We start from the raw sequence: 60,948 nt of genomic DNA, 5'->3' as shown, positions 1-60,948 counted from the left end.
TAGACAAAACACATTCTCTCTACATGAAAAAAAAATCCAACCCTTCCTGAACTCTCAGAGGCAAACGAATCAGCGCACAGGCTGGACAGGCTTTTCCTTGACATGAAATGTATTCCCTTTAGTAGCCTGGCTGGCGGGGAGAAATATTTGCTTTGAATGGGCCTGTCCTTCAGTTTCCAAACAAGAGACCAGGTGATACAATGACTTGTGAGCAGGCCCATTTCAATGGCTGATCCTGACATGTATTCTCCTGCTAGCCATCTATCGGCCTCAACCCCTAATGAGTTTTAAAATGACACTTTACACTGAATGGGCTAAAACCATGGGCTTCCAACTTCTTACAAGGATAAACAAAACATGTTCGAATAGCTTATGCTTTTAAGACACATAAATGGTGAAAACGTGACACTCCCTAACATACAAAACATGTATTCTCTGTCTCACTTCTGTCGGTTTCGTTTTTTGTGAAATGTCTTACTGGCTTTGAAGAGCCAGTGGTGGTGGATTTTTCATCCCACATGGCATACCTGAAATATATCCTCCGACTTACAATCCTTCCAACAATTTTCGGTGGTTTTAACATCACCCCGTTAAGAGGTTGAAGAGCAAGTGTGTAGGTCTGATACGACGGTGAGTCTCACACTCAGACCGGGCATCATTATCATTAAAAGCGAATATGAGTTTTAAACCGTCTGCAGTTGGGGTTGAGCTGGCTGATTCTGGTAGAGACATGGTTCGTCAGACAGTCTGAAATCGTGCAGGGCTCGGCTCCTTCGGCTTTCCCTTTCTGCGTTTTCCTTTCTCCCACAAGCTATAATAGAAACTAATCTTCAAAATCTAAACATTCCAGGGCCTGTCCTTTTGTGCAGGCATCTCGCCCTCCCTGTTCAGAGCAGCACTATGCTGTGAGTGTGTTCCTATTTACATGCGCAGGTTCCCCGCTGGTGGGACCCGGGCGGGCAGACAGACCATCCATCATCCATCCTCCTCCCCGCCGAGCACTGCATCGGTCGCCAATCCCATGGCCGGTGGGGCAGCACCTGCGAGACAGCCCGCAGCTTCCCTCTGCTCTCCTCGCCACGCCTCGCGGGTCGGTGGTGCCCTTGTGAGCTACTGCGTTCTCCAAGGCCAAAAGCAGAAAGGTAGGTTCGTGTGACAGGCTTGAATTTGTGCTGAACCCCAAGGTGAAGCTGGTGAGGAGGCGGCAGCATGGGAGTATGCTTGTTTTGCATGGGTCTGTTGCAAACCTCCACTAGGGTTACTCTCTAAAACCCTGGAGATAAAAATGTTTACCAATAGGACGAGAGAGTAACTGAGAACAGTTTTGGGGAATCCGATGTGTTTGCCTCTGGCCTGTTGCTCTTTCTGGCACTGACCCAGGAGAGTTTGCCAGCCTAGTTTGAATTGAGAATGGCCCGTGCACATTGAAAACAACATTACTACAAGAACTAAGGGAACAATATCCTACAGAGTTCATGAGATGAACCAGTCTACAAAGCGCTTGCTGTGCCAGCGAGACCTAAATTTTGATTCCCAGCACCAGTGTAAAAACCAGGAGAGGCAGGCAATGCACCTGTAACCCTAGTACAGGGAGGTGGAGACAAGAGCATCCCTGAGAATTGCTGGTCTAGGTCAAGGGAGAGACCTTTAAGTTCATGAAAAACCCTATCCCCCAAAATAAGGCAAGCAGGGGTTGAGGTTGATACCAATGTTGACCTCAGGCATCCATGCCACACACACACACACACACACACACACACACACACACACACACACACGCTCACACACACACAGCCCACATTTTGAAACACCTTCTATTTGACCCGACAATTTTCCCAAACAGAAACATAACCTAGGCCTCAAGGACCCAGTCCCAGGTTGTGACAATTCAAGTTAAGAAATGGGTGCAAAGCTTTGGAAAACGTTTGCCTTTAAAAAAAAAAAAAAGCATACTTCTCAAGAAAGACCATCAAGGACAACATCCACAAGAGTAGACATTACCCTCAAATCTCTGCCCCTGTCTCGCTTCTGTACTATAAATCATCAAAAGAGAGAGCTATAAGAGAGACTTTGGCCACCCTTTTAGAACTAGAACCAATGTGGCTAAAAAGGAACAGAAATAGAGAAGGGAGGCTTGAGCTTTGTTGCTGTAGAAAGAGAGCAGTTACTCTAGGGAAGTTCAAGGGTCCTCCTGTGAAGGGCCTACCTTTAAGTGAGTGAATCTCAAGCCTACTTTCACCTGTGACTCTTCTGGATGCTTTTAAAGGATTACCTAATGAAGTTGGGTCTATGGTGTGGCCAGGACACAAGTACTTGGAAAACGTAACCAGCACTGAAATATCTACATCAATGGAATTCATGGAATATGACTCTGCTTTGTGTCCTGTGTCATTCACCCCTCCATACTCAAGCGTAGTTACAGGAGTCCAACAGTGCATGAGCAAATTCTCTTTTTCTCTTTTGTAACTCACTCCCGTGCCTCCTTGAAGTAACCTGAAAGGAGTTTCAGGTTTTTTTGAATGCTGATATTGATGAGTTGTTGATAGTATTATTTACAATGATGCCTTTAGGGGGATGAAAGGGAATTCACAGATGAAAAATCTGAACTATATTTCCCAGAGTTTGAGAGTCCAGTATAATGGAATCCTTCTGGTGGTGCTGCTTTTTAGAGGTGTCTCTGGAGTGTGTACTGCATTCTGTATGAACAGAACATTCTTCCTGTTGTCCCAAGTGGAACTGGAATTTCTCTTCCCTTGGTCTTTCCCACCCATGGCCAGCAGAGGCATCTTTCTGCATTGTGCAGTACACTTTTCTTGGAGAGACAGATGGTCAGTTCTTGGATTAGACACCTTGACCTTTTACGGGTGTTAGTCATTGATCTTGATCAGGACTGGATAGGAAGCTCTTGACTCAGCTGCCGACACACCACCGAGAAATTCAATTTCTGTGCCCTCGAAGCCTGTGCTCAATTAGGAGGCCTCGTTATTATTTTACTTTTATTAAGGGAAACTGCAGCCCCTGGTTTCTTGCTCTAGTTTTTAGTTACAGTAATCAAGTTTTCAGTATAACTGGCTGTAATTGTTGGCATGGATATTGAGCTTTCATGGCACACAGACATAGTGTATGCTTGGGAAGGCTCTTCTCCATACCTTGCCGACAGATGGGTAATAATACCATACATTAATACCTCCACATTGGTTTATGTGTGTTTGACCACAGTGCAAGCATAATTATTTTTGCCCAGTAAAAGCTATTAGAGATCTATTTGGTAGGTTTTACGATCAATAGCTCCTGTGATATTTGTGTAGCAGCCACAGAATAATCAATGGAAGGTCGTATAAAGTAAATTACCATCCTCCCATAATGATTCTTTTTTTTCCAGATGAGAATTGGGTTTTATTATTACATCAAGAGCCCCTCACAACGCATGCTCTGTCTGTCAGGGAAAGAGAGATATAAAAGTTGGGAGCGTGTTTTGAACATAGTATTAATATCCATTACTTGAATTTATGTTATTGGATTATTGAATTAGTGGATTCACACTGGAATTCCTTCAGAACCCTTTCTTATGTACTCAGTGGCACAGTTAATAACAGTCGGGAGCAAACGGACGCCTTCGCCGCATGGTGGAGTGAGTCACTTTGCAAAAGTCAATCTCAGTAGCTGTCTCTTTCGAGCAAATTTAGAGTTGCTTAAATGTGTTATATTGACACTGTGACCGAGCTTCTCTCTGCAAGGCTTTTGGAGAATGACTGGTAAAGTAAGCAGGAGCTGAAGTAAGGAAGGCTGAATCCTGTACACCCATCCATGAATAGATCCCGGTGAACCTGTGGGAGGACAGGGGATGGTCTTGCACACCTGTGTTCAAGTGCCCGTCTCCATCTCCCACCAGAGATGCCTAACCTGGATTTCAGTCTTGCAGCTCAAGTCTCGGTGATGGCTGGGCTCTTCTAAAAGATTGCAATTTGCCAAGCAGAGGCATGCAATCCCCCAACTGTCTTAAAGGGACCCATTTTCAAAGTTGAGCTTTTCTTTTCGTGGGTGCAATCAGCTGTGCACTGAAAAACTGCAGCCACAGTTGGATAACTGCAGGCACAACAGGCCACGAGAGGCCTCTTTGCTCCAAATTTTGTACCTGCAACTAATTGCACTTACAGCAAATGGGAGTGGAGAAGGAACTTTTTAAAAAATTTGGGCCAGTAAATTCTCCTTGGAGGAAACAGGCAAGAAAAGAGACAATTACTCACGTTCTTAAAGACAAAGGCATATAAAGATATTTCTCTTCACACCTCTGATCCAGTCTATACCTTACTCTGCTAGCCAAGCAGGAGGTAGTACAGTACCCCAATCTTTTGTGACATCACCTGGGATTTTATTATACTTTACAAATATACAAGAAATACTGTACTTTAAATAATTTACCCAAGGATGTGAAATGGAGACCATGACCATTGATGACCAAATGAAGTGTTTCAGATTATATGGAAGCAAGGGCTTTCTCTTGCCAGAAATTCTGTGGTTATTGTTATCTTGTTTTTATTTTTGTTTTGTTTTTCTGTCATTTTTTTTTCAACAAAAATATGATAAGTAGTTCCTCTAGGTCTCCAGATCCCAATCAGGAGGAATACCAGGGAACACCTCAGTTTTATATGTGTATATATACACATATGCACATATATATTTATTTATATGTATATATACTCATTTGCACAAACTATACAGATGTGTCTAGCATATATATATATATATAAACCATGTGTATGTATCTGGGTTTTATATTCATATACATATATCACTATTTTTGATAAGTCTAGAAGGAAAAACAGCTTTGCCTTTTAAGGGATGCACAGATGTGACCTTTGTCATCCCTAATTCCCAGAGTTGAGACATCTGCTAGCAGGTGAGCCTCCAGGAACCCTAGTCTATCCATTCCTCTATTCAATGTGGTAATATGGAAATTGATATGGAACCCAAGATCTTGCTTTCTACTTTTTGTAGATGACCAGAATCAGGCTCATATTTTGAAATTTAGGCATCAAATACAAAATGACCTTGACATCCTGTTACTGTTCTTACAGAAATACCTCAAGGGAACATGTATCCCAGTGATGGAATCCACCACTGGACAGGATGGCAAAAGGTTTTAATTGTTCTTATTGGCCCTAGAAATTCCCTGTGAGTCACATAGTAGTAGTTAAAAAGCAAAGAAATCTAGACAGGCATAGAAAAGAGCAAAAACCACAGAAGAGAGAACACAGAAAATGACTCTATACATATACAATCAACGTGGTGAGGGTGCCAGGAATACACAATGGGGAAAGACAGGCTCTTCAACAAATGGTGTTGGGAAAACTGCAAACCCACCATCAGAGAATTGCATTACAGCTTCATCTTACACCATCCACAGAAACAAAACTGGACTCCAAATGCATTACAGACTTAAAGGAAAACCCTGAAACTGTGAAACTTCTAGAAGCAAAGTGGGAACAGTGTCACGACATTGGCCTGGGTGTATTTATTTGGAAATGAGCCCAGAATCCCAGACAACGAAAGCAAAATCAGACAAGTGATAGATATTACGTGAAAATAAAAAGCTTCTGCACAGCAAAGGAAACCAGAGGGGAGAAAAGGAGAAAATATTTATAAACCATATGGCAGATCAGACATGAATTTCAAAAATATGGAAGAACGTCTACATCTCAACAGCAAACAACTGACAACCAAATTTTTAAAACAAGCTAAGAACTCGTGTAGACATTTCTACAGAGACAACATATAGAACTGATCATGGTGGCTCCTGTCTACAATCCCAGCACTCAGGCGACTGAACCTAAGTAGTAAATTCTAAGGTAATCTACTCTGTATAGTGAGACCTTGTATTGAAGAAGGAGGAGGAGAGAGAAGAGGAGGAGGAGGCACCATACAAATGGCCAACAAGTATGTGAACCAATGTCCATTATCACTAATCACCATGAAAATACCTTCAAGGAGGGATGAGAAAGATGACTCAAGCGTTAAAAATGCATAATGCAGGAGAAGGCTAATTCAAGCACCCTCTCCACCGTTGCTGAGTCTTAGCTGGGGACATCCTTGTAATTACCTGGGGATTTCCCTAGCACCAGATTTCTCCCTAACCCCACAATGGCTCACTCTCTCAAGTTATCTTTCATTGCTCTTCCTCTCTGTCCCTCCCTCAACTCAGCCATCTTGAAGCCTCGTGTTCCTACCCCCCATCTCCTCCCCTCTGCTTCCCCCTTCCAGTTTACCCAGGATGTCTTTTTTTTTTTTTTTTTTTTTTTTTTTTGGTGCCTGTCCTGGATCTCAATCTGTAGACCAGGCTGGCCTTGAACTCACAGAGATCCACCTGGCTCTGCCTCCCCAGTGCTGGGATTAAAGGCAGCTTACCCAGGATATCTTAACCCTTTCCCCTTCCAGGGGTGATCCATGCCTGTCCCTCTACATCCAGTGACTGATGGAAGCAGATGTCGAGATCCACAGGCAAACACTTGGCCAAGCTCTTTTAGAGTTCAGTTGAAGAGACAAGGGAGGAATTATAGGAGCAAGGGGAGTCAAGATCATGATGGGAAAATCTGCAGAAACAGCGGACCCAAGCTAGTAGGAGCCGGCAGACACTGGACTGAGAGCTGGGGAGCCTGCATGGACCGCACTAGGCCCACTGAATGAGGATGAGAGTTGTGAGGTTTGATCTGTTTGTGGGCCCCCTGGCAATGAGATCAGGACTCATCTGGAGTACATGAACAGGCTCTTTTTAGAGCCCATTTACTATGGTGCCCAGACCTTACTCAGCCTTGATGGGGGTGGGGGGCCACGGGGGCGGGGAAGGGCTTGGACCTGTCCAAACTTGTATGCCAGCCTGTGTTGAATACCCAAGGGAGGCTTTACCTCCTATGAGGAGTGGGTGGGGGTAGGATGGGGTGAGGTGCAGTGGGAGGAGCAGGAGAAGGAGAGGGAAGGGGAACAGTGGACAGTATGTAAAATGAAAAAAAAAAACTTTAAGTAAGTAAACCTATAAATAAACAAACAAACACGTAAATAAATATAAATAAAAATATTTAATGCTCTTTCAGAAAATAGAAGTTTGTTTCCCAGCACCCACATTGGGTGGCTTACACCCATATGTAACGCCATACCCAGGGGAGTCAAATGCCGTCCTCTGGCCTCCATAAACTCCTGCAAACTTGTGCCCATACAGACACATAGTCACACACACACACACACACACACACACACACACACACACACACGCACACACGCACACGCACATGCACACACACACGCACACACTTACACACACAATCAAACACTGAGACACACACACAAATTATAAATATAAATCACAAAATAACTAATTTTAAAGAATTACAATGAAGTATCACTCCACACAGGGCAGAAGACATCTTCTTTCCTACATACCCACACACTGACAAGGATGGCAAGAATCTGAAGAGACTGGGATGCTCCTGCACACTGTTGGTAAGATCATAAAAGAGAGCCACTACTGTGAGAAATAGGCTAATTTAGCCTAGATGAAAACCAATGCGATTACTCTCACCAGTGTAAGCTAAGTGCTGTTTGCTGAATTTTATATTAACAGTGAGAGGCAATTATTAACCTTTAGTGTTTTTCTAAGGGGAAAAATAACCAAGTTTCAGAATGGGTTTTAAACTTATGGTATGATAAAGAGATATTCAAAAAGCATAAATCAAGGATCCTAGGCCCTTTACCATCTTATTTGATCTTAATCTAGGCTTCTTTAGCTGAGGACTATAGTCTCCCTTGAAAAATGCCTTCAAGAGAAAAAAGTGCAACTAGAAATACAAATTAACTCCTCAAAACTCATGTGAATGTGTGTGTGTGTGTGTGTGTGTGTGTGTGTGTGTATGTGTTGCATGTACCTCTTTGGGAGGGTATGCGCACATGAGTGTGTACCTTTGTGTGTATACAGTAGAGGCCAAAGGTTGATGTCCGATGTCTTCCTCAATTACTCTACTGTATCTTTTGAAACAGTATCTCTCACTGAACATGGAACTCATCATTTGAAGGAACAAGGCTAAGTTCCTTCAGTGCTGGGATTACAGGTGCATGGCACTGAACCTGCTTTTATGTGAATATCGGAGGTCCAAATTCTGGTCCTCATGACTGTGTGCCAAACAGTCATTTTCTGACTGAGCCATCTCTTATCCTAAGCAGCTTGTTTGAAACCATATACCCTGCTCCGTGATTGAAAAAAGGTGAGATTAAGGATTTCGATTCTCACTTTCCTTGTCATTGTTTGTGACACTGTATATGCATGGAGATGCTACCACTATCCTTTGAAGAATTTATCAAATAAGAGATTAATCCCCCTCATCCATTCTGTTGAACTTCTGCATTTAGCTTTGGTCCTGCACTACAAAGGGGATGGAGATGTTGAAAGTTCAGAGAAGAGAGATTCAAATAATATAAACAACAGAATTTTGAGATATGTTTAGAAAATTATCCTTCTGAGAGTAAAGTAAAAGATGATGAGACTATGAAATGATCTATGAGGAAATTGCAGGACCATTTTCTCCAGAGGTAAAGGTAATAACACTTGAGGGAATGGACTCAAATTAGGAGCAATTTTATATGTACAGAAAAACATTACATTAACTATAAAAGCTAAAAAGAACTTGTAATGAACAACAAAGAGAAGCAATAAAACACCATTCCTTTGTATCTAAAAATGCTACATGCAAATGAGACATTCAAAAAATAAACAGGTGCTTGGACACTGATTGATGATGAGAATAGTGAAGGGTCATTAGTATCACTTTCTTGCTAGTTTCTATAACAACCCCCTAGTACCTGATCTTTCAGTATTTACCTTATATTACTCTAACATTGAGTTAACTCTGCCATGCACCTTCACCACGATGTGCAAGCAGCATCTCCTCACCAATGTTAGCGGATCCTAGATAATCTTGGTTTTTGGTTTCTGAATAAAATCATAAGCCTGAAGTGAGCTACAAACTCTGCCTTCAGCTCTACAAAATGTTCCTCTCACATTAGACCCCCAGGAAAACAATTCTAGATTGGCCTTTACCCCTCTCTCTTGAAGTCTACATTATTCATATTAGCTGACTTTATGTCTTACCTTCCTCAAGATCTTTGTGTCCTATGATCCTTTGCTCTTCTCATCCAAGGTATTTACTATGAACAAAAATAGTCAACAAACAAAAATTAAACATTAATTTTCATAATGGTTGGGCATCGACCTTAAATAACAATGACTATCTGTTTCTTGGGCTCTTGATTAAAAAAAAAACAAACTATATTTTAGGTGGAACGTGAGTTCTTCCCATTAGTCCAGCTGCTTCTCTTGCAGCTAGGCATGCCTATTCATATACAGGATCTCCAGTGGCTGCATCTCAGCTTCCTGTCACTTCTTCATACGTGGATGTTGGTCCAGCTGTGGAGTGGGAGGATCTAAGCTATTGCGGTGGCCTTGTGTTTCTCACCTGCTGACCTTATTCAGGATCCATAAAGTTCAAGCTGCTGTGATTTTTCCCACTTCTTTGCTGACAAACTGGATCCTTACTTACACATCCACCTGCTCATCTCCCCAAAACTTATCTCTTTAAAATGATGGTCACCTGATTTGACTTTTCTTCACAGGTAAGTATTTCAGTCATCTCCTTTGGGGCCCTTCCCATCCTCCCTGCCACCAGGTCTCAGCCTACTCCAGTTGGCTTCTGCCTCATGCTTACACAAATTGTGCCCTGTTGGCTCAGTGGCGACCATCTTGCCTTACCTTATCTGACAGAGCAAGAACAATTGACCTAACCTCTCCTCTTTCTAAAGACATTTCTAGACTTCTAAGATGTCATGGACCCTGAGTTGTCTTCGGCCTCTCTGTTCACTGACCAGTGTCTTTAGCAGGCCTATATATTAAGTGACAACCTCATTGTTATTTTAAACCTAATACATGCAACTCCTACTTTATGGACTCTTGAAATTCCCATTCCCTGAACTTGTTTTCCCTCATCTTTCTCATTCTAGCCTCTCACCCACTCACTACATTTGCAATGTGCAGTCAACGCTAATTCCACTCCGTATGTCACTTCTTAGAACCCAATTCTCAAAGCAGTTGGGGTTGCATCTTTCTCAAGCAAGAATTGCATTTATCTATTTTTATCCACTTTTACTTCTATCCCATTAGTCCTAAATGTCATGATCCTTTTCCTGGTTCAAGGAATGATATGTGGTCATTTCACATATATTTCCCCAACCCAATTCTTTCCTTACTCATTCATAGATTAGCCTAAAGAAATAAACTCTTAACCCCACCAAGGGCTAACACTAACCTCCTCAACATGGACCTTAATGCTGTAGACAATACCATTTTATCTCACAAGGCTTTCCTCTAAGCTCAGAAAGAACAGTAGTTCCCAGTCCTGAATCATGGAACAAGCCATTCATTTTCTGGTCATCTCTTTCCTATGGGTTCCACAGTAGCCTTCACGCTACATATCCCTCATGAAATATTTATCCATAAAAACTATCCATATTTTAGGAAAATATACATATGTGCATATCAATCCTCTATAACACTTCCTGGGATTTCTTTTCCAACTCACAGTTCCTGGGGTTTATTAGGCTAATTGCTTAAAAAATAGGTTAGCAGATATTCTGAAGTATTATTTAGTTACTATACAGTTTACCTGTTTTAAGTGTGTATTTTCACTCTTTTATGTTTTAAACAAACTCACCACTTTGACAACTATCACAATTCACTTTTAAAATATTCCTCTCATACCAATGTAAAGTCATTCCCTGTCCCATCTTGACTGCAAGCAATCTACTAATCTATATTCTGTCTCTGTAAATTTACCTATTTCTTGACACACAAATGGAATTATACGATATATGACCCTTTGCATATAGCTTCTTTCATTTGTCAAAATAGGAAACATGTTATAAGTAAGTGTATTTAAAAGGAAAATATTATAAAAACATGTCCATTTCATTCCTTTGTACAGCCATTTGCTGTCTAACTGTATGGATATACAATGCCTTGTTTCAGCATTACCCAAGGTGACAGTCATTAAGGCTGTCCCAAGTTTGGAGCTACATATTTTGTGTTTATAGATGTTATTACTTTTAATTGTACAGTTTTGATCTTGATGATTTTGTTTCTTCGTTCTAAGACTATATAAGGCTGGGAGTAGAGGCCTCTGTACCAGGGTGTACCCAGGGCCCAGAAAATTCTTTCTAAGGAGTAAATTTTCCAGATGCAATGCCAATGGGTGAATGGATGGATAACATTTAACTCCATATTGATTTTCTAACACTTCCTTCTAAGGAATATTGAAGTGATTATAGACATTAGAACTGTGACTGACTATTTCAGGAAAACATCAGCTCTGTGGGATACAGTGGGATACAGTCTTGTAAACATGTACTGACTTCATCTTGTAACATTTGGAGAAGTACTATCCTGAGGGAAGAGAAGCATACCTTCTCTCCAGTCTAGTACGTTGAATATCTATTTCTAACTCTGAAAAATCTTAGTGCCATGTGAAGGGCTCACGTGCAATTGTTCAACATTTATATGAACATCTGGAAAAAAATCCTTCAAAGATTCAAGAAAATCCCTTCCCTGTAGTTACACTCAAGTGCTGGAACTGGAAATATGAATGAAAAGTTAGGAAGTAATTCCTCAGTGGGAGTGTGTGTGTGTGTGTGTGTGTGTGTGTGTGTGTGTGTGTGTCTGTGTGTGTGTGTGTGTGTGTGTGTGTGTGTGTGTGTGTGTGAATCTTTTTTACTTTAATGTCTATTGTGAACATTTAAGCCAAACTTAGTCTTCAGGCAGAACTAAGGAAACTTGGCCCCTAGAGGCTGAGGCTAAGAGTCTATGTGTGGTGGTTTGAAAGAAAATGGCCCCCAAAGGGACTGGCATAGGAGGTATGGCCTTGTGGGTGTAGGTATAGTCTTGCTGGAGGAAGTGTATTACTGTAGAGGCGGGCTTTGATGTCTCATATAGGCTTAAGCCACGCCCAGTGGGACAGACCACTTCCTGTTGCCTGCAAGTCAAGATTTAGGACATTCACCTACTTCCTTAGCACCATGTCTTCCTGCATACCACCATGATTATAGCGAACTAAACTCCTGAAAATGTAAGTCACCCCAATTAGATGTTTTTCCTGTATAAGAGTTGCCATGGTCATGGTGTCTCTTCACAGCAATAGAAACCTTAACTAAGACACCATGTAAAGAGAGGGACCATGTAGAGGCATGAACAAGGTAAGAAGCATCTCTATACTACTATGACCGTACTCTGTATCTGTTTCATTGAAACAAGGACATTTTAAACACAATGTTGTTCTAGGAATTTGGAGCTCCTTTGTGATTTATAGATGATATTAGGGAAAGTTCCTTTTAGGAACTTTCAGTCTCATTTATAAAAGAACTTAAGAACAGATTCAAATGAAAGCTTTAGGATACTAATATTAAAATTTAAAAGGAAAACTCTAGGGCAAGTGCTATGGATATCATTCTGTATGCTGTGAATGTGTTGCTCTGATTGGTTGAAAATTAAAATGTTCATTGGTCAGTAGCCAGGCAGGAAGTATAGGCAGGATAAGCAAACAAGAATTGTGGGAAGGCTGGAAGGCTGAGTCAGGAGATGCCAGCCTGGTGTCCAGGGAGCAGCATGTAATGGCACACAGGTAAAGCCATAGAAAACGTTGTGACATATAAATTAACAGAAATGGGCTGAATTTAAGTATAAGAGCTAGTCAGTAGTAGTAGGCCTGAGTTAATGGCCAAGCAGCTTTAATTAATATAAGCCTCTATGTGTTTACTTGAGTCCAAGGGGCTGCAGGACTGGCAGGTGAATAAGATTTGTCCTGACCACTGGCCAGGGGGGACATAGGAAAACTTTAGCTACAGGCATGCTATAAATCTCAGAAGTTGCCCTAAGAAGGAAAATGGAGAAGAAGAAGGAAAAAATATTGATGCCCTGTTAATTAAGCTGGCATGGAGGTCAACCAATGGTTGATAAGGAACGATATGGCAGAAAGGTGAGCCAAGTACCAGAGAAGACATGCTTAGAACAGAGATAGAAAGAGGAAAAGGGAAAGTTATAATTTTCTGAGTAATTCAGAAGTGTGGGCAGTGTTATGAAGTTACATGGCTATGGCCCAATAAACTACTGCACTGGGCAGTAGGAATTCTGGGAAGAAAAAGTACATTATCTCATTAAAAGGATAATTATTCTGCCTACCTTTTTATCATGGCTTAAGGAGAACCCATCTTCCTAGGGGTGGTCCCTTAGCCAGGTCATTAAGAATGTAGGTATTCCCCAAGGCCAGAGATTTCATCCTCTTGATAGAAGGAAATTGTTTTTTCCTTAATAGGGCTTTGGTACTCTATCAATTATAAGCAACTGGTGTCAACTTGTAAGAACTGTAATCACTCTTGCTTCTTATGATATTAGAAAACAAGCAGAGATTCTGTGAATTTCTTGGTGGAAGATGAAAATCCATAAGAGCCATCCATGGTAATTGTATTTCACTTTACTGGGGGAAGTATACAAGAAGTCAGGCTAGAACAGGAGGTCTGGTGCATATAAGAAGCCAACATTCAGGTCTATGAGCCCAGTCTAGAAGGTATTTTGAAGAATCTTGGCAGGGTCTCATCCAAAAAAAGCCTCAGATAGCATTGGACAATGTTCTTACCTTGTAGGTAGGGTGTGTTCAGTTTTACTCAGTCATTTAAGCATAAAACTAAAAGAACTGTACTAAACAAATGATCTTTCCTCAAGTGTATTCTTTCCTTATAGGATTAGATCAAAACAAAGAAGTCCCCAAAGAGCATGACTGCACAGGATATGAGATGACACTAAAAAGAGACATCTGATGTGCTGGGCCAACCTCGATTGTTGGCTGAGAGTTGCTTCCTATAGCTCAGATGTGAAATATACTCCAGAGGTTTATGTGTTAATGGTTTGATCATCAGCTCAGTGGTTTTGGAAGGTGGCAGTGGAGCCTTTAAGAGGTGGAACTTGGGTTGGCAATTGGAAGTGTGTCCTTGAAGGATATCTAGGGACCCCAGACCCTCCCATGATTCTCTCTCCTTCTCACTTTTCTCTTTTCTTTTGAGATTGGGGTCTCATATAGCCCAGGCTTTCCTAGGACTCACTATGGTGCCAGAGATGGTGATGAAGTCTCGGTCCTCCTCAATCTCCCTCCCCACTGCTAGCAACATAAGTATGTGCCACCATACCTGCCTTGTTTTCTCCTTTTGAACATTTAAGAAGCATTACAAAAAGTGATCATCTACCTCTGCCATGTGCTCCCACTACTTTGCATGACTTCACCATAGGCTCAAAAGCAAAGGTCTGGCTGACTGTGGACTGAGCTTCAAAAATATGCACACAAATAAACCTTTCCTTTACATAAGCTGATTGTCTCTGGTATTTTGTCACCATGCTTAGAACACTGAATAATAATACATTTTCCGTTTAAGCCAGATAGTGACAAGTATGAAGCTCAAAAGTAAGAATAAAAATAGAATTAAAAGTGACAGCAAGATGAACTTAAAGGGAGATGCAGAACTTTGAGGGCAGGAGAGGAAATGGACAGTTGTCAATAACGGGGAAATAGGGAGCAACTGCTTAGATATGTTGTAGAAGAGGATCAGCTTGGTAAAGATTAAGAAAGAGTCCAAATGGAGGGGAGGACAGTTGCTAGACTGAGGAGAGTTTAATTCTGGTGAGTTCTTTTCAGCAAGGGAAGATGTACTGGGAAGAATACACAAACACTCACTGGAAAATGGATGTTACCAGAATTCGCAAATTCACTCGCAAGTGTGCCGAGCCTGAAGCAGCCTGTCTTGTTGAGGAATGCTTAGACAGTCTCCGTAGCAGGCTTCCGAACCCACAGCCCAGCCCAATTGTCTGCAAGCTACTTTTGTGTAGCATTCTTCCACTGTGTCCTGTATCCTTTCTCCAGGCTTGCTCTTTGAGTCAGGAGAAAACACTTGATTTCCAATGTCTTCTAAGTAGCGCTCTGTCCTATGTGGTATCGCAGACCAATATATGAATAAATACTGCTGTTGGTTGGCCACCATTAGTAAAATTGGGCATAATTCCCACTAACTGGAAGATCTTCAGAAGTGGCCAAAAGACAGAAAGCAATGGGCCCTCCAGGTGGGGACATCAAAACACACATTGAAATATGAAGATGTTCGAACCTCCTTTTCACTCTCATTACCACCATGGCCGGCCCACAAGCACACTCAGGTTCTTCAGCAAAGTGAGATGGAGTCAGCTTTTTTTAATTCTTTTTTCATTTTCAGAATTCACTTGCTGCCTTCTGTTTCTTGCTGATTAATAATTAAATTTTCACATTGGTTGGAACGCTATGGGGCTCAGTAGAAAGAAAAGTAAAAACATGCTGAATCACAGAATAATTGTACCAGTAGGTCAGAATACATAATGAACGTTCCATACGACATAGTGACCTCTACAGCAGGATGTATGGTACCTGTAGAAAGAGTCCTTCACAAAAGTGGTGCTCCACAGATGTGGCTGGCATGAGTACATCTGATTTACCCCAAGCCAGGTAGTAAACTAGAATAAGAGCCATTTTTCCATCTGAGTCAATGGTATTATGCACCTGAAACTGGAAACATGGAATTGACTTGAAATTCTAAGGAGACTTTGGTCAGCACCAAAGTGAACAGTGACTGTCTCAGTGACTGTGTAGGGAGATGCTTTGGCTAAATAGAAGTAGGAGTAATTGTGACTAGGAGGACCCTGAAAACCATTGTCAGATGCAATAAAAGGCATCTGATCAGTCCTCAGAAACTGAAGAAAAGACACCACGAGAGAGGTTCGCCTCCATCAATAAAGTGCTAGGTGATCTGGAGTTGAAATTGGAGCTGACTGAAGAGGATAGATGGGTTGAAAGGACAGAAAGGAACCACTGACAGACAAGCTATAAGAAACAGAAAAGAGAGATTGATGAAGAGAGGAAGGACCACAGTTATGGCCAGAGTAACATTACGAGAGAGGATGACCCTTTCCTTGGGCTCAGATAGAAGCTGACTTGTGAGTTGGAGGCATGGCTCACTACTGAGGGCAAAGTAGGAAAGTCAAATTTTTAATATTAAATATTTGTATTATATATACTAAAGAGATTTTAGGATATCACTTTAAAATGTATTTTCTATTTCATAAATAAATATTAATATTTATAAAATATATAAATAACTAAATGTGTTAGATATAACTCTCACGTGGCAGAGAGAATGGCTTAGGAAGACAAGACAAGGTCAAACAGAACAAGCACAAAGAAGAACAGAAGCACAAGGCTGGACCTGGTAGGAAGAGCTGGAAAGAACCTGGGTCACAAATCAACACTGTTTCCTTCTGATCCCTTCTTGGGAGCATCCCAAGAACATTGTGAAGCATGGGAGGGAAGTTAGGAGATGCCTAATGGATGTTTTCAAAATGGCGGTGACAGAGTTGATCGTGTATGTGTTTATCTTTGATAGGGTGAGTCATGTCCTCCTACAGGATATCTACGTCCTACTCCTCAGAGATGTGCATAGCACTAGGTAACCTGGGAAATAGAATAGTGCTAAAGAACTTGACCCAGAAGAAGAAAGGGTTTTCTTACAACATCTAATGCAATCATAGGGGTCTTATGAGAGGGAAGCAGGAGAGCTGGACATCAAAGATGTGAGCTGAGCACAGTTGGAACTGATGTGACACCAGAAGCCAAGGGATATAGGCAAGTCCTAGACACTGGTAAAGTTAGGGACATATGCTCTAGGACCCCTGAAGACACATAAGTGCTAATCTGTTTTAGACTTCTGACTTCTAGAAATACAAGAAAATAGATGTATGCTGTTTTAAGCCACCAAGTATGTTATTGCAGCAGTTAGAAATCATTGCATATCTTGAAGAGTATTCCCAGAAAGGAAACATTGTGTTTCAGCTTTCTTTGAAAACAAAGACTAATTAAGATAACTTTTATAATAAAGAAATTACCAATATTGAGCCTTTGAGATTACACAGTATCTAACAGCGATAAATCATACCATAAACTAAAACACAGTGGCAGAACTAAAGCAATAATTGATTATGATCAAAAGGTCATTCATACTTCATTCATACACAAGCTGCATCCAGAAAGGAAAGGAAAAGTGGCTATGTGACTTAGTTACTATTCTATTGTTGTGAGGAGACACTATAACCAAGGCAACTCTTACAAAAGAAGGCATTTTGTTAGGGACTTATTTATAGTTTCGAAGGGTTGGTTATCATGGTAGGAAGCAAACAGGCATGGCACTGGAGCAGTAGCTGAGGTTCTGTGCCCTGATCCACAGGCAGCAGGCAGAGAGAGAGGAGACCAGGCCTGGCTGTGTATTTGGAGCCTCAACAGTCTCAGTGATAAACCTCCTCCAATAAAGACACATCTCCTAATCCTTCCCAAGCAGTTCATCAGCTGGGTACTAAGCATGCAAATATATGAGCCTATAGAGGATCACTCTAGTCAAACTACCACTCTATAAAACTAAGAGAGAAATGTGAGTTACTAAAGCATTCAAAAACATTTGTTTAAAAAGATTATATATGGATATTAATAATAAAATGTAGGGAGTATTTAGAAATTAAAAGGTTTTCTACAAAAGAAAGCAGAAAAGTTGTAGCAGAAAAAATAATGAGAGAGAGAATTAAAGAAAACTTTATTAAGTTCTAAAAACTAACCTGAATATGTTCGTTAAATAAGTTCATGGCAATGTAAGTAGTTTCATTGAAAAGGTTAAAGAGGTTGGCAAGATTATTTAGTTATTAGAGCCAATATCATGTAAACACATAAGGGTAATAACACAAAATGGGTTCACCTCCAACTTTCTTGCTGAAATGCCTACAGTTATGGAGAAGCCATACCCACTTCTGCGATGTAATTTGACTTCATTGTCACTAATCAAGTTTCCTGGTGCACAAAAAGGTGTCACAAGCACATGAAATTGCTGTGGGATAATGCTTTTGTACAGTGGTTTAATGAAATGCTGAATTGGCCAGTAGCCAGGCAGGAAGTATAGATGGAATAAACAGACAAGGAGAATTCTGGGAAGAGGAAGGCTGAGTCAGGAGATGCCAGCCTGCCATCCAGGGAGCAGCATGTAATGGCACACAGGTATAGCCACCAAACACGTGGCCACATATAGATTAACAGAAATGGGCTGAGTTTAAGTGAGCTAGTCAGTGGTAGGCCTGAGCTAATGGCCAAGCAGTTATAATTAATATAAGTCTCTGTGTGTTTACTTGGGTCTGAGCAGCTGCAGACTGGGTGGGACACAGGAAAACTTTCAGCTACATAAAATTATCTGAAAATGGATCATCTATGTACCCTGATTCCTGGAGAAATGCATCAAAGTCAAGAAATTTGGAATAGGGACTTGTGGTTTGAATGAGAATGCCCCTCATAAGCTCAGGTGTTTAAACACTTGGTCCCCTGTTGGGGCATTTGGGAGAGACTATGGAACCTTTGGGACACACTGCCTTTCTAAGGGAAGTACATCACTTGAGGTGGACTTTGATAATTAAGAGCTTCGCTCCACTTCTGGTTCATTCTTTTTATTTCCTGTGAGTATTGAGATGCTGTTTCTTAGCTTCCTGCTCCAGCTACCTGCTACTATGCCTCCCCTGCCTTTATAAACTCTCCTGTTGTGTGAGACTTAGTCTGTGTCCTGACAAATAAAGCTTGCCTGGAGATCAGAGAAGGAGAGCAGCAGCCACTAGAAACTTCTTACCTCTAGGAATTCTCAGACTGAATGGGGGTCAAGATCCTGTCTCCACCCCCCTAGTGCTGGGATTAAAGACATGTACCACTACTGCTTGGCTCTATTTCACTTTTAGACTTGTTCAATTTTGTGTAGCCCAGGGTGGCCTTGAACTCCTGGTCTTCCTGCTTCCTCCTCCCAAGTACTGGGGTTAAAGGTGTGTGCCACCACCACCTGGCTTGTATGGCTAACTAGTGGCTAGCTCCACCCTCTGATCTCCAGGCAAGCTTTATTTGTCAGAACACAAACAAAATATCACACAACACTCTCCTTCTGCAATTACAGCCAAAATATGCTCCTTCTTCTATAGACTGCTCTTGGTCATAGTATGTTAGCTCAGCAACAGAAAAATAACTGATTCAGGACTTCATCCATAAAACAGTTGCTTCTTCACTTCCACCCTTGAAAACCCATTTTAGAAATGCAAATTAGGAAACAAAATCAGGAGTCTTTTGTCACTGGGAAACAGGCATTGGTTTTACTGCTTCTAGGGACTTTCATATCAGTTCCACAAAGAAGGACATGAGTTCTGTGCTGTGATTTGGTTACCTGGATTCCAGTGCGACTTAAAACCAGTGATGTTGCCTTCAGTTCCTCTTGTAGGTGATGCCACTGCACCAGGCTCAGGAAACCACCCTGATCTGATGATTACCTAGCTTGTACTCATTGCCTTGGCCCTAAATAACAACTACTTGGGAATTAAATGTTTAACAATTTTCTACTTGGTGTACATCTTCTAGGATAATGCCAACTCCCCCAAAAATCAGCAGGACGTTAGTGATTAAGTTTAAGTGTGGGAGTTCTCATTATAAACCCGAAGCTGACAGAGAGGATGATTTCTGAAGCCTCCGTCAACTAGGATTCTAGTTATAAAAAGCACTGATTGGAGGACAATATCATTTAGTTCTTGCATGTTCTCCAAAGACACACAGTGTAAAGATTGGCCTCCAGCCTGTGCATTTAGGAGGTAATGGAACATTAAGAGATGTGGCCTAGTGACATGAGTTAGGTCATTTGTGGCATGCCATGAAAGAGGGTATTGGGACTACTGCCCATTCCTACTATCTCTGCTTCCTGGCTATTATAAGAAGAGCAGCCTCCTCCATCACATGCATGCTCCTTCCATGATGTACTGTGCAGCCACAAGCCCAAGGTCCTGAGTCAAAATCAATGTGTCTCCCTTATAAACTACTTATCTCCGGCACTTTGTGACACAGATGGAAACAGGGGAATTCATTTTCCAAAGAAGATTTCTTTACAGTTATTCTCACGCATATTTTTTAAAGCAGTATAAAAGTGATTCCTTTTGATGACACCATTTTTGTTGTTGTCTTTTTCTTACATCTTCCAAGCTCTCTTCTTCTTTTTCCCATTCTCATAAATGATGTGAGGTGCCTGGTGATAAGCCTTTATATGTCATTAAGTGTTGATGTTCGTACACAAATACAATCCTGTAATCATCTATGGGTAGATGTAGAGAGCAGGTGAATATCTGAGGTTTTTTATTTTTTATTGCTGTTTTGTTTTGTTTCTCCTTTCTAAAATGATCTATAATTCCTACATAGTAGTCTCCCATTCAGCTCTTTATGGAATCCCATCACTCAATTGATATAGATTTAGTTTATTTTTTGTGATTCTGGTGGTTTGAAAAAAAATGGTCTCCAAAGGGAGTGGCACTATTAGAAGGTGTGGCCTTGTTGGAGTAGGTGTGACCTTATTGGAGGAAGTGTGTCACTGCGGGAGTGGGCTTTGAGATCTCCTATGCTCAAGCTCTGCCCAGTGTCACAGTTTACTTCCTGTTGCCTGCAGATCAAGATGTAGAACTCTCAGCTCCTCCCCAGCACCATGCCTGCCTGCATGCTGCCATGTTTCCTGTCATGATGACAATGGACTAAACCTCTGAACTGTAAGCCAGCCTTAACTAAAGGTTTTCCTTTGTAAGAGTTGCTGTGGTCTTGGAGTCTCTTCACAGCAATAGAAACTCTAAACAAGACAGAAGTTGCATAATATTCCATGCCATGTTCAATTGACTAGTTTTTTTTTAAATATGACAAGTGCTATAGCAAACATGCTTAAACATAGATTTCTGCAAGGCTTAAATAAAAGGGGTTGCTTTTCTTCCTTGAGATAGATTCTTAGGAGTGGAACACAGAGGGAAAGGCTATTTGTATATTAAATATGCAATCAGATTGCTTTTCAAAAGGAGGAAAAATATTTCTAACACCTCAATCAACTATGCATGAGTGCTCCCTTTCCTGTACACCCATCCCTATAATAGATGATATCATTTTGTGGATGTTTGTGTTGACCTTTGTTGTCAGCTGCTTACATCTGGAATTAACTAAAAAATATGCCCCTGCTGGTGTCTGTGAGGGTGTTTCCTGGAAGGATTAACTGAGGGTAGGGACTCATTCATTCCAGAGTGTGCTGCATCTTTTGGTAGCGGCACAGATGTTAAGAGGTCTTTGAGAAAAGCCATGCAGTCTTAGAACTTTGCTAGTGAGTGCATCTATCCCATTAATTTCTCTGCTACGGGTACTGCCATCTTTCACTGACATCAAAACCCAGCTTCTTCAGCCTCCCAACTGAAGAGCAGAGGTTTTCGAGGAATCCTCCAGGCCAACAGTATAGATGGGAATGCTGAGACATCCAGCCTCAAAGACTGAGCAGCTATGGCTCTCAAGACTCTTTAGCATGCTAAGAGCCATGGTTGGAATATCGAGTATATACCATACCAGACAATCTAATTCATCCCTTTGCATCAGATCTGGTGCCCTAAAAAACTGACAAGCACAGTGAAGGGTTTTTGTTTGTTTGTTCTCTTAAAGTCTTCTGGTGGTGGATGTGAAGCTGCCCATCACCGTTTTAATATCTTTATTTCTTTCTTCCATGCTTTTTCCCATCTCTTGCTCCTTCAGGGGACATCAGGATGGTCTTCAGGCTGACTCCTCCTTCTACTGCTCTATTGTTCTTCATGCTGGAAAAGCTCTTGGTGTACATTAGTTACTAACTTTTCCTTTCTGTTACCTTTATAATTAAGAAAAAAATCTTTACTTTAGAAAAAGAGGCAGAAGATTAAAGGCTCTGAAATTCAAAAGATGAAAATACTTGAAAGGTATTCTTGTAGAAAGGTTTTCATTGTAATTAGTATGGAGCTTGAAAAGAAAGAGGTGAAGATCCTGAAGAGCTCTAATCAACAAGGCCGGGTTGTAGCTTGAACTTCTGAGATGGTCTGACATGTGCTCATCCTCCAGGTGCAGAGGGTGGCATGCTACAGTATCTGGATACCCAATAAAGCATCTGCTATGCTCAGACTCATTGCCACGAGAAGGGGCAGGGACTGGTATTCAAGGGGACCTTCCAGGTCTCAGACTACAGTCATTTTCTTTCATTGTTTTGCCCTGATGATTTATTTTCTTTGTGGTAAAATGAATGTAGCAGCACTCTGTCTCACCACTTCAACATTAACCAGAGTGGGGTTAAATTCACTCATGACATTACGGAACCATCAAGACTGGTGTGGTTTGAAAGAAAATGGCCCAAAGGGAGTGGCACTGTTAGGGGGTGTAGCCTTGTTAGAGGAACTCTGTCACTAAGGAAGTGGGCTTAGAGGTCTTATATATACTCAAGTCACATGCAGTGTCCCAGATCACTTCCTGTTGCCTGCAAGTCAAGATGTTGGACTTGGCTACTTTTCTAACCATCTGCCTGCACATCACCCTGTCGCACCATGATGATAATGGACTAAACCTTTGAAAATGTAAGCCACTCCAATTAAATGTTTTTTCCTTTATAAGAGCTAGTGTGGTCATGGTGTCTCTACTCAGCCCTAGAACACTGACTAAGACAAAGACCACCCAACTCTACTTGAAACTCTGAGTCTTAGTCAGTGTCTATGACTATGAAGAGACACCAAATCCAAGACAACTCTTATAAAGGGGAGCATTTGACAGTGGGCTTGCTTACAGTTTTAGAGAGTGAGTCCATTCTCATAGTGTCAGGGAGCATGGAGGCAAGGAAGAAGGCATGGAGTGGTAACTGAGAGCTTCACATTCTGACCCATATGCTGAGAACAGCAGAGAGAAAGAGACTGAGCATGGGGTGGGCCATAGCATAACATCATTTATCCTTCCCTATAGCCCACCAACTGGGAAATAAGCATGCAAACGTGTGAGCTGATGAGGGCCGACTCATTCAAACCTCCACACTCCTTATGAATTAAACTCTAACTCCCCATTTCCTTCCTCCCCAAACCCTTAAAAACCACCATTCTGAGGTGGGCGGTGGTGGCACACGCCTTTAATCCCAGTACTTGGGAGGCAGAGGCAGGCGGATCTCTGTGAGTTTGAGGTCAGCCTGATCTACAGAATGAGTTCCAGGAAAGGCATCAAAACTACACGGAGAAACCCTGTCTCAAAAAAAAAAAAAAAAAAAAAAAAAAAAAAAAAAAAAAAAAAAAAAAAAAAAAAAACCACCCAAAAAAAACCCCAAAACAAATCAAAACAAAAAACAAAAAATCAAAACAAAAACCCCATTCTGCCTTTCATGCATGTGTGGACTGGACTACTCCAGGTGCTTCCTTACAAGTAAAACCATAGAATATTTATCTTGGTGACTGGCTTATTTCTTTTCAAATAATGTCCTCAAGGTTCATCCATGTAACCTGTCAAATTTTTATTTCTATTTTTAATCATATGTGCCTATGTATGATGTGTGTGTGCGTGTGTGTGTGTGCGTGTAAGATGTGGTGTGATGTTTGTGTCCATGTATATGAGGAGCTCCAATGTAATTGTCACAGTTCCCTTTCTTTGAGACAACTTTTTTACCATCTGCCACTGTATACAACAGGTTAGTTGACCCATAGCCTTCAATATACCCTTCTGTCTCCACCTTCCACCCACCACAGGAGTCCTGGCCTTATAGACACAGACTTGGCTTCTGGGCACTCAGTATCTGGTACTCATTCTTGAGCGGCAAGTGCCCATTGAGCACTGTGTCCTGGTGGTGAAGAGGTGGGCAGTCAGTGCTGAGGCCAAGCATGCTAAACATGACCACCTGTTAGTGATATCAAGTGCTATTTGGTCCTAAAACACCTTCTGCTATTTATATTTACATTTTAAATGTAAGTATCAGTATCTATTCTGTTGTTAATCTGTTGTTAAGTAAAGTACATTATGAACCTTGACAGTTTTTTGAAGACTTTTTTTTTTCCAAGAAGAAATTTGGTTTTGAAGAAGTAATGTGATAGGGTCCCAAATGACTTCCAATCTAACTTCTAAAGGGGAGGGGACAAAAGGGTGATTGTTCATCCCTTGACTGATGTGGAGGTAGTGATCTCAGCTTCCAGAGTGGAGTGAAATTTCTTGTGTGTTGGGTAAATGTGTGTACACTTAGGATATGGTAATGTGAGTGTGTGTATACGTGTGGGGTGAATATGCATACATATGCATGTGTGGGTGGATTGGAGGCCAAAAGTTGACAAAGAATGTCATTCCTCTATCACTCTCCGCCTCACTCTGTGTGTGTGTGTGTGTGTGTGTGTGTGTGTGTGTGTGTGTGCATGCACAAACCATGAATGTGCAAGTATGTACTCTTATATGCATATATGCAGAGCTGAAAGGACAATGCCTGGTGTCTTCCTCTGCAGCTCTCAACTGTATCTTTTGAAACAGAGTTTCTCTCAGTGGACATAAGGTTCATGGTTTCAATGACCTTGGTTGGCTACTGAGCTCCTGGGGTCGACCTGTCTTCCTCTGACACTGGGATGATACACACCTGCAGCCACAGGCAGATGGAGTGCAGAAGACTGGAGCTGGGGTCTTCTTTGCTTTCACAGAAAGTGTTCTTCACCATGAAGCTGTCTCCCCAGGTTCCTACCTTACTTGATACAACAATGTCTTTCCCTAAAACTAGAACACACCACTTGGCTTGACTGGCTGGTCAGAGAATCCTGTGGCTCCCTCCGTCTCCAACTCCCCCGTGCTGGTATTACACACAAATGCCATCATGCCTTTTTCGTAGATGGCTGGGTATTGAACTCATGTACCCATGCCTGCACAGCAAACACTCTATCCACTGAACCATCTCCCCAGGCCCTTGAATAGAATGAGGTGTTTCGGAAAGCACCTCCTGTTTCTGAAGGGACAGGAGAACAAGATGCTAGAGAGGAACCATTACAATGCTGAAGCCGTCAGTCAAACACACAAAAACCCTCTATGTTCTAGAAACGTTTCATGATTGTGTTCCAGCTGCAGACACTGTACTAGAAGAGCAGGATGGAGTACAACCTCTACAAAAATATAAATAAATACAAATAAAGGCTGGGGACCACTTTCGCAGCAAAGTGGTCATAAACCAGTGTGTTAGAATTTCATCAATATGACATCATTCCCAGGGTGACACAGAAGAGTCCACCCTCGGCTCGCTCTCCATTTCCCTCTCACACACCCTTTCCTCTTAGAGAGATGATGAAGCTGCCTGTGTCTCACAGAAGCATCATAAAAAAACCTGTATCCCTTAAGCTGAATTCAGCCCAATGAACTGCACAAACAGCAATAACCAAAACAAAGCTAGCAGGAAACAGTCACACAGCATCTGTTATGATCGCACAACCACGAGACAGCTGTTTAATCCCAACTGTTAGCAGAAGATCATTTGAGTGTTTGAAGAGCGATCCCATTTGGATTTCCCCCCTTTATTTATTTATTTCCTAGCTTTTCCAAGAGTGAGGCTTTCCCAGCTGGAGGATGCAATTTGTGTTTCTGGCTCCCCCACCCCACTTTCACCCGTAGCTTCCAAAGGAGAGAGGTGATGTGATTTTTTTTTTGAACTATAAATACTCAGAGGGGAAAGAGGATGGCTGTGTGGTCTTCTAACTGAGCAGGGCATGGCCCTTTCCCAGCCTCTGGGACCCGGTGTTTGCTCCTCAGAACATTCATAAACCATGTTGGTCAGATTATGGGAAAAGGCCCTCACATGAGACACATCTGGTGGTCGAAGCCAAGTCTTGGTACGGCTGAATTTTCTCAGCACCACCCAGGCTTGGAATCAGTCCCTATAAAGTTCAGTTCCAAAATCTGAAAGCAAAGTCATTAGGTTCACAATTGTTTGGGAAGGGTCAGTGAAGGATGTCAACAGTTTGGGTGGCCCGATTGAATGCCCACACTGGAAACCTGGGCAGGATATCTAGTTAGCTTAGAGTGGTGCTACAATCATAGCCTCTCTCTCTCTCTGTCTCTCTCTCTGTCTCTGTCTCTGTCTCTCTGTCTCTGTCTCTCTCTGTCTCTCTCTGTCTCTCTCTCTCTCTCTCTCTCTCTCTCTCTCTCTCTCTCTCTCTCTCTCTCTCTCATTTTCCATTAAATCCATAACCTCCTGCCTGTAGGTTTCCCAAATACTCTGTAGAGAAGGCACACTTCACCAGTGATTTATTGCCAAGGTGTCACATGAGTGGCTGGTGAGAGAGACAGCGGCAGCCATTCAGAACTAATCGTGCTATCTTTGGGTAAAAGAAACTGGCCATGGAAATCTGGACAAGGGTTAACCTTGAAAGCTACCTGAAATGCATGTTCCATACATCTTTCCTCAACATCCTCTTTTAAATATTTCATCCCAGCAAAGCCTCCATGTTGATCTAGACATGAGAAAAGTGTGAGTAATACTAAGTTTATCTCTGGGAGAAATTCAAAGCTCAAGTTCTTTGAAAGCATGGAAGAAATGTCCTAAATCCGATTCTATAACAATTCTTTTCTAGGTCATGTCAGTCTCAGAAATGTAAGGAATGTTTTTCTCCTTCTTCATTTTCAGCTTTAAGTTTATAAAAATATCTGTTTTGTTTTTTTTTTTTAAGAGCAGCTTAGGCTTTGGAAATGACAACTATTGTGGTTAGAATTTTGGAATGACCTCAAAACGTATCCTCAATACAACCATCACTATCGTCTTTATTTATGACATCACTCCACCTCCCCCAGCTGTTAGCTTATTGTCCCCCAGGCACCCTCCAAGAAAAGTTAAAATTGATATTGCATTAATATTTGAACATTTACTAAGAGCATTTACTAAGAGAAAGAGAAGCGATCAGTTGAGGACTCTGTAAAAAGATATTGACTATCCATGTTAAAAAGAATTAAATACTTAGGTCAGTCTATGGTGTGATTTTTTATCATACTTGGATAAAACATTTTACCTTTAGCCTGCCATTCTTTATCACACACATACACACACACACAAAAAAAATGCATCCTACAGGAGGGAGGCAGACTGTGGTCTCCACAGATTATGAATATCCATCTCTATGTTCAACTTCCCCAACACAGGACAAAATCACCAACATCTTCAATGGGAGAAAATCCTTTATCGGCTGATTCATTTCCATGTTTTGTTTCTGCAGGAGACGGGATATCCTGTGAGGTCGTGAGAGGGAGGGGACTTGGTGGGATCATTTCAGATATGCCATTTAGCATTATTGTTGTGATTGAAACACTGAAGCTGGTATTATGTTTATCCACCAATTTTCATATATCATTCCTATTTTTGGTATTTTGATTTTCATCCCCTCCCTTCCCTTTCTATCCTGCTTTAAAATTTACTTAGTAGGATTTGGAAGACACTAATTACATAAAGAAGTCACATCACTTAACATTGGCTACTAAATGACGAAGTACTTGTTATGTACCCCAAAACTCTTAGTTTTATTTCATATTGTGCTTTCTTTTAGTTTGGAAACCTGTAGGGAGCATACTTCCCACTGATTTTAGAGGAACGCAGGAGCCAGGCTACAGAGAGAAATGCCACAGTGTGAGCAAGCCCACAGAAGTCACAAGTATCTGTTCCATGCTCATTAGTCAGCTAAACCAGGAAATAAATATCGTCCTGTTTTGTGATCACCCCCGAGTTACTGCTGGAACAGGAAACATAAATGAAAGGAAGGGATCTGAGCACACTGGAGTCCCAGTTGGAAACCAACCCTTTCCCACACCTCTCCTGAAACATAGCTCTCAGGGAAGGAGGCCTTAAATCCCCCACTGCCATTCAGGTTTACCTTTGAGACTTCAGAATGAAGTTTCAGGAAACTAGTTCTCTGGATTGGGAGCCTCCGTTGCATTTTGGCATGGAACATAATGCTACATTCATCTGTGAGGCACAGTTAAGGATGTTAAGGATTTTCTTCATACCCAGTATTCCATGAAGTAAAAAACAGATCGCTGCGAACAGTCAACAAATCAGATTTTAAAAACAGGTTTACTTCAAAGTGAGCTAGAGCTAAAATTGGTTGACAACTTGAGGGAGGAGGGAACTTTTGGGAAATCAACCACATCAAAATTAATCAAGGAAGATTTCATTTTGTGGAGTAGGTAGTTCACGGGCTTCTCTTTGATTTTTGTTTTTTTTGTCTCTGAAACTCATGCCATGGTGGCTGGATCTCACAAGCAAATGACTCGGGGTACCAACATACATACATATAGCTGTCTACTCCACCAGCTATGGTTCCTGGTTTGTCCATGTCCTGTGATGTGCATGGCTGTGACATTTAAGGTTGTAGTTTTGATTTTTTTAAAAAATCTATATTTCCCTTCCAGATTAGTCTGGAAGCCAAAAGGAGTTTCTGCTTACACATTATCTACTTCTGATTGTCATTACGTTTCAGTTTTCCTTTTACCTCTTAGCCATGAGTGGGTCTTGAGAGCATCCTTAATATTTTAAGGTACAACCAGAACCTCCTTTGCATCCTTGGATGGCCTGTATCTGAGGGCAATTTTGAAAACAGAAAGTGTTTGTATCAGTCTTCTAAATAGCTGGTCTGTTCCCACTGAGTCACCTCCTTCCCTCTCACCCAACAATACACACTAATTATGGAGGCAAGTGGAGGTCATGTCCCTGGCTGGCTCACCCCTACTTGCCCTTATGAATCTGATTGGTCATAGCTCAACACAGTGTAGAGGAGCCATTTAATCTGACTCATTGAAAATTCAAAGAGAGTGTTTAATGACTCCAAGTATCAGAATTGAATTTGGCTAGTAGCGTCATTGCTTTATAGTTATTTAAATACATATATACATATATGTATATATATATAAAATTATATATAAGTATATACATATATATCATGAAATAATTGGCAATTTGGATATTGATAGCTAGAGGAATATTCTAGCAATTAGGTCCAAGTATTTTTGATTGGTTAAAAAAAAAAAAGGATGCTATGGGGTGTGTCTCAGTTGGTAGAATGTGCTTGTTTCTCATGCTTAGAGCCTTTGGTTTCTTTCCCAGAACTGCATAAACTGAGGATGATAGTGCACTCCTTTAATCTCAGCACAGAGGAGATGTAGGAAGATCAGGAGTTCAAGGTCACCCTCATCTAGGCAGTAAGTTTGTGGCAAACCTGGAATACATGAGAATCAGGTCCAAAAAAGAAAAAAAATATATATTTTCATTGAAGAAAACATCTTGAGAAAAAGAGAAGTCTAAATAAGCATTTTGTACAGCCCCTGAAAAGAAAACACTGTTCCTAAAACCTCATTCTCTCAGACAACTGAGATGGAAAATGGATGTCATGACTGCAAACACCCTTGCTACAGGGATGGTGTAGGCAAGCAAAACCTGGGTCTACATTTTGACAATCATCATTTTAAGTTTCACTTCATTTTTCATGTCGAGACACAACTTTAGTATCAATGGTCACCTGTAATTTTATATCCAAGCCATTTAAGTTCAAAACATTTAATATCTTCCACTCTGATTTATTTCATATGGCCCCATCACTTATATCATAAAAAAATTATAAAGAGCATGTATTTACAATTTGAAACAAATCAAATGAAAAGTGTTTTTAAAGGAGACCAGGCTGATTCACAGTATTACTGGGGGGGTGGGGAGGGGGGAAGGACAGATGGCTTTAGGAACTAACACAGTCTAACTAGGAGACATTCTATCAGTGTGTGGAATGACTACCTCCTCTCCTTGAAAAGCATATGCTGAGTAGCAGGGGCCATCCTGTAGTTCTATATAAGTTCTTCTGCAAGTGGGCAGTATGATTTACTAAGGACAGAGTGACCACCTGACAGCATCTCCCTTCCCTACTCTGTCCCCAAAAGCTTACTCTCTCTAAGAGGGAGACTGTGAACATTTATTTGTGCTTTGCTTGTTTGTTTCTTTTCACATTTTGGCTTTTAATGAAGTAAAACAACCCAAACTTCTAGGAACCTGGTCTACATTATTATAGGGAAACAGATCCTCAACATCACTGTTTATATTCCCACAACAAATCTTAGAGGTAGAGTTTGCAAAGCCCATTGTATCAATGAATGAAACTGAGGCTGAGAAAGGATAGCTCCATAGTCATGGCCACAACGTTAAGAAATCCAGCTCTGAGTCTGACTAGAAAGGCTGAGAGCATAGCTCAGCAGTAAAGTTCATGTTCAGCAATCAGAAGGTCCTGGGTCCATTCCCCAACACAAGGCTTCAGACACGAGGAGAGGACTCTGGTCTGTGGTGTGCTGTGCAAGCTTCCACTTGTGCTGTTCACTTAGCTCTTCATACAGAATATCTTCAGAACCACTGTGACCTACTTCAAGGTGTAGGTGAAGATATGTTCTGCAAGCTCTTGAACAGAAAGACACCCCCATTTCAGCCGAGCAGACTTTGCCGCCTTAGCATTTACTAACTTAAACTGAGACAAAATCTTTTTTTAATAGTATTTTTATTTTATAATTAACTTAATTTCACATATCAGCCACAGATTCACCTGTCCTCCCCATCCACCCTCCCCATTCCCACCTTCTCCAAGGCAAGGTCTCCCCTGGGGAGTCAGCCTAGCCTGGCAGACTCAGCCAAAGCAGGTCCAGTCCCCTCCTCCCTACACAAGGCTGAGCAAAGTGTCTCAGCATAGGCCCCAGGCTTCAAAAAGTCAGCCCATGCTCCAAGGGCAGGTCCTGGCTCCACTGCCTGGAGACAAAATATTAACCAGTTGTCAGACCTGTGAACAGGGCAGACTTCCAAAGTACTGTATTTTTTTTTTTTTTCTAGAACTCCCTTTGAGGTCAAGACTTACGTTCTGCTTTGTTACAGAAATGGACTTACACTGGGTCAGATGTCCTACCCGCCTGTTCATGGACTTCTGCTAGAACAAGGGAGAAAGGTTCCTCGTTAATGATCACAGGTGGACTAGGATTTCCAAACACGCTGACTCCATCCCAGTGAAGGAGGGCTTCTCCAATACTCCTGCACTCAGATCTTAAAGCATCGAGTAGAGCAGTATTCAGAGGAATCTAGAATTTCCCTTGGTGTTGAGACGTGACTGGCAGGATGCACACTTCTTTGGGATGGCCAGAGCCAGTGCAAGCATCACAGCCTTAGAAAATGAAGGGAGCTAGTCAAAGCCTCATCAGTCTAAATGACTGCTTCGTGCCACAGGTGGAGCGGATGCTTGGGGAAGAAGAAGGATGATGACCCACAGCACAGCATGACTTTACGAAGGAGAGCCTGTCCTCCTGGGGTTCTACCTAGACTGAAAACGAGGCCCTGCTCCACGTTCTGCCAGCCTAAGTCAGCCGGAGCAGACAGCTCTATCTTGACAAGAGACTATTTGATACTGCTTTGCACTCATTTTCTTTAAGCACTGTAGAACTCTGTGCAGCTGGCTGTGTCTCCATCAGGCGCGGCTCTGACACCAGAGAGCCATCAACCGTTTGATCCCACCACACTGGGTTCCTGGGATGATGCCATATTTTTTTTTTTCGAGTATCTTTATTATCAATGGTCTATAATGAAAGGGGTCGAGATTTGCTTCTTCCCCAGCCGAAGGGATCATCAAAGCCAAGCTGGGCTGAGTTGGAGGATTGCACATGGAGATGGCCCCACCCAGCCTGACGGGTATCTGGTGTTTCAACTCTTGCTTCCACCTCAAGTGACATGATCAAGACGGTATCTGTCATCCTTAGGGCCTACAAAAGTATACCCCGAGACCCAGCCAAGTGGAAAACAGATAAAGATATTCAGAGACTCAGATATGTCACCTGATGTCCTCAGGTTCAAAATTCCAGTTTCAAAGCCCCTCTCCTCAGGAAGGCAGCCTCTCTGGAGCTGCCTCTCCCTGACCCTGACCCTGACCCTGACCCTGACCTGACCTGACCACCAGTCCTCTCTTTCTGTAAACTTGCTTGCCGAAGAAAAGTTCACTTGGCACTCGTCTTAAGTATTGACTCTCTGTCTTGAGGGTGACGGCTGTAAATTCTCTCTCCTAAGATCCAAGTCGATTTGTTATCAAATCAGGCATTGAGAAGCTGATTCATTGCTATTCGGCGCTGTACTGATTTATATGCAGAATGTAAAACAGATGCCTTCTGTGATACATATTTATGGTGAGTGCTGTTCAAGGAAGATTTATTACGGATTCCTTTGTCGGGGTTTGCATGAGCAGAGCCATGATGACTTGTATTTCCTCTCAGCTGCCAATGCCAAACTCATTAAAAAGAGGTGTGACTATTAATATACATTGTAATACTGACAGGCTCTAATTTATAACACCCTGGCTGGCTGGAGTATTCTCCTGACTTGAGAGGTGGTTTCTGCATTTTTTCCTCTGTAGCTAAATGGTGCAAATAGAGATGTATATTCTCTCGTGTTCTCTCGCTCATTTGCTCGCTCGCTCGCTCGCTCGCTCCTCTCTCCCTCTCTCTGCCTCTCTCCCTCCCTCTCTCCTTCCCTTCCTCCTCCTCTCTCTCCCACCTTCCCTCTCTCTTTTTCCTTATCACTTTGTCTTTTATAGTCATCTAAGTCAAGGTACAGTCTTCTCAAAAGATGCAACCGCTTCATTGATCTTCCTTCCATTGCCCTCCCAAGCCAAGCCCCAGAACAAATGCCACCAGAGTTTGTAATAGTGCAGAACTGGGTTTTAGTGCCCAGCAAACACAGGAACACTGTTGTTCTCTGTGCGGGCACAATCTCTCTCTAGGACGAATTAGCGAGGAAGCGGTTCCAAGCAGCTCGTAACAAGCGTTCTTGGCAGCCGATGTCTGAAGTGAGGCTCTGAAGTTGAACAGCATAAGTTGCTCTGCACAAGGGAGTCGGATAGTTATCACCCAAAGGACAGTGTCAGGAAAGACACATTTCTAATGACAGGAACCTGAAGCAGATGAGGGCAGTGTGTCAGATGAGGAAGGAGGGAGGGACCATGGAGTGCTACCTGGAGGAGCTGGTCAGAGAAGCAGGTCTGATCAGGAACTCAGCACCTGCAAAAGGACTCAAGGACATCGTCCAGAATGCTTGAATAACTAAATGACACGGGGAGCATGGAAATCAACTTTTCCTTTACCTTAAGTTTGAGAAAAAACTAGTTACAGCACAGAAAGCGGAGCACACAGACACGTGAGTTGGGACTCCGCAAAGAACACCTGTGAGAGGCAATGCCAACAGGTACCATGCTTAAGTGTGTTTTTAGTAACTCCATGAAAGCATGTTTTCTGAGCAGACAGAAACAACGCAAGTATTCCACCATCTTTTCAGGGTATGCAAGCATGGATGGACAGTGAGCATGCCTTGGGTGCAAAGTCCAGGGGTACGGAAGTCAGGAGATATGCTACTTGAATGCCTCAGGCAGGCAGAGGAGTCCAAATGAGGGCAGATTATCTCTTATATGAAAAAAAAGATGCAAATTTTAAATGAGAGCTGAACTCTTATAAAATCCTAGATGGTTTCCAGGCATCTGTTTTATAGATTCTTTCTTACAAATGGTAACAGGGCTCACCAACTTCACTCCAACCCACTCATACAGAGAAGCCTCCATACTGGCCATGGTGTGTCTTTCACTGTGTTGTCCACAGCATCTGAGAGTTAGCACAACACATTGGGTCATGGGTGAAGGTGATGGCCAACAGTAATGTTTTAGAATAAATAAATGACTTTATAATGTGACCTCTCTTCACATCATCTAAAATCACTGCAGTTGGCCCTACACGTGCAAATTCCAAACCCAGAATATTAGACCAAAAATATTCTTTAAAAATGACATGTGATGAACATGCACTTGCTCTCTCTTCTCTGTGCAACACAGTGTTGATACTTTTTACACAGCATTTATGTTGTACCAGATGTCATAATAATTTACACAATTGTCATCTAGAGACCATTTACAGGATCATGAGGTTTGCATACATTCTATAGAAATCATATGCTATGTCAAGTTATGTAATGGGCTTGACCATCTTCCAACTTTTGTTTCTTACGGGAGTCCTGTAACCAAATACCCCAGGGTACTTCTCAGGGAGAGCTATGTGATGACTAATTTTGGATGTGAAATTGATTGGCTCAAGCAATTCCTATGGCATTAGTCAGTCACATGTTTGGGGGTGTCATTGGAAGCTATCTCAGAGAATTTTGACTAAGGGAAAATACTCCTTTGCCAGGCCTTGTATTAGAGTCCTCCACTGAGAGAACGAAAACACATCAGGTACCTGAACAGCCAACTCAGCACCAGCTCCCCCTCACTCATCTGACTCCTGCTGCTGAGATGTGAGTGCGTAGTAGTCTCCTGCACCCACAGTTCGCACCAGGAAGGACTCTGCCCTTCTGCCTTGTGAACTCTGAGCCAACGTGAAACTTCCCGTCCGCCAATGGCCTTTTGTCAGCTCTTTGACCATAGCAATAAGGAAAATAACTAATAGAACAGCTATTATTTTTTTTTTATAAAACAACGGTGTTTCAAGAAATTTTGACATTTGTAAGTAAAGAGAGATAACCTAGGTGGTCCCCAGGCCAAAGTTCTCTCAATTACACCTATATGATTGACCATATATTTCTAGAAAATATTCCTGTGACAATCCTAAATGTACATTAACTAACTTAAAGTGAAATTGTATGTGTGCATAAACACACCACACACATAATTGTAAACAGTACGTATGTATGTATGTATGTATAAAACCAATAGAGAACAATGTATAAAAAAATCCAGAAAATCTACAAAATCCCGTTTACCATGTCAAGTCACAAGGATGACTATGGGAGCCATGTGATCAGGCAAGATGTGGCTGAGAGGAAGCTTATTGATTCAGGGTTGTGGTGCACTGAGTTGCTTTCAGATGAGGAAGGCCTAGGGTGATGAGAAGGTAAGGCAACGATCTTGTCCCACACCAAAAATGTTCTATATCTGCTGTGATTTTTAAAAAAATGTGTTATCCGGGATCTCCAAGATGTAAATAACTTTTGCCTACATGAACAAACGTGAGTTATTGCTTCTTTCTCTGAACTCCCAAGAAATTCAAGCAGCCTTGAGTGGGCTCACACAGAGAAGGCTATTCTCTTCTACTCCTCCTCCTCCTCCTCCTCCTCATCTTCCACCTCTTCCAGTTTAGAGAGAGAGAGAGTTTCAATTCTCACTAGAAGTCTCAGCGATGTCAGAATCAAAGAGAAAGGGTGATTGACAGCAAGACAGTAAAAGCAGTTAGTGGGCATCTGCTCGGCCCTGTGAGGCTCCTGCGATCATCTGGAGCAGGTCCGAAGAAAAGCTTCTAGTCACATAGTTACACACCGGTTGACATGCTTCCGGTAAGCAAGGTCATCTAGTATACCATGTTTTTCCCCTGGGACGATTCTTTTGAAGTAAAATGTTTGGCAACATCAACAACAACAAAGCCCTTAGGACTGGAGAGATGGCTTGATGGGGACCATTCTTGCTGAACAGACATGAGGCCCTGAGTTCAGATTCCCAGTGCCTATGTAAAAACTGGTGTGGCAGCCGGGGCCTGTAGCCCCTAGGGTTGTGGGAGCAGAGACAGAAAGATCCAGGTGCTTAATGGCTGGAACAGTGAGCGTTGGGGTCAGCGAAGAGACCCTGCCTCAAAAAATAAGGTGGAGAACAAAACCGAGGAATGTTCTCAACCTCTGGCTTCCACACAGGCCCCCATCCATGTACGCTCACACACATGCATACACACGCCCCAAATCTAGATAAATAAAACAATAGTCTTCTAACAGACTACCAGTTATTTGTTTTCCCCGAAGCCCTAGTGTTCTTTCTGGAACTAGTCCTGACTCTCCATCATTTCGGCGTCAGTCAACATGCCCTCATAAGCCAGGTACTAAGTTCACAGGGTCAGTCTGAAAAGAGAACGGAGCCAAAGGCTACCCAAAGGCAAGCTGGTAGCATAAAGGGCCCCGGGAAACGTGTAGCTGTCACTAGGAATCAAATTGGAGTCGCGAAAAAACTTCTCTTTGTACCAAGAGCTGATCACATGTTGACAGCTGGAATCTCCATGGCTCCTCAGTCAATAACCTCACGCCTTCCCCACATTCCGACATGAGCAACACAATGGTGGTACAGAAGCAAAGTGACACATTCCACATGGCCCAGCTGTCCCATCCCCTCTCCATAGTGCCCTCCTCCTCCTCCTTCTCCTCCTCCTCCTCCTCTTCCTCCTCTTCCTCCTCCTCCTCAGTCTCCTTGCCTTGGGGCATTCACAAGTTTTGAGAGCTAAACACATAGTCACAGGAGGGCACCTCTCTCTCTCTCTCTGTCTCTCTGTCTCTCTGTCTCTCTCAGGAGCTCTCTTCCACCTGTCTTTCGATGCTTGCCTGCGTGTGGAATTTGACTCACGTAGGACAGATTAAAAAAAAAACAAATAAATAATCAAGAACTCAGCACAGGAAAAACCACAACAACAGCCAACTGAACAAACAAACTCAAACACATTCCTCGTAGCTTGCCGGCAAGTAAGGAGGGGGAAAAAAGTGTATTTAACCAATGTCTGCCACATCAAATTCTTCTCAGCACACCACCCATCCCTTTCCCTCTCTCGGCGTATGTGGCTTAGTTGATGAACTTTAACACAAAGAGATGTGACCTGGGACACACCCAGAGCTAACCGTGCAAACGGTTTATATTGCCTGCTATAAAAAACAACAGAACCGTCATCGGAGAAGAGACAAAAAGTTTCCACAATACCCAAGAGCATGTAATGCTTTCTTCGACTACAAATGCACTTAGTTCATAATTTTGGCAGCACCGCCCACTACTTGGTTAATATCCCCCCATTAAGTCAGTTCAGAATGTTCCCGGGAAAAAAGTTACATTCAGGACAATGTCTGTTTACAGTGTAGTATATTTTGTTTAACAGAGAATTACAGACTGTGAAGGACACACAAGGCATGACACTGTAACACAAGAAGCAGCAGTCCACTTGGTGCAGACACGCACTGTTTAAAATGCACGCTGGGCCAAGGCAGGAGGGCACACCTTAAGTTTCAGCCATTCAGGAAGCTGAGACAGGTGGATCGCCAGATTAAGAGTTCCAGGTTAGTCCAAGAACATAGTGAGTTCCCATTTCTCGAGGGGAAAAAAAGAAAAGACACACATGACTGATTACTAAGGAACTGGTTAGCAAATTCCCGGCAGCATTAAGTATTAATACTGAAAACTGAGGTGTCTGGGAGCTTTAAGAATGACGAAGCAGCTCTTATTAATTTCTACCACTAGGGGGCAGAAGGAAGTTCTTTTCTGAACTGACTGCTAGGCAATCAACCATCACATCATTGTAACGTCGAAAGCACTTCAAAAAGACTCAGATGTTTAACTATTACGCTAGTGATCATACATTCATATTGGGCTGCAGGCCAAGAGAGGGGGAGAAAAAAAAAAACCCAGAGACTCGCAGCTGAAAGGCTATGAAGTGGTGGGTTTTACCTTAGAGCAAAACCATCTTCAGTGACAAATTTCAAAGGCCATATGTATGTGATTTCCATGAAAAGCAGGCGACCCTAAATTTCTTTGTTTAACTGGGAGCAATCTTCCTTACAGAACAAGCAGGTTCTTCTGCTCGGTTCCTCGCGTTTATTGCGCTGTTACGGAATGCACGTTCAGGATTCTAGGAACACTGCTTAATGCCAAAGGGTATTTCATTGACACTGGCACCAGGAACATCTTCAAGGATTTCACCTCAGGCACAATGTTACTCAAGGCAAATGAATGTTTAGAGTGTTCTGATAAAGAGCGGTGTGGTATTTTTTTCTTTTCTTTTTTTTTTCTTTTTGGCTTCTTTGTTTTTTGTTTTGTTTTGTTTTTCCTTTTAAATTAAACTCTCCAACTCAACTGTCACTCTGCAGTAACAGCACAAAGGTCCCAACGCAGTTTTCCAATTGGAGACATTATTTTTTTTTTCCCATGTACTTATGTACTTCAAGCACTAAAAGGATGAGTCATTTAGAATTGTGGAGATAATTTCTAACAAAAATAGTTTTGGCTCCTGGGACCTCTTTGGAGTGTTGGCTGTGTACGCTTGATGGAGCTAGGTATTCCTGACTGTATTTTACACTGGAGACGCAGATACTTTGAACATACTTCAGAATATGCTAAACAACAAGAAACATGTAAAAAAAACAAACAAAAAAAAAATAATGTCCACAGCAGATAGTTTGAGGCTGATAAGCAGGGTCTCAGCTGGGCATTCAGGGAATTTATAAATTCAAATAACATTTAGTATTTTTTATCTAGAATGAGACAATTTTTTTGCTCAGTTCTTTTTCTTCTTCTTCTTTTCACAAGATTGTGGTTCCAGGGAAAGCAGGAAAGTTCCCTGTGAAGTGCACGTTCCGTTCCCTGTCCCCACCCTTTTGGGAGCACGGGTCCCTTTTGTAAATAGAGATAGCTACAAGGAGACGCACCTCCTTTTGCACCCGGAGTGTTACTTGATACGTATCAGTATTTCCTGACAGCGCCGACCAAGGAAAAATCTCAGGCCTTATGGTATCCTTAGATGGCTAAATAGTGTTTGCTTAACTCAGCGCGCCCCAAACCTTTTATGCGGCCTGACAGTTGATTGGGGCGAGTCCCACTAACTTTCTTAAACTGTGCACTCATCCGTTTGGCGGCCGGCTCCGCGGGTTCCACATGAAATCATCTTTAGATAAATTCATACTCGCGCAGGGCGATTAGTCTTACAGCCTGCTTGACGCAGCCGTCTTTCAAGGCTCCACTTTCAGGATCAGTGTGGGGGTTGAGGTTGTCGCCCATTAACTGTCCCTTTTGCCCCGTCTGAAAAGCTCACAACTGGTGGAGAGGATACAATTAGAAACCCAAAAGAAAAGAATGAAAAAGAAAGAAGAAAGAAAGGCAAGGAAAGAAAGAAAAGGGGTGGGGGGTGGGGGGAAGCACCTTTTTTTTTTTTTCCTGCCTCCAAAGATGACAGGCCGAAGTTGACAACCTAATCCTTCAGGCTTGTCTTACTTACTGAAGGCTCTACTCATGTCAAAGGAGCCATCTGATAGCCGTCTTTGTGCCAAGCCCAACAGCTCTATTGCAACAAGAACCTTCCAACATTAAATTTCCATGTGTTTTCCCTCCACACTACCTCTTAATGTCACTGCCCCCTCTCCCCTCACCCCAACCCCACCCCCGTTTGTTTTTTTTTTTTTTTCCCAAAGAAAGAGAAGTTCTCCCGGGCTGCAAAAACCAAATAGAAACTGCTAGGGAGGGCCAGCTGGGAGCCAGTCAAATTAGTGGATTATTATTACCTTGGGGACCTTAGAAATCAGGTTTGTTATTGGCAGCCCCCTGTTTCTGTAAGAGCTGTTAGTGGCTGAGAGGCACAGGCCGTTTGTCAATCAGCACAACATTATTTTCTTAAGTGGGTAACTGCCATTTGTCTCTCTTACTTGGCCCCTGACGCCTGCAACCGAGTTTACCTCACATTTTTGCTTCCTCTAGAATCAGTAAGAGCAGCAGTTCCCACAGAAGCGGAGAGAACGGTTTCCTTTGGACCTAGGCTTGTGACCTGGGAGGAGAGGGGAGGGCTTTGGTAGTCTCCACACCACAGAGCAGTCTTAACAGAACCCAGGATCAACTCCTTAGGGTCACTGGAACACAGAATAAAAACAGTCACTGAGGGTGGCCACTCGTTTTTTGTGTATGGTTTGGGCATGAGATGCTGTTTTCTGGGGCACAGGGATCCTTCCAGGCTGATGCTTGGGGACATTCTTGCTAGACAGTTTTACATTTTGAAGACAAATATTTCAGTTAAGAATTTTAACTCGAGTCCATGGGCTTTGGGTTTTTTTGTTGTTGGTGGTGGGTGTTTTCTGTTTTTTGTTTTTTGTTTTTTAATTTCAGTTGCCAGTGCGATCTTAATTTTCCAAGTTCTATGACGAGTTTAAACAAAAGAAGAAAAGCAGGCACCAAACTCACAAGGAAGGGGGTTCCCAGGAGATAAGTCTTTCTTGAGAACTTAACTTCTTCCTGAGGTAAGCCCGCTTCTCAGGACAGCCATGATGCACCTCCATGATGAGTAGCAGGCATTTTCTTCTCCTCTGATTAACGTTCAGAGGTGGGGGTAAATTCTTCAGAATTAGCCTATTGTAAAATGATGTGTCTGATTGGAACAGCAAGGCCTCTTAATTCAACATCTTGTTTTAAAAAAGAAGCGATTTTACCATTTCCTCGAAAACATTTGCTAATCTAATTGTGTTAACCCTCGGAGCCACTTTATCTGCCAGGTGGCTGGATTGATCAGGGACAGGCAAGGCACCTGGAGAAATTTATCAAGGGTTAATCAGCAAGCAACTTGATTTACAAATGCACGGGGTGGGGGAGGTTTCAGTAGAGTTCCTCACCATGTCGTTTCTGAAGCTATTTTAAAAGTGATGCCCACAGGTTTTATCACATCTGTAATAAAGTCTGTGTGAAACTGCAGAACCTTCCAGGACATTCTCAACAAGTTAGTTGGTTAGTCCCATTTTTGTATTTAAAACAAATATCTCTTCCTTCCCCTGCCCTCTGCAACTTGAATTCGGGGAAGCAGAAATAGCTCCTAAGCTTTGCCTGATATGAGTGTGTTTGGTTTTCATGCCCTAGTATTACATTTCAAATTGTTCAGCGGAAAAGAGGAGCAATGGGGAGGGAGAGAAAGGCTGATGGTGTTTCGCTTTAAACAACAGCTACAAACATGCTGTTATCCTACGTGTTCTCAGTTTTTTTTTGCGGAGTGAATCTAAGACAGTTAGGCAATGGGCAACATCAGAGCCACCAGATACACTATGCATTTAAAATGGGTCATGTACAAGAATGTGTTGTCTACAACATACATACAAAGCAGACCCATTGTGTTCAAGGCATGTCAGCACTAAACACTGTGATTTCAGGGTTAGGCTATGTCCATTTTTCAGATGGGAAAAGTGAGATGAGACTCTCTCCAGAAGCAGAGCCATCAATATTCAGTTGAAAGAAAAGTCAGCTGAAAGACCGGGTGCTTTGATCATCAGGAAACAGACATAAATATCATAATCTCCGATATTCAGGCTGTCTTGCAAACCGTGTACACAAGAGATGATGGCTGGGGAAAGTCAAATGTAAATTAAATCTTGGAGCTAGGAATAAGAACGACAATAATAACCCCGTTTTCCTAGGTCCATCTGATAGCGACCCTTTTGTGAGCACACCCCAGACAGACTCTAAAGAAGAAACAGCACTGGCGATTTGAGCTTGCTTCAGGCTGCCAAGCGTGACTGCAAAAGCATCCTCCAGTCTTGCAGGAAGAACCAGCCCCCAGCAGCCTGGCTCACAAGCATGGACGGAGCAGTTACCATCCCTTCCCCTTTGACCATCTTAGGGGTTTGCCGGCAAAAGGCGAGGCAGGGAGCTGGCTCTGTAATGTCCTCCTAGCCCTGGCGCAGCTCTGCGCTTCCCCTGGAAAACACGGCCTCCCCCAGCCCGCCTCCCCACTTTTGTTTTATTTACGAATATGTTGCCAGAATTCCAATGAGTTATCTATTCTGCGCCGCGTCATTTTCCCACCGAGGCCTTGTCGCCGGCTGACTCAGGGTCCAGTCGCTACAGTGAGAAGAAAAGAAGACAGCGAAAGAATTCTTTTCAACTTTTTTTTTTTTTTTATGTTTCACTCATTTCTCTCTGTGTCTCCTCCAGACCTCCTCCCCTCCACTGCCCCCTCCAACCTCCCGGCCTCCCCCAGCCTCCTAGGCCCTCCTTCGCCCCTTTATGTTACACGATCGCTCAAATTGAAGCCCAGGAGGGTCCTATAGGGAATGCATAGGAACCCTGGGAGAAAAAAGCCCCAACAAGCTATACACCAGATGTATAACGTTATATGGTCAAACTGGCAAACACAAAGGCTGAAAAACAAAAGGCGTGAATTAGGGAGAGGCATTCAAAGGCGTGTTTTCAAAACAGCCGGCCAAGAGCCGGGATCCCCCTCCTGAGACTAAATGCTTGAAAGAAAAGGTGCTAAAGAAAGAAAGGAAAAGAAAAAAAAATTTAAAAGCCCATTTTTTCTAATTAGCTGAGGCCTAACAGGGCCCTGAATTTAGCAACTAGTTTTCATCAAGGGGGCTGTGCCTGTGAATCTGAAAAAAAAAAAAAAAAAAAAGCTTTGAAACCTATGCATGCAGCAGACCTTCTTCAGACTAAAGCTAGCCTTGGTCCTTGGGTTTCTTTTTGTTTGTTTGTTTGTTTGTTTTGTTTTGTGCTCCCCCTGGCTTTGCCTCTGTGGTCTGCCTTGCTTCATCTCTCCCCCCTTTTTCACATCTTTCTCCCCCAAATACAAATATTAGCTGGATATTTTTAAGAAACGGGAAAAAAGCAGGAGAGAGCGCCACAATGGGGGGGGGGGGGGGGCTCCTCTCTGGCCCTTCTCAGAGGCGTGATCTCCCCTTGCCAGCCACAGTGCAGAAATGCTAAGCAACTCCTTCCAGCCCTATGCAGAACACCAAGGGCTTTGGGGGAAAGTGTCACCTCAGGATGTGAGCCTGCTTGTGTGTGCCTGTGAGGGTGTTTTTGGTAAAAGCTGGGCTGGACACAAAAGACTCTCCACCACTGTGAATTTAGATTTTGGAGGCTGATCTCTTGCTGAGAGGTGTTTTGTTGTTGTTTTGTTTTTTTGCAGATGCAGCAAGGCAAGGTTTCCAAGCTTTAAGGTGTATGGGAGCCCAGCTGCTTGCTCCCAAACCTTGGCAAAGGACACACACTGATAGAGGCAGTTTTACTTTTTATTGTATTTCTAACATGTTCCAAACAGGGTGGAGGCATGGACCGGACCTCTGCTGCCTGACGAATTATGAATTTCAATTCTTCAAACACATTTCTAATAAGAAAGCAAAATAGAGCTGCTGGGTGACAGTTGGGGCACAGGCTTCCCTTAGAAAGGAGGCAACTTTAATTGCTTCATGTTCTGGCTCTGATTGCCTGTGGTCCTGCGTGGGGGGATTTAGTAACAAACACTTGTTCTAATGAATTGGCTTTATTAGGGGGCTCCCCATATTCTTTCATAAAGAGCAGAGCTATTCTGAACTTCTCAATGCAACAGTCTCGTGATATTCTCCTGCTGAAGGCTGTAGTGGGAGCTTGCATTCCCTTCCCTGTGCTTGCAAAAGGCTTCTAATTTTTTAAAGGCAGAAGAATGGGCAGCAGAAAGATAAGAAAACACAGAGCTTGCAGGTAGTACTTCTCCCCAGATCTGAGGCCATCAAAGGCGCTTGCAAAATTATTATGCTAGAAGTGTATTTGCCTTCACAGCTGAACAATCCGGACTTAAGTTCAGTCATCTCCTGGCACTTTTTTTTTTTTTTTTTGACAAACTTGTGGCAATGGATAAAACAGATTCATTAGCTTTGATTAACCTTCTTTAACTAGAGTTAAAAACCTGCTGGAGGCAGCCGAGCTACCAAGGCAGCCTTAAAGATACTTCATCATGTTTAAGACCCAATTACTGTTGCACTGAATACGAATAACACATCACAATAAAATGTGCTACAAACAGGCACTCCACTGCTATGGCAAATAGTCATTAATTTAGAACGGTGACTTCTCTGTCTCTATGGTGTGTCTGATGGTCGCCCTTAATTCAAGTTGAAGACTCTGAGACCGGAAGGCTGATATGAGAAACCGTGTTCCCCAGAGGTATTGACTGGTGGCTTTTTTTCCCATCTCCCAGCTTTAGTTTGAAGTGTGAGAATACTTTTTCAGTAATCTCAAGTTAAGGTAGAAAAAGGTAAAAGAACTCAGCAACTCGGCACACGTTCTGAGGAGCAAGGTATTTTTAATAGAGAAAAAGCCCCAGCATGAAACTTTAGGAGTAGGGGAACAATTTATCAATAATTAGGAATACTTTTCTCTAAGAAATTTAAATATTGAAGAAACAGATTGGTTAAATCAACACTGGGTTAATTTTAAAATCAGTTATCCACATAACCTGCGTGAAACTGTCTGAAAGTGCCACAGTGAGAAGGTCCGTCTGTGCATCATGTAAACACACAAGATGGAAAAATAGAGCGGTACACAAGGAGTTAATTTTGGACAGGATTTGACTGAACGGGGAATAATGAACAGTGAGATACTGCAGCTTTCAGGCAAAACAGAGTAACAACAATTAAAAAGAAAGAGGGGATAAAGAGGAAAAACAATCTTCCTTCCCTCCGCTAACTTCCAAGAGCAGTCCAGGGTTTGAAACAGATAAACCTGAGGCCACCATGCACACTGCTGTGGCCCATGCTGCTGCCGCCGCCTTTGTGCAGGGCTGGGTGGAAAACGTTACACCATTTGTGAGCCAACTGTTTGTGGGTTTCTTCTCATCTGCTTTAAAATATTTGGTTTTGCTGTATTTCCATAATAACCACAACCACACTCTCCCTCCACCCACCCCCCACTCCACAACAACAGATGTGTGTTCTAAAAGGAAATAGAGACACTGATATAATCAGGCACTAGTTAGAGTGCTTTCATACCAAATTCTCCAGCAAATTCGCAACAACAAAAAAACTCACAACCACTGATGGAATTAATCTAAGGTCCTTGATTATTTGAAGTTCTAAAAGTTTTCATTTTGCATTTTGTTTTTGAATGTATAGGGCTTTATTTATCAAACTGCTGCATAATTTTCCCTTCAGTTTGAGGCTGTGATTGTGAAACAAATAAATTGAAACTCAAGGGCCTGTTCTCTCCAAATTTAGTTCCATTATCGTTTTAAGAATGTGCACTACTTGATCATACAAAAAGGGAGTGTGTAGATGGTTGTTTAGCTGCTAGCTCAGCGATATGTTGGGTAACACAACACTCTTCCAGCTCCTTTAGGGCTTGTTTGATTGTTGAGTGTGTGTGTCGTGTTATATGGCTACATGATATCTTCTAACAGTTAATAGTTGTTCTTTTAAAACAAGAGAACAAGAGTAATATTTCTCAGATATTTGAGTAAAAAACAAACCTCAGTTTAATTATTAAAGGGGATAGTAACTGTTCTTTTGAAAATCATATTTTATCAATAATATGCCTATACATAGCTACAGCTTTCTTGTGTGTATCTATACATACTTAAAGTTAATATTATTAATATTACATGTTCCACATACTATCAGATCTTCTAGAGCTTGATAGACTATCAAATTCACATAGTCATTCTCACAGGTAAATACTTTTGTGATCTTTATATTATGTCACATCAGGTATAATGTAGTAGCGCCTAACTTTGTTCAACTTGAAATAGCTTATTTAATCTCCTTTCTTTGGGTATACTACTAGATGGACTCTATACACACACCAAAACTAGTTCGGGGAAGAAACTAGATTTGAAGCTTAAAAACAGTCATGGTGACAATCTTTTTGGCTCTCTGCCTCTATATAGAAGCTAGAGCTACTTAACCCCAACCTCAAATACAGCCCCCAAATGCCTGGAAACCCTCTTGACCCTAGGTCTGGGGAATTCAGGGAGTGACAGACTAGATATTCATCAGCCAAGCATGAAGTCCCCTTGGCGCCTAGAGAATCTTGGTTCCATTTCCAGAGACTTGGTCCAAGTTTGTTCCACAGCACAGGCCTTGAACTTTCAGTTTCTGTCAGTACACTTCATCCTGCCCTGGTGCCCGAATGCAACTCAGCATCTTGCTTTTTCTATAAGGAGCGCCTATTGTGAGCATCTGATAATATGTTCCCCAAGTACCTGACATGTCCCCCAATCATTCTAAGACTCAAGATTTGTGTTGGATCGCAACTGTAGTATTCATGACACACTGTTCAATCTAATATCTTGTACCCCTTTCCATGCCTATTGCCATGAAGCCCCAATTTGCTTATATTGTTTAGATAGCCACCAGGCAGTTTCTTTGTGACATCTTGGTAAGTCCTAAGTTTTAAAAGAATGTCTCCTGGACTCTGTCCATTAGGCAGGCTCTGGCCAGTTCTGTTTTGCCTTAATGAACTGGACAGAGACCATGACACAAGATGTGAAGACAGATGCAAAGAGCAATGGTACCAGAGTCGAGGTTTTTGGGATCTCCTATCAGCTTCCTTGCTCATATCCCCTGTGCTCAGCACTGTCTATCATCTCCAAAGAGAGATCCCATTGGAACTATCCAGTCTTCACTGGTGACTGGAGTCATTGGGTCAGCAAAGCCATAGAATCTCAGTCTCCGGCACTCTACTACAATCCCACTGCCACTCTGCATCCAAGCTTTATCATTGGTACCCAAAATAAGAAGCACAATGAACAGAAGAGAAGTTCAGTAGGTATTTGCAGTGCTCTGTGTCAGGGGAGGAAGCTATAGAGAAGTAAGGAGAAGCCTTTTTCTTAAGTCTTTGCACAATGCCAAGATGAGACTCACAGCATGAGCCCTAGGAAGCAGACTGCAGTGGGTTCCTAATTTATTTCTTCTTTACTCTTAATATGGGAAGGACCATGAAGGATCAGATTCAGTACTTACCTTCTTGCGGCCACCTCCATGGTGTCAGTTTGCACTGCTTGACTCTTGCTAGTAATTGCCCTTCAATGCATTTCTAGATGCCATTTGAGATCCCTGACAGCAGAGTCACCATAGAAAAAGTGATTTGAGTGTAAGCCTCTTATACATTTTTTTTTATCTTAAAACTTGTAAGTAAATGGTTCCTAAGCTTACGTTAGAACCTTTTAGGAAACTTAAACCAAACAGAGAAGTCCAAGTACCCCCAATTGAAGATTTAAGTTCAATTGGCCTGGGGAAGGAGTGGTCTAGCCAATTTAACTTGAAGAGATTCGGGGATTACTAATATTCCACACAGACAGAGAACACCATCCTATATCCTAAGTTAACTTAGTATGTGCACAGCCATTGCCCTACTGAGCAATGGGAAACCAGAAAGGATTATCTACCCCAGTTTTTCATGCTGTTAAGGTGACTCAAACTTTCTTCTCTGAACCACCAGACTCTTACTTATCTAAGTCACATTTGCTCTAAGGACTTGATCCATAGCACAAAGACATGAGTTCGAATCTGTGGGCCTTCAAGGCTAAGGGTATTTTTCTGAAGTCCCACCTCTTCAACTGCTTGATTTATCCACCTAGCATCTTTGTCTCTTATTCACAGAAGCATTTCTCCCTCTGGGCATACCACATCTTCCCATCCTAGGCTCTCTCTATGCTTTGGTTTCTGAGGACCCAAATGAACACTCTGCTATGGCTATTTCTAGATACTGTAAACAGAATCAGCTAAGTCTTCATTCAGCCGATGGCTTTGGAGAGGAATTCTTTCTCTAGCATCCTCATAGCCTCTTTCCTGATTACAACGTTGCCGAAATAGGGACCAAGGAACCAAATTCTCTTTCTTCTCAGCTACTAATTCAATTCCATTGTGCTGGAACCTGGAATTCTAGGTCCTAGGCAGCCAAGAAGCCTGTAACAAGTTTGTCATTTATGAGCATCGAGATATTGTAAGAACTAACAACACTGCCTCTTTGTTTCATTTCTCCTTCCTCATGGATGATGTCACTCAGACCTTGTAAGAGGCTCAGCAGCCTCCGATCCCTGTTCAGTATCTGCATATCTCTAAGAACTAGAGGTTTATTTTTAATTTTTAAATAAATTCATGGACCTGACAATGTGTAACATTAGCAGGATACATTATGGCTTAAGTAACACTCTTATATGCATTATCTCATTTAATCTTTCATGAGGAAAGTGGCTGACTCATCTATATAAAAATAAAGAGAAAGGGACTTCACTATGGAACACTGCTTCAAGAGAGAAGTAAAGGAACACTAAGTGGGGTGCTTTGTAAGTACTCCAAACATCTCTCTTGAACTCCTCCCAGAATGTGTTGTCTATTGCTTACACCGTATACTTCTGAACAAGACAGTTACTCTTGCTTTTCTCTCTCTTTTCATATAACTATTATACAAGGCAGAAGATTAGCCAGGTCTCTGAAGAGCACTCCTACTTCTTTATTTGGATCCCCTACCAATTATCTAAGGAGAACTTCCTAAGTTTCAGGATTCCATTTTCCTAGGAGTCTACAAATTTTTCAAACCATCACTTGCTGAAAAGCAACAACAACAGTGACCTTGAAGTTATACCCACATCCTGCATGTATCATCCTGTCCCAGAATTCTTCTCTTTCCTTTCCAGCTTTCAGTCTCAGCAGTTGAATCACAGTGCTGGTACTGGAGGAGCGGGTGACGTTGAAGGTACGCTGTAGACACTGTCATTGGGCTTTCTGGAAGTGCCTAGGAGATATGCATGGGTTCGTTAAGGTTTTCATCATTCTTATGCCTGATGTTGGATCCCAACAATGAAGAGCAAGATTTAGGATTGTGAAAATCGTAAGAGCTTAACAGGTGTGGAAAGGAGCCCACTATGAACGCACGAACAAATTCCAATGTATGAAGGACTGCCACCTGATGGTGTCACCCAGCAAACACGGCGGAGAGATTTGTTCTAACTCTGGACTCCAACTTGAAGAAATTAGCTGACCATTCTCAGTGAAACGAGACCATGTCCGTGCAAAATTCTCTCCATATTGTGGGATCGCTCACCCTCTCTCTTAAACAAATATCAACAACCACCAAATCTGTGAGTGAGGTCTTTAAGATTGGCTTTTTGTGCTCAAAATGAGAGCTGTTTACAGCACTGTTCTGAGCCCTGTGTCACTGACTTCGAGGTTTGTGAGGAGCAAACAGAACCAGTGTTGTTTTGCTACTCATTATGGACACTACAGTGATCAAAGCAGTCAAAAATGTGTGCTCTGAACACACATGAAGTTCCAGTGAACCCAAGAGTTAGTTCAGTCTACGCTTAATGGAGAACTGCTCAACTCTCTGCAGAACTGAGTTGAGTGAGTAAAGGGATTCATGATCGTCTGTGAGACCCTAACTGCTTGGTGTTGTATCAGCTTTAAACAATTAGATGCAAAATTTAATTAAGATGTAAAAAACTTCTATTTCAGTAATTTTCTCTCCTTGATAGTCACAGCCATGATCTGTGCATGAAGGTGGTCTAGCTGCCGTGTAGAGATGACCAAGGCCGACCTAGCATGTGACACATCAGGGCACTCAATGGAGCAAAGTTATCAAAGGCCCGTTTGGTTTTCCTTTGATGTTTGTGAGATTTTTTAAAAATTACTTTCTGATAATCTCCTAGTCTTCCATCACATTCCCTAGTTTTTATACAGTGACTTTTAACATTTTGACTTTGCTTAAGATGAAATATGTGTGTTTTGAAATAAGTCTAGCTTTGACACAGTCAATAAAAATCCAACATAATATATGAAATGATAAAAATAGGTATCTGAAGGTATGGTCTGCTTCTCTGACTCTGGAAGCGAGTTGAATTCGATTCAAGAAGGCAATGTACTTTCTTGTTCTGATCTAAACCAACAAACAAAGAAAATGTCTCAGAAAGCACAGTTCTACAGACATGAGACATCTGGACACTTTAAAAAGGAATCCACATTCTTGGCAGTGTGTCCAAACTTGAAGGCTAAATCTTCTGAAGTTTGCACATCACCATTATGACAAAAAAAAAAAAAAGCTTCCCTGCCACCATGGATCTTTGTCATATCATGTCAACTTTATCTGTTGTTCAGGCTCTCTCGTTAAAAAGTTGAGGAGCTGAGAGCAAATGCAGTTTCATCCCATAAGGCCCTGGAACCCGATACCATTTGTTCATCCTGCAGGGAAGGTACTCCATGTAATTTGCAGCTCATGATTCGAATGCTGGCAAAGGTCACTGGCTTAGTTCATATAAACAAAACGCCTTCTCTATAACATTCTGGCACAGAGAACGGGTAGCTAGAAGAAAGAGGAACAGAAAGAAAAAAAACAGAGGCCAGTCCAGTTTAAGTTTAGGGTAGGCTTATTTTTAGTAAATACAAAAATTGCTGGAAAGAAGACAACAAAATGGCTAAAACAGAACAAATAAGAAGTAGCCGGAGGGTCCACATTTCACAGGAAGATTTTAAAGGATTCACCTAAGTTGGTCAAGGCCTCTCCAGTTCTAACTGTTGAGAACTGTTGTCCTGAGAATCTGGCTGACCTGTTCTCAGAACATTCCTTCTATTGTTACAGACTGTCTGCTAAGAGGAGAGGAGAGGTTCTTTCCTACTTTATGGAAATTTCCAGAAGCCTTAAGCCTAGACAACCACAAACAACCAAGACAGAGGAGACTTATTTTTAAAAGAAAATGTCTAAACTTATCCAATTGCTTTCTGTTTTGTCCTTTTTTTTTTTTTTTTTTTTTTTTTTTTAATGTAGGCAGGGAGCAAAGACAATATCATGCTATATAGCCCAGGCTGGCCTTGAATTCACAGCACTTAGTCTTCTGAGTACTGTGATTGTGGACTTGTGCAAACAGGTCAGGAAATTTGTTTTATACATCTTTAATATGTTCAGGCTTTTGCTATCTACTCTTTATTTTTTCTAACTCTAACTCTGTAGTGATATGTCCATATGTCCATATGTTTCTAGTGACAATGTCAGAATTAAGCCCCAAGACAACTCTTTCTCCAAAACTCAGGAGTTCCAGTTAACAGCAATGTCTGCTAAGAAGGAATCCAAGCAAGGCATCTTCAGACACCCCCAGAAGGATCTCAGGCCTTGTAGCTGACAACCAGGAGAATGGTGGCATTAAATTATTTTTCAAGTATGGCTTTCCCAGTTGCAGAGTTCACGGACTCCGGAAAGAAGTCAGGTGTGGAAGGGAATACTGGGTACTTTGCAGGAGGCTTTAGCTAAAGAGCACCTTGAAAAGCTGACTGTTAGATTTATGGGGAAGGTCTTACCTAATGAACTCGTGAAAGCTCCCCGCAGATAGGGTATCAGGCTTTGCCTGGAAACACACTGGATTCTGGACCCCATCAAAGAAAATCATTTGCCAGCACTCCATATCAAAGTGCACGGTTTGCAGAAGAAACCAGGCTGAGATGAGTCTCAGAGACCAGAACAGAGCTACAAAGAGGTGCAGCTAGATGCCTTCTCTAGCCAGAAAGAAGCTTCCAGCAGGGAGGTTCAGGGGAGCCTTTGCAGGAGCTCTTGTGTTTACATTAAGAGTCATCAACTTGGGAATGCAAATGTCGAAATGCAGATTCCAAGAGCCAGAGGTCCCCTCCTGCCCCCCGACAGTGATTTAGAGTCCAAAACCTACTGTGTTTATGATTCTGTCACCATTCTGCAAATGGTGTTGTGAGGGCAGGGTGGGTCAGAACCTACATTGGAGGTACCCTGGAGGCTGCCCAAATGTCTGCTTCTGGTGACATAGAATGGGAAGCTCTCCCAATACGAATTTCTAATTAGATTATTATAAAGAAATTGAATTAAATATGAATTAAGGGGTTAAAAAAAACAAAGGATGCTTTCCTGACATATTAATAGCATATGAAAGAAAAATAGTTGAGGCTTCTAAATAATGGATGCTAATACATATTATATTTATTATTAGACACATCCAGTGATATTTTGTCCACATATAATGGAGCAAAGCAAATGAATAAGCAATAGCAATAATGATTTGCCAAAAAAGAATAAGGAAAAGAGAAAAAAATACATGCATATGAACCAAGTGAAAAAATAGAAGTTTGGGGAAAGCATAATTATACTTATCACATAAATATTAATATAATGCTAATGGTTTCACTTTGCACGGTTTTTTTTTTCAATAACTTTGAGATTAGTTTTTACTTGTTTTAAATAATGGAAACTTAAAAGATTCTTAGCTGTGTGTAAGATATACACAATATGAAGAAACATACACACATACTCAAATACATTGATGTGCAAAAATATTTACATCGATGCTATGGTTTATAAAATGTTTCACTTTCTTTGTCCCACTTGACCCTCACATAAACATACAGAGTATTTTGCTCTCCAGCTTTCTAGGCAGATTTCAAACACTTCCTGACTTCTCTGGAAAGATGTTTTGTACCCCTATGAAAAATCTTAACACGCTTCTGCAATGAATTACATGCCTTCAATTCTCCCCCATAAGGAATGTCTAGAGGAGAGAGGCTGTTCTCATTACATCTGCAACCCTGGCTCCCACCTACTCCACATAGACTCTAGTTTCTACAGAGATCTTAAGACAGTAGATTTGAAGACAACACAACATATCCTGTATAGATAGCTTGGCAGTACCAATATAACAATATCTAGCCTGGCTTCTGGAAGCTCTCTTGCTATCTCACTGACTTCTAACGCTCTGTACAGCATGTGTCTCTTTGAAGCGCCTCTAAGGTTGCTTACAGCAAGAACTCTCTATATAAGAGTTTCTGTAAATGGCAGCTAGAAACCACTCAGGTCTTCAGTGTAATGTTTCTGATGTTGCCAGACTGAATCCTTCTCTTATCTTAGGATCTCCAAGGCTCCGTTGTTGAATATAAGTATTTGGATTGAGCAATACCAGAATAGTTAAACTATGTGATTTCACCTTGGCATTTTTATTTCTCTTCTTTTTTGTAAGTCTGAATTATGCTACTCAGGAGTTATACAAGGCTGGGGATATGTCTCACTGGACAAAGAACTTAACCAAACAAATATGAGAACCCCCAGAACCCATTTAAAAGGCCAAGTGAGTGTAGCAGCCTGTAATTCTAGTATAGGCAGAAATTAAGGATCTCCTGAGCAAGTTGGCTAGCGTTGAACACCTGGAGTTCATGATTTCCACATTCCCTGAAAGACCCTGTCTTAATAGCTAATGTGAAAAGCAACTGAAGAAGACACCCAATGGCAACTTTAGACCTGCACACTTATCTTCACACATGTGCACAGACATGTTCCCACATGTGTTTGCTCACACAAACATGAATAGTATAAATACGTACATGCCAATATACTACACACACATAAAGGAATTCATTAAATTCAATGAACATTTACTAGGGTACACCTACTGATTACAAGGAATAGCTGAGGCTAGTAGGTTAAAGGGATAACTACCACAAACTAGTTCCCATGTTGACCATTGAGCCATGGGTACAGTTTCTCCCCAAAACTGTTCTCCTTTACTAAAACCATACTCTCATCGGATCAACAACAAATCCCAAAGCTCTAATACATATTCTCCAACTTATCACAGACACAGCCTAGGTAAGAATATTACAAAGTGCCTTTCAGAACTGTTAACCCTTTCTCTTCTTTGAAGCCAATCAAATAAATGTCCTGCTACTTACATGACAGAAATTCTTACATTGTATGTTTTCACAATCTTAGCTAATGCCTATCAAATTTAAAAGGAGTATCAGCTGATTTTTTTTACTTTCTACAGTTCATTTCTTCCTTTCCACAGTCGGTCGAACGGACCTAAAAGTGTATCCCAGCTATTGCCCTGACATTCTGCACTCACATTTTCTGGGAAATCAGTTTAACTATATTTTCCAGTCTTGCTCCATTTCACCTCTGGTTGTATGTACTAAGCTTTAATGCACCTGAACCAAATGAAGTGTGATTTCCCTCTTGATAGGACCAGCATGTTAACGCCAAAGAACTGAGAAAATTGTGGCTTTGCTTCTAAACCTAGAAAGGGAAAAAAATAATATGGTGGGAATGCATTTAAAACCACTTCTAAAAATTGGAGGTAGTGGCCAAATAAATGCTAGAAAGAGTACTTGTTCAACAGTACACATCCGTTCACCATTGACCACCAAAAAGTAGATTACCACCAATAATGAAGACTATTGCACACAAATGACTGTGGAATTTATAAAGAGGTACGTTGAAAAAATATTTCTATATGAATTCCATATTTGCATAGTCACTAATTTAGTAAGTCAAAAGGCTTCACTTTAAACTTTATTCCTTATTTCTGCCCAAACCAGAAAATATTACAATTACCATGAGGGGGCATGCAGTTTCTAACACCAGAGCTTCAGAGAATTTAATTTATCTATGGCCTTAGTTAGGGACCCACACTGAACTTGAACTGTAGATATGTGAGAGTGACCTATCACTGTGTCCAGTCCAAATTGTCTGAAGAAGGCCCATTACGTCATTGCTTATTTTGGTAAATTATAAACATGATGATAAACCTAGAAAAGAACAGTTTCACCCCTCAGTCACTGTCTCTTTGTTCTCTCCTCTGTTCTGGGTGTTGACATGTCTCTGTGGAGCCTGTTGGTAAATAAGTCAGTACTATAGAGCAGATTATATGCTCCTATTTGCACATATATTTCTAAGCCTTGTAAGTAACAACAAAATCCCAATTATGAACACTTACATTGATCCAAACATCATTATAATTTTAAGTCCCCAAGTCTGACTTTGTCACTACATGATAAAAATGTTACATATAATATACATACAATTTGGGAAGCTTTGTTATATATACACTGTATTTGGTCACAATTACATATCTATGAATAATTATTCTAGACAAGGGAGTGAGATTAGAGTTCTAAAAGCAAGTATGAGAACTATTTCCTTAGCAGAACCTAAACTGTAGGAATGAAAGAAAATAAGAGAAGAAATGGAGTTAGGGGATACTCCAAATGGAAAAAAGCAGGATAGACATGAGATAACCTGTAAGCTCACACCATCTACAAAAGTAAGTGCTGTTCTTGGCATTAGTTTATAGAGGAGAACCCTCAGACTCATTCAGCAAACAACAGAGCCGGAACTGAATTTCAGGCATATCTGGCTTGAAAGAAAATGTTCATTCTAACTTTGCTGAACTCAATTCTAATGACTGATACTGACAGTGAAGTTTGGGGTATCAGCTGCCGAGGGCTGGTTTGGAATTGGAGCTGGTAGCACTCATGAACTGGCTCATAAACAAGAGCAGCTTGTGCTATAAGAGGTCAGCTGATGATGACAAGAACATAGACAAAAATCATAGCACTTAGAGGCAGGCTTATGCCTAGAGATACAAATGAGGTCTCCACACCTACTTGGTAGCTGAAGTGTGGAGAATTGTGTGAAGGCGAATATAGATAACAGCTTCTTTATAAGAAAGAACCATGCTTGAATATGTCACAAAAGAAAAAGAAGAGGGTTATCAACACCATAAAAGTTTTATTTGTTTCTTCACTATTTTAATAGCTGGGATTTAAGTGCAATTTTTGCCTAGGCACTATTCCAAAATAAACTGCATATCTCAAAATTTTTGTAGAGTGCTAATGCGTGTTACTCAGCAGGGGTGGAGAAAATGCATTTGTATTTAGCCACAGTTAGTGGAATATTGTAAAAACTAAGAAGAATGGGTTCTTCATCATTTTTAATTGGGTCAAAAAAGAAGAAAGACTGAGCATGTCATAGGTCTTCAGTGGATATGACCATGGAACCCAGATTTCTTGGGACATCTTGTGAAAGTAGAATTGCTAGTAAGCAAAGAATTGATAAAGATGGAGGACCAGGGAAATGTTGGAGATGGCAGGGAAACTTTATGGGTCAAAGAGAACCGAAGATCAAATTAGGGCATCAGAAAGGGAGGTTTCTGAGGATAAGAAGCAAAGATAAATACGTGAGGATTAAAAGGACTATTGGGGGCCAGCAGAGACAGACACTGCAAAAAAAAAAGTATTATGTTGTAAATGAAGAAGTTGCCATCCCAATAAATAATAGTGAGGTCTCCATCTTATACTAAGGGAAACTGTTGAGGTACAGGGGTACAGAGACTCAGTCCTGTGGGAATGGGAACCAGGAACACTTGAATGTGGTGTTGAGAGAAATGGCAGCAATGGTACCCCCAGTCCAGGGTGGGCAGGCAGCTTGAGCATCGGGTGAAGAAACATGTCAACTGTTCAGCTCAGAATTTGAAAAACCTGGACACCAGAAATGCTGTCACTCCAGTGTCTGACCACGAAGTAGAGCACATGGCAACTGGAAACAGATCAGAAAATTGGAAATTGGAGAAGGGAGGTCATGGTGAGTGGACATGCGTCCAAAGAGATGCCAGGAGAGAGAAAGAGAAATGTGACTTAACAGACGTCTCCCAGAAAGACTGGGGGCGGAGAAGCTCAGAAGCACATCCGGTCATTTGGTTACTCATGTGTTGAGCAAGGTTTATGACCATGGAATCTTAAGATATATGACCTGCTATGGCAAGAGCTCTACCAGGCACTAGAGACATAAAACTCATTAAAGAAACTTAAGCCCAGAAGTTCACATTTTAGTTTTGATCATGGGAATGAAGAGTCTAAATCCATTACAATAAACGAAGTCCTAGAGATGTGCTCAAGCTGTTGGGCCTCAGCTCCTGATGCCTGGATCTAGTGGGAACTCCCACCATATTCCTTTCTCATGGTTAAAACTCCTGCAGTCTTCTTTCTTTTAACACAGCTTTCTGACAAGACTGACCTGGGATCCTTTTATTCTTTTATGATCCAGCCTGGAAATGTAGAATGATAACTTATGTCTACTCCACTGATAAACTGATTTTTCATTAGCAATCTTTTTATAAAACATGTGTTAAACCTTTGAGCTGACTTTATCCCTTGAAGCTTTAGGGCTTCATGGCAGCACTAAAGATGGTATCATGGCCTCCAGTCTCCATCTAAAACCAAAGGATCTGAAGAGGTTAAGTATTTCAACAAAAGTCCTATAAATGAACGAGGGCTCAAAAAGAATCAGGTATATGGATCCTACATAGTGGTCTCATGGCTCTGCCTAAGGCTATGGCAGGAATTCCATGCACTTGGATCACTTGTTGAGTGCCCAGTAGCCAAACATATTTTTATACATCTGAATTATAGAAGGTGCATGCATTGCTCAAGGTGTAGACTTATAGGGATGCCAGGATGTCATAGAGTATAAGAAAGAATAAAGCCAGGAATATAAAAAATTCCCAGCAGATATGTCTAGTTTTTCCACATTTCCTCAGACGTTCCCATTGTCTTTTCTTTCTCTTTTTTTTTTTTTGTGGTGGGGGGGGGTGATTAGGGGTTGGGGGTAGTTTCCATACAGGATTTCTCTGTATAACAGTAATGGTTGTCCTGGAACTTGCTTTGTAGACCAGGCTGGCCTCAAAATCACTGAGATCTGCCTGCCTCTTCCTTCCAAGTGCTGGGATCAAAGGTGTGCCCCACCAATGCCTGGCTCCCCCGTCTTTCTAATGTGGCATTAATTGTCAATAGAGAAAGCTTCATCATCAAGCAGAGGCTGCCAAGGTAAGAGCTATAGGAAGTAAAATCATTCTTCACAGCAAGCAAACAAGGGCTTAGGAAAAGGCAGGGGACAGTGGGAACAGGGTGTGGGTAAAGGAAGTCCTGCTTCACTTTATATTTCAGAAGTTTGTAACTCTCAGCTTTGCAGGGGATGCTTAGGGTTCCTGGCCTCACTTATCACGTGGAACTAACTGGCTTCTCTTCAGGTTTGATGAGTCTATGGTGTCTAGGTAAGTCCTAGAATTCCAAGAAAGAAAGGAGACTGCAAAATGAGCCTGACCTACTACTTGACTGTCTCATGGAAAAGAAAGGAGGGGTGAAGAGGCTAGAGACTACCCTCTCTTCCTATTGATGAAACACTCTGAGCTCAACCCAGAAACCATGAAGTCAAACCAACTCTTCCCACAGAAGCAAATCTTAGTGAAGTCATCACTGCCAACAGATACATCCACCTATTCATTCATCCAGGCATTCCTTTCATTTTAAGTACAATGTAATGGGCAAAGTAGCTCTGTTTTCTCTACCTGCTGAGTCAAAGCATCTGAGTTTCCATGCAAAGGGTTATCTGTCCTAGGCTAGGCTTTCTGAGACTCAGATGAAATTCATACGCACCTGTAAAGTCTAATGATCTTTCGGTAGACTTTAAGGTTGTGTATGAATTAAGTTCATTTAATCATTAGGCACTGGGACATTAGAACATTTAAAAGAATCTATTGACTAGGAGACTGACTGACCTTCAGTGTTGGGGCCTGGTGAATAACTACAAGAGATCACATGACTAATACACTGCTAATAAAACATCCAGTGACAGGTAAAAGGCATCTGATGTTCAGATCTTATCTCTGGGAACACCATATATTTATGAGTGTTTATTTCATTAGGCCATTACCAGGGACAGAAAAAGGGCACATTTTATGGGTTTAAAAATTCCCACAAGAGTCACAAACTGAGAAATTAGATACGGAAAAACCATGATCTGTTAGAGTGACCTGGTTCCCACTGGTTTAGTTTTCCTGGTCCATCCCCACTCCCTTCGATGGAGTTTTATCCAATGTAATCTGTCTCAAGTCCCAAGAGATTTCCCTCTTCCTTTGATGTATTGTTTCCCAGCTGGAATATTTTTCTAATATATAGTCTAAATTGTTGTCTCGTGAATTCATAAAAAAAAATCATTCGATCTAAAGATGCCTTAAGCAACAATCTTTTTGGTTTGTTAGTTTTAACTGGGAGAACTCAAGACTTTCTCATAGACTGTACTTCCAAAGGGTAAAAATGGCCCCCATAAAAGGCATAGTAGTTCATTAAAAAGAAGCATCGAGACATATTGCTCTTTCTTGAAGTCTACCCATGAGAAGCAATGCAGATCTCATTTAGAACATGTTATGGTGATAAAAATTCAGCGTACAAGCGAGGGCTAGGTAAACTTCTAATGGGTACTGAAACCCCCAAAGGAGATCCACTCTTTAAACTTCCATGATTGGACCATCTGGTGCTCTCAAGAGCATCTTAGTTTTGTTAAGCACCAACAGCTGGAAATGCAGTACAACTGGATCTATTTACATAGGACCCCCAAACAGTAATACCCGGAAGACTGAGTGCCCACGGCCTTTCTGAGCTGAGCTGAATAGAAGAAATCTTCTTGAATTTAACTGTAGTGTCTTTAACATTTCCCATGTAGTGCACATTTGATTCTGTAACAACACCAGTGGTTTTGGTAGCTAGAGTGACAGGGCTTCATTATGAATTGGAATGAATGATAAAAATCAATAGGAGAAGTTTCTAATACGGACTCTTATTTGACTAGCCGAATCTTGAGAGTAGGATCTCCTTTGAAATTCTTAGTACTCATTAGAAGCTGGCTATCACCTTTTAGCATGCTGATTTCTTTTTTTTAATGGTTTATTTATTAATTTTATTTTATGTGCATTGGTGTTTTGCCTGCGTGTATGTGGGTGTGAGGGTGTTGGGATCCCTGGCACTGGAATTACAGACAGTTGTAAACAACCATGTGGGTGCTGGGAATTGAACTCTGGTCCTCTAGAAGAGCAGTCAGTGCTCTTAACAGCTGAGTCATCTCCAGCCCCCAAACATGAATTTCTTAACAGGACACATGTTCTAAATAATCTTTTGTAGAATCTCACTGGTGCAAATTAGAAAAATGCAACATAAAGACTTTACCTATGAATTGACTATTACTATATTGCATGGGTCATTTTTTATTTAATAAATTTTTTTATTTATTTTACATACCAACCACAAATCCCCCTCTCATTCCTCTTCCTTCCCCCCCACAACCTCCCCTTGCTGTGAATATCGCTATATGTAAATAAACACGGATTGGCCAATAGCCAGACAGAAAGTATAGGCGGGACTAACAGAGAGAAAAATTGAGGAAGGAGGAAGGATAGGAGAGACTACCTGGAGCCGCCACCAGGACAAGGAAGATGTAAAGTACCGGTAAGCCATGAGCCACGTGGCAAAGTAAAGATTAACAGAAATGGGCTAAATATAAGAGTAAAAACTAGACAATGATATACCTGAGCTAATGGCCAAGCAGTTTAAATAATGTAAGCGTCTGTGTGTTTATTTTATAAGTGGGCTCCAGGGCTGGCGGGACTTGGTGGGACCCAGGGAGAAAAGCTCTCCAGCTACATCCCCCTCTACCCCCATCCCCTCCATCAAAAGGGTAAGGCCTCCCATGAGGAGTTAGCAAAGCCTAGTACACTCAGGCTGAGGCAGAACCAAGCTGCTCCCCACTGCATCAAAGCTGAGAAAGGTGTGCATGGGTTGTTTTTATTATTTAAGTTCTAGGCTTTTGAGAGCTTTTGAATTTTTTCATTAAATACAAAATAAGGCTGTACATATCATTGGTTGTCTTTTTTCTTTCCCCAAGAGAAGTAAATCTCATTGGTAAATATTGATTGCTCAGTGGCTAATATTCATCAAGAGAAAAAGTGAAATGAAAAAAAAAAAGTGCTGCCTTGGCAGAGGATGTGAATGAATTTGGCAACAAGTTACTTAGCAGAGAATAGTTTGATAAACTCAGATGTTGGAGTGATGCATAAGACCAGGAAGACTCATAAAGGGAACTTTCTAGAAGAGAGAGCAATAGCACTCAAATAGAAAAAACAAAACAAAACAAAAACAAAAACAAAAAAGGCAAAATGAATCTAAGTTCTGATATACCAGGAAAACATAAAAGGGCTGGCTGCCATAGAGAATTAGCAAGCAGAGTGAAAGAGGTGAGTTCTTTAAAGAAGGGAATGGGAAGAGAAGTCATCGGGGAGGTTTTAGCCAAGGTTAGGATGGATCTAGCCAAGGTTAAGAAGGATCTAGCCAAGGTTAGAATGGAGTAAGAAGATTGTGCCATGACATGCATGTAAAGTAATGAGGCAGGAAGAACATGGAAATTTGAGCAACTGCAGGAAGTTCTTACAGTCTCTAGTCCAGAAGATGAGAAATCCAGAAAACAGAGCGTGGCATGTTCTGTGCTGGGCCTGGAGAACAGGATAGATAGGGCCTGGCCATGGGAAGGAAAAAGAAAATGCAAATGTGAGGCCTCAACAGAGTACCCGAGAGATGGAGAACCCAGCAGGAAACTAAGGGAGAGACCGCAGTGGTGCAGGGGTTTGAGGAGCAGAAGAATCTGGCCATCCCGGGTGGACATCTTCTTTCCAGATGCATGTAAGACAGCCAATGCACTCCTTCATGCCCTTCCTTTCTCTTCCTCCATCTTACATTTATTACCCAATAGAATATGGATGGGGCCAAAGGAAAACAGGATCC

At 41.7% G+C, this 60,948-nt stretch overlaps 1 long non-coding RNA gene across 1 annotated transcript; it reads left to right on the top strand.

The window, feature by feature from the left end:
* Positions 1-535: 535 nt before the first annotated feature.
* On the top strand, positions 536-34,921 carry LOC128095113 (uncharacterized). The gene is made up of 3 exons (XR_008213160.1): positions 536-1,142; positions 7,407-7,494; positions 30,904-34,921. It is a non-coding gene; the product is annotated as an uncharacterized LOC128095113 (long non-coding RNA).
* Positions 34,922-60,948: the final 26,027 nt, after the last annotated feature.

Source organism: Peromyscus californicus, unplaced genomic scaffold, assembly GCF_007827085.1.
Source record: "Peromyscus californicus insignis strain IS unplaced genomic scaffold, ASM782708v3 Scaffold_4__1_contigs__length_199733344, whole genome shotgun sequence".
NCBI lineage: Eukaryota > Metazoa > Chordata > Mammalia > Rodentia > Cricetidae > Peromyscus > Peromyscus californicus.
This window is presented reverse-complemented; position numbering and strand designations above follow the sequence as displayed.